This window comes from Equus asinus, chromosome 17 (genome assembly GCF_041296235.1).
Source record: "Equus asinus isolate D_3611 breed Donkey chromosome 17, EquAss-T2T_v2, whole genome shotgun sequence".
NCBI lineage: Eukaryota > Metazoa > Chordata > Mammalia > Perissodactyla > Equidae > Equus > Equus asinus.
The window spans coordinates 22537218-22609306 of NC_091806.1; the positions used below are offsets into that span (position 1 = coordinate 22537218).

The 72089-nt window shown below is 34.3% G+C and overlaps 2 protein-coding genes and 1 pseudogene across 2 annotated transcripts; all 3 read left to right on the forward strand.

The window, feature by feature from the left end:
* Positions 1 to 13841: 13841 nt before the first annotated feature.
* LOC139040567 (olfactory receptor 4A47-like) lies at positions 13842 to 19842 on the forward strand (annotated as a pseudogene).
* A 20287-nt stretch (positions 19843 to 40129) lies between these two features.
* On the forward strand, positions 40130 to 41059 carry LOC139040568 (olfactory receptor 4A47-like). Its single transcript, XM_070487321.1, has one exon. It carries the CDS (start codon positions 40130 to 40132, stop codon positions 41057 to 41059), a length of 930 nt encoding a protein of 309 aa, XP_070343422.1.
* Positions 41060 to 55004: 13945 nt separating this feature from the next.
* On the forward strand, positions 55005 to 71166 carry LOC139040569 (olfactory receptor 4A47-like). The gene is made up of 3 exons (XM_070487322.1): positions 55005 to 55913; positions 59829 to 59868; positions 70919 to 71166. The coding sequence occupies exons 1-3, from the start codon at positions 55005 to 55007 to the stop codon at positions 71164 to 71166; spliced, it is 1197 nt and encodes a 398-aa protein (XP_070343423.1).
* Positions 71167 to 72089: the final 923 nt, after the last annotated feature.

The window sequence follows — 72089 nt, forward strand, 5'->3', positions numbered from 1 at the left end:
ATATACACAATCCCACGTTTATAGGCAGAAAAAATTGAGTATTAGATAATAGGGAAGAAAATCTTGCTACAACAAGGTGGGGAAACAAGGGACAAATTTATCTTCATTGGAACAAAATGACTGAACCAATATTTTATTCTTGACTAGCAATAGTTCCATAACGATTCTGAGGCTATTTTTTCTCCTTGTTACATCTTCCTTACCCTAATTATGTGATGGGTCTAACAGGTCTTTTTTTTCATATTTGAGAACTAATGCAGTTCCTTCACTGTTTATTTTCAAAAAAATTTTTTGGAAGCTCTTTTTTGAAGATTGGCCTTGAGCTAACATCTATTGCCAATCATCTATTGCCAATCTCCCTCTGATTTTAATTTTTCTCCCAAAGCCCCCCAGTACATAGTGTATACCCTAGTTGTAGGTTCTTCTATTTTCTGTATGTGGGACACCTCCTCAGCATGGCTTGATGAGTGGTACTACGTCCATACCCAGGAACCAAATTGGCAAACCCCAGCCTGCTGAAGTGGAGCCCACAAACTTAACCACTGGGCCATGGTCTGGCCCTTGTTTTGTTTTGTTTTGTTTTTTTAATACAGTTGCTCTTTTAAAATTTTCTAGAAAATCCTAGTGGTTTACTTAAGCAACAGTCAGTCTTCACACCTTCCAAATGCAGGACTCTATGGTTAACGTAGTTAGAAGGTATAAAATCTTCAGTGATATTTTCCCCTATTTAGCAGAAAATGTTACCCTCTGAAGAACTGCTACAGTTACCTCAGGTGATGCTTTATTAGGCTTACAGCATGAGATAAAAAGGTGCACGAATGCCCTCTCCAAATCTCGAGTCCAATTCTTTAGCCATATGAACCAACTAGAGTGAGATGGACTGAACATCTGAGTGGTAGTTATTCTTTACTGATGTCACTAGAAAAGAAGTTACTTAAAATTTTTTTCTTGGTAAAAATGGCTACTTGCTATCCTTTTTGTGTAGACATGCAATTTATTTGCATATTAGTTAAATTATCCTAACATAGAACATTTTTATTTTTCTATTTTCACCATGGAATTCCTTTGAAATAGAACTAGAATGCAAGTTAGAATTTTCTGAAGTATTTAGAAGACTCCATGAGGAAAGTGGATGGACAAACCCACAGGATATCAAATATATTTTCAAGGAATAATGCAGCCTTTGACCTCTGTAATAAGAGTGAATGGAAAGCAATTTCCAGCTCCATGTGAGTGAAGTTGAGTCCTCCTTCGAATTGTGAACAAGTTTCAAAATGTAGGACTTTAATAGTTCATGGTGGAAACCTGGCTTTGCAGTCTTGTGAATTTCTTTATTGTGTAGGAAATTATATCACTGGAGTTTATAAGAATTGAAAAGTTAAAAAGCTTCCTGGCTAAATAGGGACTTTGAGGTTGGTCAATGTAAATTCCAATTCAAATTTGGTCATTTAAAAATATTTAACTTTGGAAAAATTAACTCTATATTCTGACAGTTTTTCACCTATAAAATTGGGATAACAATACATGTTACTCTAAAGGTTAAATATGATAAAATAATTAGAATGATATATATGTATGCATATGCATATATATTCTGAAACATGCATGATATACACACTTTGAGTAAAATAAAACTGTTTTTGCATGAATGTCAATCATATGGTTTATTTTAAAAACCCAGCACAATAAGACTCTTTGGTTTTCAGGGCATTTAAATTAAGTTTCTTTAGCAAGAGAGAGAAATTTATAATCAAATGTAATAGTCAACTAGCCAAATGGAAACTTCCTGAAGAGAAGCTCAGTATCATTGAGAAAAAAGTAGAACAAATTTAGAAAGTTACTGCTCAGGATTTTTATACTTGTCATGAATAGATTTAAATTTAAAATGAGGTCAGAAGCATCTTATAATTTCAAGAGGTATACTTACTGGAAAAGTAGGAGACTGATGCTGAAATGGTGATTCCTCAGTCACCACCACCATTTCTGTCTTCTGATGATATGACCCCTGACTTAGACCTTGATTCTCAATGAGTAAGTGGACACTGTGATGCTTGGAGTCTACCTTATCTGAAAGGCAGGACAGGGTGCAAGTATTCTATAAACATTTGTCGATTGAATAAATATGTAAAGATTAAATTTACAGTGTACCTTTATATGATATTTCCCATTATTTTAGAGGTAAACTGTTTCTGATATCTGAAATTAGATCTATGAAAAGTAGATGGGACTAAGGAGATAGACATGCATTTTGGATATTTGAGGAAGAGTGTAAAGTCTTGAGCAGAATGAACATAGAGAATCGTAAGATGGAAATTTGGGGAAGCAGTCTCCTTCCAAGTCATCTGGGGTCTTGGAGACCGTGGTAGAGAGATTGGATTTTATTGAGTATGTGATAGGAATCCACTGTAGGGATTTGATCAGGGTAGTGATAAGATCATTTGGGCTGCTTCAGGAAAAAAGATTATTCGAGGCCAAAATTAAAGCAAAGAAACCTTGCAGGAGGCTACTGCAGTAGACCAGAGAGGTAATGAGTGTAATGGTAATGATCAATTTTGCAGTATACTTAAAATGGGGAGTCAACAAAAAGTATCATTAAGTAATGTAAGAGGAATAAAAGAGTGAAGGACACTGTCAGATATTTGGTCTGGACAATAACATGTAAAGTGGTGCCATTTAACTATATAGGGAATACCTAAGAGGAAAGATTGAATATTTGTGGAAAATTGAATATTTAGTTTTAAAAAACACTGAATTGATTTCAAATAGAGATGTCAATTAGGTAGTTGAAATTAGGGGAGAGAGGGGGCAGAAGGCACATAATTTTAGAGTGCTTTAGCATTTGTAGTTCAGGAAAAAGAGGAAGATGCAAGTAAAGACACTAAGAAGGAGACTTCAGTTAGTTGGTAGAATATCTGGAATAGTGACTGTTATGGGTCATATGCTACATCAGGTGACACAATTATGGTTCCATTTTATCCTCCCAAAATTCATATGTTGAAGTTGTAACCTTCAGTATGTCAGAATGTGATCTTATTTGGGGGTAGGTTGTTTACAGAAGTAATCACATTAAAATAAGATCATTAGGGGAACACTAATCCAAAGTGACTTGTGTTCTTATTAAAAGATGCTGACATGCTTAGAGTGAGAACACAATGTGAGCATAAATACAGTCACCTACAGGCCAAGGAAAGAGATTTGAAACAGCTCCTTCCCTCACAGTCTTCAGAAAGAATCAACACGGTGAGCATCTAGATTTTTAATTTCAGAACTGTGATATGACAAGTTTCTGTTCTTTAAGCCACCCAGTTTGTGCTAAATACTTATGGCAACTCTAGCAAACTAATACAGCTTTTGATACTGAGAGGTGGGGTGAGTGCTGTAATAAATGTCATAAAATGTGGACATGGCTTTGGGATTGGGTGAGGTAGATGCTGGAAGAGTTTAGGGCTGACTGTTAGAAAAAGCCTAGACTACCTTGAAGAGACTGTTGGTAGAAATATGGCTATCGAACGATGATTCTGATGAGAGCTCAGAAAGGAATGAGAAGCACTGTAGGAAGATAAAAGGCCTCTATCATCATAGAAGATACGTGTATCATCATAAACAAATGTTGCAAGAAATATAATGTGAAGGTGCTTCTGGTGGGGTCTCAAATGAAAATAAGAAACAAGCTATTGGAAACTAGAGGAAAGGTGATCATTGTTCTAAAGTGGCAGCCCTACCAACTAATGCAGTGACCTTTGGTTTATAGCCTTCCATTCATAATTTGTTCTACGGACTCTCAATATGTAAATTCTCTAAAGTGAGTCACAGTTTTGTGACTTCATCCATGCTGCATCTTTTTATGGAATTCCTTTCTGATCCTCTCTTGTTCTTTCATGTCACCTTTAATGCTCAGCTGAAGTATTGCTTCCTTTGAGATAAATTCTCAGTTCTTAGTTTGATTTAAATATTCCACAGCACAAGAATATATGATACTTATTACATTGATCTTTTATTGTCCGATCCTATGATTATATATTAAATCACTGAGTAGGGAATCATATTTTAATCCACTTGATAATCCCACTCTCTATTTTGACACAGATGCCCCATAGGCATTTTTGATTGAATGAATAAATAAATAAAGATTAAGCTTATAATATGTTTAAGATACTTTTCCTTGTTTTATAGGTAAACTGCTTCTAATATCTGAAGTCAGCATCTGTAAAGACTAGATGGAAGCAAGGAACAGTATGATTTACTTTGTGTTCTTGGGCCTCACACAGAATCCAAAGGAGCAGAAAGTCTTTTTTGTTATGTTCTTGCTCTTCTATACATTGACCATGGTGGACAACATGCTCATTGTTGTGACTGTAATTCCCAGTAAGACACTGGGAACCAATGTACTTTTTGCTTACTAGCTTATCGTTTATGGATGTCATTTATTCCTCAGCCCTTTCTCCCAAACTTATTTCAAACTTGTTCTTTGGGGAAAATGCCATATCCTTCCAATCTTCTATGACTTAGCTCTTTACAAAGCACTTTTCTGGTGGATCAGGGATCTTCTGTTCGTGATGGCCTATGACCATTATGTGGCCGTCTGTAAGCCTTTGCATTACTTGGTTATCAGGAGGCAATGGGTGTGTGTTGTGTTACCCATAGTGTCCTGTGATGGGGGTTTTCTGCACTCAGTAACTACTTATGGGCTCCCATTCTGTAGCTCCAATGTCATTGATCACTTTATCTGTGACATGTACCCTTATGGAAACTGATCTCTACTGACACCTATGTCATGGCCTCTTAGTGGTGGCCAGTGGAGGACTGATCTGCACTGTTGTGCTTTTGCTCTTACTCATCTCTTATGGTGTCATCTTTCACTCTCTAAAGAACCCTACCCAGGAAGGTAGTCAGAAAGCCCTCCAGACCTGTGGTTCCCGCATCACTGTGGTTGTCTTCTTCTTTCTTCTTTGTATTTTCATGTATGTGAGACCTGCTAAGACCTTCCCCATTGAAAAATCATTGAGTGTGTTTTATACAGTCAAAACTCCCATGCTGAACCCGTTAATTTGTATTCTGAGAAATTCAGAGATGACAAATGCTATGAAAAAGCTCAGGAGAAGAAATGTCATATCTTTTAGTAAATAAGCACATCAATCCACAATGAAGAGAGTCTTTTGACATTAGCGTCCATTTCCTTGGATGGCAGAAGTCTTCTTAAACCTGATGCTGACTTTTCTTTCTTCAAATAATTTATCGTAATTATCATTAAAACGTGAACTAAGTGATTTTAATAATAAAAATTTTTCTCCCTGCTAGAACGCAAGGTCTATACTGTCTTGTAAATCACTTCACCTAGAAAGATGTAATGCCTGTATAGCAAGGAGTCACTAATATGTAATGAGTCAGTGAGGAACTTTTTATGTAGTTATAGTAATTTTAATCAGTTTATGCATTAATCTTTTTTTACTTTTTTCTGAGACTTAGTAGTATTTTTATTTAGATTCTTGTCATTTAAGTTAGTCTTTTACAGTATTTAAAATATTTTATGCTGTATAGATTTTCTTCTCTAAGAAATACAGTGACACTACACATCAAATTTTTATTGTAACACTACTTTTTAAAGAAAAATTGCAGTGTAATAGATAACAAATGGTAAAAGTAAAAACCATACAAAATGGGATAAAGTATAGAAAAACTTCTTATTTATCTCTATAGTCTACAGTTCTTTTCCCCAGAGGCAGTCACTTAAACCATTTCTTAAGTTTCATCAGGTAATAATCTTCGCAAATGCAAATGTATTTAAACATATTTATATATTTCCTGTGTATGTAAATGTATGCTTTTACTATGCACCATCTTGAAGATATTTCCATAGCAGTCCATATAGGTCTAACTCTTAGTTTTCCTCATACTGTATCATCCTGCCTTATAAATATGTACTAAAATTAATGTATCCATTCCTCTTCATGTTGGTCCTTATCTTTTTCTATGATAAATGATTTTGCAATAAATATACGTTTTTGAATATGTGCAAGTATGAGTTCCTAGAAGTGAAAATGTTATATACATATTTGAATCAATAGTCAGATAGCACATGTATATAAAATGTTGCTATTCATAGTTATTGCCAAACTGCCATCATTGAGGTTGTACTGACAGCTGCATTCCTGCTCACCATCTGTGATGATATTTTTGTCCACGTTCTTAACAGCCAGTTCCTGATAAATATTTATGGCATATGACAATCTGATTAAAGTTATTTTTTTATACTTTCATCAAAATCTTGTTGATATAATTGAGTTTGAGCATCTTTCACATGTTTCATATGATTTGTGTTTCCTTTTCTCTAAATGATCTATTAATGTCTTTTATCTATTTCATTCCATTGTTGATCTTTTCCGTATTGCTATTTTTTTTTTCAGGGAAAGATTAACCCTAAACTAACATCTCTTGCCAATCTTCCCCTTTTTTTTCCTTCCTCCCCAAAGCCTCAGTACGTGGTTATATATGCTAGTTTTAAGTCTTTCTAGTTCTTCTCTGTGAACCACTGCCACAGTGTGGCAACTGACAGACAGGTGGTATGGTTCCACAAACGGGAAGTGAACCTGGCTATGAGGGCTGGCTCATCTATACTGATTTTTATTCGTAATGATCCCTTTACTATCATATATGTAATTATTATTTTTCTAGTTGTGTTATGTTTTTAACTTTTTTATACTATATCAAAAGCTTTTATATGTAAACATTTTTTCTTTACATTTTGTATTTATTTATTTAATTTTTGGTTTCCCTATCTTGCTTAAAAAGACTTTCCCCACTTCACTCTTACCTAAATACTCCTCATCTATTTTTAGAATTTAATTTTTAAAGAATTTTTGTACTATCTTATATTAAAACTTTTGTTTCATATGGAATTTATTTTAATATAAGAGTTAAGTAAGGATTGAATTTTGTTTTCTAAATTTTAGTCATTTTTTTCTAGTTCCACAATTAACTTTGCCATTGACTTGAAATCTTGCCTATTCTATTTTAAAATCCCTTATGTATTTGGATCCACCTCAGGACTCTATTCATTTTGTTGATCTCCTTATTCATGTACTAATTGAAACAATGAAACAATGAATTCATATATAACATTTTGATATGTGATAAGACTAGCAGTCCCTCATTGCTATTCTTTCCAGAATTATGCCTATTCTTGCATATGTATGTTTCAAAATTGTTTAAAATAAAATAATATGGTTAAATTTGAATAAGATAAATATGTTTAAAATTAAAATAAGTTTACAATTAAGTTAAAATAAGTTTCAGATAGTTCAGTCACAAAACAAAATGCACTTATTATTTTCAATAAGATTCCATTTAAGAAGATAAATTTAGAAAGAGTTACATCTTTAGAGCATTGACAACTGTTATCCAAGAACAGTACAGATCTTTTCATTTAACAAGTTATCTTTTATACTCTTGGGTAGTGCTTCCACCTCCTGCCTGTGTTACTTATCCCTTAGAGATACCTACTGTTCTTTATCCATGAGCTCTAAAATGTTAACTGACACGTTTGCTGTAAGGAAAATCATCTCTTTCAGGAAGCGCATGACTCAAGTCTTTGCTCAGCATCTTTTGGTGCTGCTGAGATCATTCTTCTCCTGGTGGTTGCCAATGACAACTATGTGTCCATCTGCAAACCCCTGTACTAGGAAATCATCATGAGTTACAGGGATGTGTCTTCTGTTTTTGAGTGGCATGAGTACAGTCAAAACCCCCATGCTGAATCACCTTGCAACCATTCAGATCCTCTTCACAGTCTGACTGCTCATCTGTGGCTCTAATGTCATAGACCATTCATGTGTGATTTAAATCTTTTGTTGAAGTCTCTGCATGGACACACATACCCTTGGTCTCTTTGTTGCGTCCATCATTAATTTCATCTGCCTATTAATTTTTTTCCTCTTGATGATCTCCTGTGTGGTCATCTTGAGCTCCCCGAGGACACGTAGCTTGGAAGGGAGATGCATTGTCCTCTCCACGGGTGTTTCTCACATCATTGTGGTCATCCTAGATTTTGTGACCTGAGTATCAATATATTTGCACCCAATCACTGCCTTCTTCATTGATAAAGCAATGGCTGTGTTTTATACTATGATAACTTCCTTGTCAAACTTAAATCTACACACTCAGAAATTTAGAGGTAAAAAGGTATAAGTAATTTCTAGAGTAAAAAAATGACTTTGAGAAATAATCACAACAATATAAAATGACTTTATCCTTTAAATAGAGAAGAAAAAAGAAGATAATTTCTGTGGTTGAGGGCAAACTGAACACTATTTGTCAAAAGTATGTTCATGTTGACCTATAGGCACTCTGAGGAACAGTCCAGGCCGAAAATTATTTATCATTAGAAAATTATTGATTTAGATTTATGTTTTGCCCAACTGGTTGTCAAACTTTAAGATACTATCAAAATTAGTTAAGAGTCTTGTAAAATGCAGATTCTCAGGACACAGCAACACAGATTTTAATTTAGTAGTTTTGTTGTTGGACTGATTTATCTAGCTTTTAAACAAAGTAATCAGGTGTATTTGCACCAAATGATCTTTGCATACACTTGGAGCTATTGTGCCATAATTTAAGTTCACATTATGAGCTACTAATGAAGTCACTTTAGTTTTCAAATTTAGTTTTTAAATTGCTACAAATATTTAACAATATTTACAATTTTAACCATTTTTAAGTGTACTGTTCAGTGATATTAAGTTAATTCACATTGTTATGCCAATGTCATCACCATTTTTCTCTGGAACTTTTTCATTTTCCCAAACTGAAACTGCACAACTGTGTAACAGTAATCCCCTTTCCCCTCTCCTGAGCTCCAGACAACCCACATTCTGCTTTCTGTCTATGAATTTGACTAAGAACCTCATGTAAGTGCAATAATACAATCTTTGTCCTTTTGTGACTGCCCTACTTCACTTAAGATAATGCATTGTATGTTAATCTATGTTTTAGCATGTATTAGTATTTCTTTCCTTTTCAAGGCTGAATAATATTCCATTATAGGCATATGCCTCATTTTGTACATAAATTTATCTACCAGTAGACACTTGGGTTGCTTCTACTTTCTGGCTATTGTAAATAATACTGCCATGAAAATGAGTATAGAAAGAGCAGGGTGTTTGAGTCCCTGCTTTCCATTATTTTGGAAATACACCGAAAAGTAGAACTGCTGAATCACTTGATAATTCTTTGCTTAAATTTTGAGGAAGTACCATAGCATTTTCCATAGGAGATAGATCATTTTACTTTCTGATCAGCAGTGCACAATTATTTCAATTTCTCTAGATTATCTGCTGCATGTGTCATTTTCTTTTTTCTTTTTTTTTTTAAATAATAGCTATCCTAATGGGTGTGAAATGGTATATGATCACAATTTTGATCTGCATTACTCTAATGAAAATTAACATTGTTCATCTTTTCATGTTTTTCCTGGTCATTTATATATCTTCTTTTGAGGAATGTCTATCCAAATCCTTTGTTCATTTTCAATGTTGTTTTTGTTGTTGAGACACAAAAGTTCTTCATATATTCTACATTTTAATACCTTATCATTTATTGTTTGCAAATCATTTTTCCAAATCTGTGTGTTGCCTTTTCATTCTGTTATAGTGCCATTTCATGCATAAAATTTCCTAATTGTGAAGAAGTACAATTCATTTATTTCTTCTTTCCTGGCTTGTGCATTTTGTGTCAAAGAAATTATTGCCAAATCCAACATTATGAACCTTTTCTTTTATGTTTTCTTCTAAAATTTTTCTAGTTTTAGCTAATATTTTAGGTCCTTGATCCATTTTGAGTTAATTATTGCATTTCACGTAAGTTAAGGGTTCAGTTTCATTCCTTTGCTTTTAGATATCCAGTTTTCACAGCACATTTTTTTGAACAGGTTGTCTTTCCCCATTGAATGCTCTTGGCTCCCACATCAAAAGTCATTTGAAAACACACACAAATGTTTCTTTCTAGGAGCTGTATTTTATTCCATTAGTCTGTATGCCTGTCTTTATGCCAATACCACACTGTTTTAATTAACATATCTTCATAGTAAGTTTTAGAATCAGGAAGTATGAGATCTCTAACTCTGTTCTTCTTTTTCAAGATTGTTTTGGCTATTGGGAGTCCCTTGAGATTCCAAATGAATTTTTGGATGGATTTGTCTATTTCTGCAAAACACACTTTTGGGATTTAATAGGAATTGCATTGAGTCTATCGATCACTTTAGGTAATATTGACCTGTTAATAATATTAAATCTTCCAGTCCATGAATGTCTTTCCATTTATTTTTTCTCTTCTGTAATATCTTTCAGCAACATTTTGTAGTTTTCAGTGTGCCACATTTTTGCTCCCTTGGTTGAGTTTTTTCTTAAGTATTTTATCTTTTTGATGCTGTTGTAAATGAAATTGTCTCCTTAATTTTCCCTTTGGGTTTTCATGGATAGTGTGGAAATTCAAAACTTTTTTATGATAAAAAGCTCTCAACAAATTGGATATAGAAGAAATGTACCTCAACATAATAAAGGCTATATAGGACAAATCCACAATTAACATTATAGTCAACAGTGAAAGTTTGAAAGCTTTCCCACTAAAATCAGGAACAAGACAAGAGTTACCACTCTCATCACTCCTTTTCAACATAGTCCTGCAATAAAAATTCCTGTGAAAGTGTTAGTTTTCTACATATAGATCATGTCATCTCTGAGGTGAAATATTTTACTTAATTAATTAATTTAAGTTGGTATTACTACATGTAGCAGTGCTTCCAATGGTAGCAACTTCCTATCACTTGGGTCTTGGCTTAAACATCACCTTTAAAAAAAGACCTCTGATAATCTTACCTGTAGTAGAATTCTCCCTCTTATCTTCTGTCACAGTACCATGTTTGCTGTCTTATAAGCACTGAATAAAATTATCATCACTTTATTAAACTGCACCCTTATTTATTGACTGACTCTATTACAAGAATATAAGGTCTGAGAAGGAAGGAACTGTTACGTGATTTTTTTCCCTTTTTTATTAATTGCTGTGTCCACACTCATAGCACAGTTCCTGGTGTGGAAGTTAACCAAAGAAACCTTATCTAAATTGCAGTCAGGAAGGCCTGTAGAAGGAGCTTTCATGGTCTAGAATACATCATCAATTACATCAAACAGGAAGAGATTAAGCTTGCATCTTCAACAGGAAGTAAAGCTACTTTACTATTGAAGGAAAGTTTTCATTCCCCACTGGCAACAGCCCAGCCAATAAAAGGTGCTATAGCTCAGCCAATGAAAAGTCATTGCCTCCCTAACTGTTACTTTGCCCCAATGGACTTGCATTTAGAACAGCCTTTCCCTACTCCCCCTTTTTCTCTATAAAAGCAACTCCCCTCCTTTGTTTTCTGGATTTGCCTGTGACCTGCCATATCCTGAATTGCAATTCTTTTCTCTATTCCCAAAGAGACTCATTATAAGGTTAAAAATAGGCAAATTTGCTTTTTAAGTTGACACTGGCATAAAATAGGTGGTCTTAATTTTGAAAACAATAATTAATAATTGATGAATAATCACTTATTACATCTATATTGGTGACAAAATTTTTTAACATAGGTTACCAAACTTGAAAGCAGAATAAATTGAGCATTAAATAAAAGGAATTAAGAACTTGTCAAGGCAAGTGGGGAAATACTTGATAATATTCACTGGAACAAAATGATTTGGCTGATATTTTATTCTTGATTTACAATAGTCTTATAATGGTTCTAAAGCTATTTTTTTTCCATACTACATCATTTTAATCTTCATTATGTGATTTGGCCTATTAGTATCTTTCCATATAGATGTTATTTTAAATTCTGTGGAAAATCCCAGTGAATTTAATTAAGCAAGAATTAGTCAGGATGTATTCCAATTCCAGGACTCAATGATAAATGTGTTCAAAGGGATAGAATATCCAGTGGTCTTTGCCCCTGTCAGAAAGAAGATGCTATCCTTTTAAGAACTGATATAAAATCTTCAGGAGGTCCTTTGTTGGGCTTAATGCATGACATTTAAAAAAGCACAAAAATATCTGTTAAAGTCTCAAGTCAAATAGTCTGGCCATACCAACACCACAGAATAAGAAGGGCTAAACAATTGAATGGTATTTTTCTCTTTTGAAGTTAGTAGGAAAGAAGTTACTCCAGAAAAATTTCCCTGGGGAAAGGGCCAGTTTTTAACTTCTTATGCAAAATAGAATTTATTGCCTTTTTGATAAATTATCCTAACATGAAAATTTTTGTTTTTCTGTGTGCACCATGTAATTACTATTAAAGAATCTACAGTGCAAATAAAAAGAATCTTCTAAATAATCAGAAGACTCCATGAAGAAAATGGACAGATAGCCATATGAAGGAAAATATATCTTCAAGTTATAATGCAGCTTTTTGTTCTCCACCGTCATAGTGGATGAAAGAAGAATTCCAGGGCCCCTGTGAATGAGGTAAAAAGTCTTCCTTCAGATTGTGAACAAGCCACCACAAGGTAAGACTAACAGTAGATAGTGGGAACCAGGAATCACAATTGTGTGAATTTCTTCATTTTCTAAGAAATTAAATCACTTTGAAAGAAATTGAACAGACTCTAAACCAAGTTTTCTCACTTAAACATCTGTGACCTTGGGAAAATTAATTAGAAGTTCTGAATCTCACTTTCTTCAACTATGAAGTAGGCATTACAATTCTTGTTACTATAAATATTACAGGTGATACATTAAATTGTGAGAGTGTGTTTGGAATCCACTGTATGAGTTTTGAGCTGTGGAGTGATACAATCACAATAAGATTTTACAAGGATCATTTCAGCTGCTTCGGGAGAATTTGTTGGAGGGCAGAATCAACGTGGAGAGCCTTGGCAGGAGGCTATTTCATTGAGACAGGAAGAAAATAAGTGCTGGGAAATGATAAAATTTGTCATATATTAGAAAGTAGACTAAACAAGACTTGTTAAATGTATCACTAAATTAATATGAAAGTGTAAAGGAGGAAAGGACACTGAGATTTATTGCCTATATTATTACATGGAAGGTGGTAGCATTTAATGAGATGAGGAGCATTGATGTTTTTTGTAGAAAATTAAAAATTTGGTTTCATAAAAACAAAATTGATATCCAATTGGAGATGTCCAAAATTGGAGATGTTGATAATACACCTTTGAAAATTAGGGGGAGGTATGGGCTGGAGACACAATATTGAAGTGCTTCAGCATTTATTGGCCAGGAAAGGGTGGATCATCCACCCAAAGACTCTAAGAAAGAGGTTTCAGAGAAAACTGAGACAATTGAGGGCAGTGACTTTCCCTTCATAATTTGATCTATTCACTTTGGATATGTAAATTGCCTTAATGGTTCTCTAGTACTACGCTTTTGTGATTTTATGAATGGTGCATCTTTTCAGGAATTTCCTTCCCATATTCTCTTGTTCTTTTCTTTTTCCTTTAAACAGCTAAAGCATTGCTTCCTCTGAGAAATTTTCCGATTGTAGTTTGATTGATATCTTCCTACAAGGTGACTATTAGCTTTGCATGAATATTTTTATAATAGCACATATTACATTGGTCTGGAATTGACTGATATCTTATTATGCATCCTATCACTGAGGGTAGGGAACTATGTCTTATTCAACTTGGTGGTCACAATGTCTACAACATGTTTGACACAAATACATACTCAATATAGAGTTTTTAAAAATTGAATGAATTAATATAAGATTAAACTTATAATGCATTTAAAAGCTTTCCCCTTGTTTTATAGATAAACTGCTTCTAGCATATGAAGTCAGCATCTGTAAAGACTAGATGGAACCAAAGAACAATGTGACTTACTTTGTCCTCTTGGGCCTCACACAGAATCCAAAGGAGTAGAAAGTCCTTTTTGTTATGTTCTTGCTTTTCTACATTTTGACCATGGTGGGTAACATGCTCATTGTCGTGACTGTAATTGCCAGTAAGACACTGAACTCACCGATGTACTTTTTTCTTTGCTAGATTATCATTTATGGATGCCACTTTTTCCTCTGTCATTACCCCAAGGTTGATTTCAGACTTGTTCTTTGGGACAAATACTATATCTTTCCAATCTTGTATGACTCAACTCTTTACAGAGCACTTTTTTGGTGGGTCAGAGATCTTTCTTCTGTTGGTGATGGCCTATGACCGCTATGTGGCCATCTGTAAGCTCTTGCATTATTTGGTTATCATGAGGCATTGGGTGTGTGTTGTGCTACTGGTAGTGTCCTGGGGTGGAGGTCTTCTGCACTCGGCAATTCAACTTAGTACTATTTATGGGCTCCCATTCTGTGGCCCTAATGTCATTGATCACTTTATCTGTGACATGTACCCCTTATTGAAGCTCATCTGTACTGACACATATGTCATTGGCCTCTTAGTGGTGGCCAATGGAGGACTGATCTGCACTGTTGTGTTTCTGCTCTTGCTCATCTCTTATGGTGTCATCTTGTACTCTCTAAAGAACCTTAGTCAGGAAGGGAGGTGGAAAGCCCTCCAGACCTGTGGTTCCCACATCACTGTGGTTGTCTTCTTCTTTGTTCCCTGTATTTTCATGTATGCAAGACCTGCAGAGACCTTCCCCATTGACAAGTTACTGAGTGTGTTTTACACAATCATAACTCCCATGCTCAATCCACTAATCTACACTCTGAGAAATTCAGAGATGACAAGTACTATGAAGAAGCTCTGGATAAGAAAAGTTATACCTGATAATAAATAAGTTTACCATTTACCATGAGGAGTTGACATTGAGAACAGTCTCCTTGGTATGCAGGAATTTTCTTAAATCTGATGCAAACTTTTTTTTCTCCACAGGGTTTATGGTAATTATAATTAAAGAATGAACTATAATTGTGTAAATAATATGTATATAATTAATATATGTATACAGGAATGTGCTTTAATTATAATTAAAAATGAACATATGTTTGTGCTATTAGTAAGGGTGTCCTTGATAGAATGTAAGCTCTATAATGCCTTGCTTATCCCTGTAGCTAGAAATCTGAAATGCATGCAAAGTGAGAAGCTAACAAATAATATGTCATGAATTAGTCAATGAAATATCTAGAGTAATGCTAATTAGTAATTAATTTCTGTATTTATTTTTATTTCTTTCTCATTCTTAGTTTTATTTTTAGTCAGATTCTTGTCCTTTGTCTTCTTTTTATTTATTGTACTAGTTAAAATATTTAATGTTATATAGACCAGCCCAGTTTTTCAATTTCATTTGCATCACACATGAAATTTTTAGTCATATTTTCCTTTTTTAAATAAAAATTGACAATGTAGTAGATAATGAATCAATTTTATTGATTAAATTTAATTTTCAATAATATTTAATTTTTAATTAATTAAATTGAATGTTTATTTTATTTATTAATTTTATTTATTATTAATTAGTTCATTAATTGTGAATTAATATATTAAATATAAATAATGGAATCCATACAGAATGGTAATAGTATAGAATCGATTTCTTACCCATCCCTCATCAGAGACTCCCAGTTCTACTCTAGATGCAGTCACTGTACTCAGTTTGTAAGATTCTTCAAGTAATAATCTTTGCCATAATCATGCCATAATATCCTACCATTTTGAATGTGGCTTTTTATTGGTTGGAAATTTGTTTGGTTTCTATATATCTTTAGCTAGTTTCTCAAGCTCCTCTAAAGTTATTTTAGTCAGTTCAGTGTTTCTCCCCATATTCCTGTGGGGAATCTAAGGCCTGTGATGTCCTCATCTGCTATCTTCGTCTGGCAGCACCTTATTAAGGCATTTCCTGGGAAGTATCCTTCACAGCTAAAGTTTTGGGAATAATAAAGTGCTTACATTTTGATAAATCATGCAAAGCAAACTCATCGTCTTTGCAATTACAAAAAAAAACTTCGTATATAAGAATGTTTTACGTCTGCATTTTCCATATTCTCTTTTTATACTTTTTAATCTTCTGCCACATTTGGGCTGATTCTTACTCCTTCTGCCCTCAAACAGAAGATCTACCATTTATTCTTATTACATTATTTGGGCAAAAACTCACTATTATTTTTATCTTAACTAGTCATTCACACTGACAGCCTTTTTTTCATGGTTTGGGCGTGTGAAGAAGATTTTCTCAATCATTTTGTAAGCACATTTCAGAAACATGCATGAAAGGATTTAGTATATTAGAATGATATATTATTATGATTATTTTAATCATGATATGATATAATATGATTAGAAATTTTACAGCATACTATTTGAGTGAGACAGTCCTGAGATAAAACTTAACTTTTTCACCCATAGTGTGAATTTCACAAAACACAATGTCTTGAGGATTCAATTCAAGAGTAATGATAACGACATTATCAAGATCAAATAAATAATCCTTGTAAAACTCTTAGGGCCACTGAATGCTTAATAGATGCTAGTTATTGTGAACATTCATTCTTACTGGAGTATCTGAAAGTACAATAGAAATATTAATTAATGTAATCTTTTGTGAGCTTTAGAAGGAATAGTACACTACATTTTCCTGTTGTGAAGAATATTCTGAAAGCTGACTGTCATTTTAGAAGCTCTTGGGGACTGGAATGGTTTCCAACTTCTTCGGCCATTACTGAACCTCTGTCTCTTGGTTTTCTAATCTACATTTGCCCTGTGCCTCCATGTTCTTGGGGCCGAGCCATTTGTGGGCCTGATTTTCTTATGACAAGTCCTTTGTGAGTGGTCTAAAGGTCATTTTATTATGAATCTGAGGTCAATGGAGCAGGCAACCAGAATATGAACTGTTGAAATGAAGGAAGATATTTGTTTAGGGAAGATAGTAGGGTGCACTGGTTAAGAGAAGGCTCTGGAGTCAAATTTCCTGTTTGGATGTGACCTGGGAAATTTTTAAAATTCTCTGTGCCATTTTTTCTTCATCTGTAAAAACAGACATGATAGTACCTATCTCCTAAATTTGTTGGGCCACTTAAATGAGTAAATATTTGTTATATGCTAATAACAGTGTCTGACACATTGAAACATTATAAAAGCGTTTTTAAGGCAAAATATATTGACTTGTACTGAGCCAACTTCTGGATGAGTGTGGAACTTGCCCTGTCTTTTTCTTCTTAGTTGGAAAGGTATCTTCTTGTATGAGTATCCTAATACAAATTATCACCAATATGATTACTTCCTTGAAGTTCAAGCAGTTGTGTATGAGCTCTTAGGGCCATTATTCAGCCTTGGAAGTTCTGTAAGAAGTGGAGTCCAGAGGATGTAGAAGAAGTTGGTAGTTTGGAGTCAACTGAGTTAAGATCATATTCCATCTCACTAGTTAATGTATCACTGCATGTGTGCCTCGATCTCGGAATCTTATTTTAATCTCAGTTATTAAATATAATGAAAAGGTAGTACTTACTTCATAGAGTTATTTTAAGTATTAGACGAGATAATGTATGCAAAGCATCCAGGACAATGTCTGGCACTCAGTAGCTGCTTTATTAATGTCTGTGTTAATTAAAACTGTGTTTGTTGCCTCCCTCCCTTCTACAGCAATGTCTGGTTTGTCTAACTTTTTTGAACTGTGTGATTATTTTTATGATTCAATTATGTGTAGATAATATATTAAGCCCATGAGAAACTTTCAGAAATCTGAATGTAAGCCTAATAAAATTAATGTAAGGTGGATGAGATTAACTCTGAATAGCTTACTTCAAAAATGTCAGTGTCACCCAAATTAAAATTAGCTTAAGGAAAACCTCATAATTGAATGAACTTTTTAATGTCAAATAAAAAACATGTGACAAATACAATTGTGTTAAAGATTATTATTTATGTACTACAATGTGGCATAAGCTATGAAAGCATTGCTTTATATAATCTTCATAAGAGGCTTATGAAAAAGCTACCATTAATCCTTTTTCCAGAATAATGTACTGAAGTTTGGAAAACTTAAATAACTTACCCAAGGTCACAGAGCTGGCAAATACCTAAGGTAGGATTTGAACCCGTAGTTTAGTTTCAGAACTTCCACTCTTAAACACTTTGGCAAATATCATAATAATGATCATTCCTGAATAAAGAAACAGTTTCTAGTGGTGAGAGATAAGCAAAAAAATAAGTAAACATATATGAAAAAGATAAAGAGAGTAAAATTTCTAAAACAATAAAGGAGTGATTTAACAGAGTGTGACTCAGAGGCAGGGGGCCATGCTAGACTGGGTGTTCAAAGAAGACCCAAGAGGAAGAATTTACAGCATTTATCTAACCATGTCCAGGGATGAAAGACAATGAGCTGACGGTCATGAGTAAAACCACTAGAGATGAATTTCTGTATCTGCGAAAGGGAATTTTATCTGACCTGTAGGATTATCATTATCTACTTTTGTCTCTTCTGTCTCAAAGATCATGAAACAACCTTAATCTTGTTTAATAAATTCAGTTCTAATTAAATCAGGATGAAGCTAAATAAAATGTTATATATATATATAATACACATAAATCATAGATATTTAAGCAAATATTACTTCAAGATGCTGAGTTAAGCACAGTTGTAGACAGAAGGCTATCTGTTTAACCAAATTTGCATGAAAATATAACTGGGCTTTCCATAGTCTATAAGACTATGCACAATTGCTGCCACCCAAACACACATCTCCATAAACTTATCCAGTACCACAGTCTCCCATGGTGCCTATGTTTCAGTCCCAATGGCTTCATTCTTGCCCCAGGGCCTTTGTACTATCTCTTCTTTATTTCTAAAATGCTTTCCTTCCAGAGGTCCACATGACTCGCTCGTTGTTATCACTCAGTTTTCAGTCCAACTGCCATTTTCTAAGAGAGGACTTTCTTAACCATCCATGCAAAGTCATCCTCTTTCTCCTTGAGTTACCGTTTATCAAACAACTCTGTTAATTTTTTCTACAGGATTTTCACCATCTGATTTATCTGTTTATTGTTTCTATCTTTCAACTCGTACATAAACTCCATAAAAGTAGAGGTATTACTTGTTTTTCTCATTACTGCATCTCCAAGCACCGAGGACAGAGACTGGTACAGAATAAATGCTTAATAAATATTTACTCAATAAATTGCCATCAGCTCCATGTACCACTCTTTAGAATAAATGAATTGGTAAAAGAAAGCCTTGTTAACTGGAATGCTTCTGATATTGATGGTATTCCACCTTGGTGAATAAATTGAAATGGAGAATTTTATATTAGTTTGGTATATGTCAGCGATCTTATCTGAAGAGACAGAATCATATCTAGAGAGATTAATTAGAAAGGACTTACTATATGAAATTATAGCATAAAGAATCTTTGGATGGTCTAGAGTCACAGATTCTAATCTGAGTGGCAAGGAACAATTTGCATAAGCACACCTGACAGGGCTGGCATGCTAAAGGACATGCTGCCTCTGCTGACACCATGACTGACTAATTGCAAAGGTGCCATCAGTGCCCTGACCTAGGGACCACTCTGACTCTATTGACGCCGTACCAGAACCCAGCCTCAGATAACTAATTTCCAATTTAAAGACTTGCACAGATGATTTTGGTTGGCAGAACCAAAGTCACATGTCTGTACTCGATTGTCAAGGAGATCTGGAAAATGTAGGCCTCTGGATTTTATTTTGGATATTACATCCTCTGGGACACTAACAAAATGTCTGAGTGCATTCAAAGTTTTTGGGAAGTCACTCACTGTTTCATACAGTTGGGGATGGAGTCTTGTGTAAAGCATTTTATTTTATCTGCTAGATAGTTGTCCCTGTTTCTGTTTTCCCTACACATAAGAAAGAAGGGAGTCATAAAGGACTATAAGTAAGTTTGTGAGCAGAAAAATTGGTGATACTGTAGAGAGCTATTGGTATATTCATGTAAATTTTACTGAACACCTACTCTGTCTGCATGGATTGTGCTTAGTGCTCAAAAAGAAACAAATAACTGGGATATTTTTTAATCCTCTCAGTATAGTATAACATGTGATTTGGTAGCAATTTTAAGAAAAGCAATTTTTTTTAAAAGCTATGTCCTATCTTAATTTTGAAATGTTTTAGATGGAAGCTTTCCTCAATTAAGAAAAAATTGTCCAAGCTATTTACTGTCACTTTAAATAAAATCAAAATTCCTTACTAAGCTCTGTACTGCCTTGAAGACTACAGTTCCTATTCATCTCTTCAATTTCAGCTTCTTTTCTTCTCTCCTTTCCCTATTACGTCCATGTAACTGACCTTTCAGTGCCTTGAACTTGCTTAACTCTTCTCCACATCGAGACTCTACATGTAACAGAGCTTCCAATTTTTTTTTTTTATAAGGAAGATTAGCCCTGAGCTAACTACTGCCGATCCTCCTCTTTTTGCTGAGGAAGACTGGCCCTGAGCTAACATCCATGCCCATCTTCCTCTGTTTTATATGGGGAACGCCTACCACAGCATGGCTTTTACCAAGTGGTGCCATGTCCGCACCTGAGATCCGAACCGGTGAACCCCGAGCCACCGAGAAGCGGAACGTGCGCACTTAACCGCTGCGCCACCGGGCCGGCCCAACAGCGCTTCCAATGGAAGCAACTTCCTCTCCTTTGGATCTCAGCTTCAACGTCATCTTTTAAGAAAGACGTTCTCTGATTACCTTATCCATAGTGGTATTCTCCCTCTTATTTTCTGTCACTTTTCATCCGCCTAGAATTTATATTGATAGAGGAGTTTAATAGGGATTGAATTTTAGGTTTTTTTCTAAATTTTAGTTTCTTTATAGTTGCATAATTATCTTTTTGTCATTGATTTCAAGTTCTGACTACTGTCTAAAGTCACATATATGTTAGGATCTGATTGTGGCCTCTATTTCATTGATCTCTTCATTTAGGTACCAATTGACACATAATTGCTTCAATATATAACACATTTTGATTTATGATGCAACTAGCAGTCCCTCATTATGTTTCAAAATTAAGTTTAAAATAAAATAGTGTTTGAATTTAAATAAGAAATATGTTTAAATTTAAATTAAGCTTACAATTGTTAAAATAAGTTTAAGGTAGTTTGATGACAAAACAAAGTTAAGTTATTGTTTTCTATATGATTCAATTTAAGAAGATTAATTTAGGAAGAGTTTGTGTCTTGGGAGTATTGAGAACTGCTAGTTATGAAGAGAATAGATCTTTTCCTTTAACAAGGCATCTTTTATTCCCTTGGGTAGTGCTTCCATTTCCTGCCTGTGCTACTTATCCCTTATAGGTAGCTGCTCTTCTTCACCCATGACCCATAAATGATAGCTGACACTTTTTTTGTTTTTGAGGAAGATTAACCCTGAGTTAACATCTGCTGCCACTCCTTCTCTTTTCACTGAGGAAGACTGGCCCTGAGCTAACATCTGTGCCCATCTTCCTCTACTTTATATGTGGGACACCTGCCACAGCATGGCTTGACAAGTGGTGTGCAGGTCCACACCTGGGATCCAAACTGGCGAACCCCAGGCTGCCAAAGAGGAATGTGTGAATTTAACTGCTATGCCACTGGGCTGGCCCCAATAGCTGACACTTTTGCTTTAAGGAAAACCGTCTTTTTCAGGAAGTGGATGATCAAAGTGTTTGCTAAGCATCTTTTGGTGGTGTTGAGATCATTCTACCAATGGTGGTTGCGATTGACCATTATGTGACCATCTGGAAAGTCCTGTACTATGAAATCATCTGATTTCCTATGTACTATGAACCCCTGCACTTTGAGTGACAGGAAGTAGCTTTCTATCTCTAGTGGCATGAGGCAGAGGCTTTGTCCTTGCAACCATTCAGATCCTCTTCAGTCTGGCTGCCTGTCTCTCGCTCCAACGTCATAGACCATTCATGTGTGGACCTATAGCTTTGAGGGGAGCTGCAAAGCCCTGTTGACCTGTGTCTCTCAGATCCCTGAGGTCATCTTAGTCTTTGTGCACTGCATGTTTTTATTTTTGCACCCAATCACCACCTTCTCCATTGATAAGCCAAGGCTGTGTTTTCTCAGGATCATTTAGGGTTCTCATAAAATGCAGATTCTCAGGACACAGCAATGGAGATTTTAATTTAGTAATTTTGTTGTTGGATTATGTCTACCTTTTAAAAAAATTACGCAGGTATATCTGAAGTCAATGATCTTGACATGTACTTTGAACTATTATGTTCACATCAAGAGCCTATTGATGAAATTACTGTAATTTTTAAATTTATTTTTAAATTGTGGTAAAATATACATAACAAATTTGCAATTTTAACCATTTTAAGTGTCCAGTTCATGTGATCATTAAATTAATTCACATACATCACAAACATCACCACCATCCATCTCCAGAAATTTTTCTTCCTCTAAAACTGAGTGTCCACATCCATTAAACAATAATTCCTTGGGGCTGGCACAGTGGAGCAGTGGTTAAGTTTGCACGTTCTGCTTTGGCAGCACGGGGTTCGCTGGTCTGATTCCAGGTGCGGACATGGCACTGCTTGGCAAGCCATGCTGTTGTAGGCGTCCCACATATAAAGTAGAGGAAGATGGGCACGGATATTAGCTCAGGGCCAGTCTTCCTCAGCAAAAAGAGGAGGATTGGCAGCAGATATTAGCTCACGGCTAATCTTCCTCAAAAAAAAAAATAAATAAATAAAAATAAAAATAAATAAATAAATAAAATAAACATTCCTCATTCCCCCTCCCTGAGCCCCAGGAAACCAACATTCATACTTTCTGTCTATGAATTTGACTGCTTTATGTAACTTATGTAATTGAAATCACACGTCTTTGTCCTTTTGCGAATGCCTTATTTACCTTAGAATAATGTATTGCAGGTTAATCTTTGTTTTAACATGTATCAAGATTTCCTTCCTTTCCAAGGCTGAAAATATTCCATTGTATGCACGTCTCATTTTAGTTATATATTGATCTGTCAGTAGACACTTCCTTTGTTTCTACTTTCTGGCTATTATAATTAATACTGCCATGAAAATGGGTGTAGAAATAGCAGGGCGTTTGAGTTTCTGTTTTCCGTTATTTTGGATATATATCCAAAAGCAGGACTGCTAATCATATGATAATTCTTTGCTTAATTTTTTGAGGTAAAACCACAGCATTTCTCTAGCAGCTACATCATTGTACATTCCCACCAGCCATGCACTATTGTCCCAATTTCTCCATTCTCTTTCTTATGTGTGCTATGTTCTGTTTTTTTCATAGTAGTTATCCTAAGGGGTGGGAAGCTGTATTTTATTATGGTTTTGATTTGCATTTCCATAATTATTAGTGATGTTTATATCTTTCCGTATGCTTACTGGACATTTATATGTTTTATTTGGAGAAAGGTCTATTAAAATCCTTTTCTCAACTTTGGTCAGTTATTTCTTTTATTTCTTTTCTCGTTGTTGAGATGTGGAGGTTCTTTATATATTTTGCACATTAACACCTTATCAGATAGATTGTTTGCTAATCTTTCTCCCATTCTGTGTGTTGCCTTTTCACTCTGTGACAGAGCATTTGATGCACAAAAGTTCTTAATTTTAAGGCACAATTTATGTATTTTTTCTCTTCTTGCCTGTACTTTTTGTCTCATACCCAAGAAATCGTTGCTGAGTCTAAATTTTCTTCTAAGAGTTTTATAGTTTTAGCTAGTATTTTAGGTCTTTGAACTATTATGAGCTAATTTTTGTATAAGGTTCAGGGTTCAATTTTATTCTTTGGCTTTTAGATATCCAGTTCTCTCAACACCATTTGTTGAAAGGTTGTCATTTTGCCATTGAATGCTCTTTGTACCCTTGTCAAAAATCGTTTGAAAACATATGCAAAGGTTTCTTTCGAGGCTCTGTACTTTATTGCACTAGTCTGTATGTCTGTCTTTATGCCAACACCGCACTGTTTGATTACCATATCTTTCTAGTAAGTTTTGGAATCAGAAAGTATGAGACATCCAACTTTGTTCTTCTTTTTCAAGATTATTTTGGCTATTTGGAGTACCTTGACATTCCATGTGAATTTTAGGATGGATTTTTCTATGTCTGCAAAACACCCTTAGGGATTTAATAGGGATTACATTGAACCTGTAGGTGACTTTAGGTAGTGTGACATCTTACTAACATTAAATCTTCCAGTCCATGAATGTCTTTCCATTTATTTGTGTCTTCTATAATATCTTTCAGCAACATTTTGCAGTTTTCAGTATACAAGCCTTTTCTCTCCTTGGTTAAGTTTGTTCTTAAGTATTTTATTCTTTTTGGTGATGTTTTGAAATGGAATTGTTTTCTTAATTTCCTCTTTGAGACATTCCTATATAGTATAGAAATTCAGCATCATTTTATGATAAAAAGCTCCCAAGAAATTGGATGTAGAAGTAACATACCTCAACATAATAAATGTTGTATAGGTCAAATCCACAACTACCATCATATATGGATTAAGTTTTAAAACTTTCCCACTAAAATCGGGAACAAGACAAGTATGCCCAGTCTCACCCTTACTTTTCAACATGGTACTGCAATAAAAATTCCTGTGAAATTTTTAGTTTTCTACATATAGATCATGTCATCTGTGAAGTGAGATAATTTTACTTAATGAGATAATTTTTACTTAATATTATTACATGTAGCAGTGCTTCTAATGGTAACAATTTCCTATCTTTTGGATCTCAGGGTAAACATTACTTCTTAAGAAAGTCCTTCTCTGATGAACTTAGCCATAGTAGACTTCTCCCTCTTATTTTCTGTCACAGCACCCTGTTTGCTGTCTTAGAAGCTCTGAATAAAACAATAATAACTTTATTAAACTATCCCTTATATATTGTGTGACTCAAAAGAACGTAAGGCCCATGCAGGAAGGACCTTTTAAAGATTTTATTTCAGTTTTATTTATTGCTGGGGTCCCACTCATAGCACAGTTCCTGGTATGGAAGTTGACAAAAGAAACCTTAATTTAATTTGAGTCCAGAAGCCTGGAGGGGGAGCTCTCACACCCTATCCTACACTCTAAGAGGAAGAAACCTGTGCTTGCATCTTCAACAAGAAGTAAAACTACATTAATGCTGAAGGAAGATTTCTCTCCCCACCTGGAAACAGCGAAGCCAATGGGAAATGCCGCGCCTCAGCCAAGGAGAAGCCATTTCTTCCCTGAACTGTTGCTTTCCCCCATGTACTTTCTTTTAGATCAGTTCCTCCCCTTTTCCTCGTAACTCATCTCCTTTGTTGTCTAGATTTGCCTACAGTCCACCATAGCACGCACATGCCAAATTGCAATTCCTTTGGCTGTTGCCAAATAAACTCATCTTGAGGGTGAAATAGCAGGTGCCGACAAAAATAATCCATAACCAATCTATAAATGAAAACTTGAGTGAGTTTATTCTGAGCTAAAATGTGAGGACCATGGCCTGGGGCCTTTCTTCCCGAAGGAAGAAAGGGCACCAAAGAAGTGGGGTATACAGAGTGGTTATACACCCCCAGAGAGGATGTTTCACATATGATTAAAATGTCCTTCACACAATAGTCACAAGATTGCTCTGTTGGCACAGCAATTGATGGACACAGCAGATAGGTCTGCTCTCTTGGTGAACACAGCAGGGTGGCAAGTCTGTTTTCTCAAGCTGGCTGGTCACAGGTGAGCTGGGTGGTCAAAGGTGAGCACAGCAATCAGTTCCTAGCCTAGGAAGAGATGCTTATCCTTAAGGAAATGCCAATATGGGGGGAAGTTGCACCTTTATCTTAAGGGCATTTGTTCTTGCCATAGTAAATGTTTAAAGCAGATATACAATGCATGCTCAATGGCCATGGTCAGGCTCTTGTGGAAAAAAAAATGTCAGGATGAATTAGGTTTACACCAAATGGCTTTCTCATATACTCTGATATACCCTCTTGCTTGCCATTTCTATTTGTCACAGGTGAATTTGCTTTTTAAGTTGACACTGGAATAAAATAGGTGGCCTTAATTTTTAAAAGTAATCCATAATTGGATAAATAATTAGTTATTACACCTAAATTGGTGACATTTTTTAACATATGTTATCACACTTCAAGACAGAATAAATTGACTATTAAATAAAAGGAAAGAGAAATTTGCTATGACAAGAGAGGAAATACTTGATAAATTAATCTTCACTGGAACAAAATGACTGGCTTGATATTTTATTCTTGACTTGCAATAGTCTTATCATGGTTCTGAAGCTTTTTGGTTTCTCTATGTTACATCTTTCTGACACTAATTATGTGATTTGTGCTAGTATATATTTACACCTAAATGTTCTTTTAAATTTTATGGCAAATCCCAGTGAATTTAATTAAGCAAGCATTAGTCTTGGATATATGCCAATTCCAGGACTCAATGATAAATGTGATCAGAAAGGGTAAAGTGTCCAATGATCTTTGCCCCAGTTGAGAAGAAGATGCTACCCTCTTCAGAACTGCTCTGAACTTTTCAGGTGTTCCTTTGTTAGGCTTAAAGTATGTCATAAAAAAATCACAAGAATATCTCTAAAAACTCAAGTCAAATGGTCTGGCTGTACCAACACAATAGAATGAGAAGCACTAAACAATTGAATGGTGTTTTTCTATTTTGAAGTTAGTAGGAAAGAAGTTACCCCAGGAAACTTTCCCTGGGAAATGGCTAGTAGCTGTTCTTATGTAAAATTAGGATTTGCTTATCTTTTGATTAAATTATCCTAACGTGATAAAATTTTGTTTATCTGTGTGCATCATACAAATCCTATCAAATAATCTACAGTGCAAATGAAAATAATCTTCTGTATAATCAGACGACTCAGTGGAGAAAATAGACAGACAGTCGAATGAAACAAAATCTATCCTCAAGTCATAATGCAGCTTTTTGTCCTCTCTTGTCATAGTGGATGAAAGAAGAATTCCAGGTCCCTATGAATAAGTTAAAAAGTCTTCCTTCAGATTGTCAACAAGCCATCATAAGGTAAGACTAACAGTAAACAGTGGGAACCAGGCTTCACAATTGTGTGACTTTCTTCATTATGTAAGAAATTAAATCACTTTGAAATAAATCAAACTTAAAGTTCAATTCTAGTTTTATTACTTAGAAATGTGTGATCTTGGGAAAATTAATTACATGTTCTGTACCTCAATTTTTTCAGCTATGAAATGGGGATTACAATTCTTGTTACAGTAAGTATTAAGTATGATATATTAAATTGTGAGTGTGTGATTAGAACCCCTTGTAAGAGTTTTGAGCATTAGTTGATATAATCACAATAAGATTTTAAAAGGATCATTTGAGCTGCTTCTGGAGAAGAAACTGTTGGAGGACAGAATGAAAATGGAGATACTGTGCAGGAGGTTATTGCAGTGGGCCAGGAAGAAAATGGGGGTTGGGAAATGATCAAATTTGTGATATATTAGAAAGTAGAGTCAATAGAACTTGTTAAATGTATCAACAAGTAAAACGGAAGCAATAAGGGAGTGAAGGACACTGTCACATTAATTGTCTGAAAAATTGCATGGAAAGTGATACCATTTAATGAGATAAGGAACATGTATGCTTATTGTAGAAAATTAAAAATTTAGTTTTATAAATACTAGACTGACATCCAATTAGTGACGTCTAGCAGTGGAGATTTTGTATACACACATTTGAAAATTAATGGAGAGATAGCTGCTGGAGACACAAAACTGAAGTGCCTCAGGGTTTACTGGTCACAGAAAACTGAAATATTCATCTAAAGACCCTAAAAAAATGGTTTCAATGAGACAAGAGACAACCTAGCACAGTGACCTTCCATTCATATTTGATCTACTCACTTTGACTATGTAAATTACCCTAAATGGGTCTCAAGTATTACACTTTTTTGACTTTATGAACGGTGCACCTTTCATGGAATTCCATTTCCATCTTCTCTTGTTCTTTCACTTTTCATTTAAAACCCAGCTAGAACATTGCTTCCTTTGCGAAGCCATCTCTTATTCCAATTTGGTTGATACATTCCTACACTGTGTCCCTTAGCATTGTGTGAATATTCTTATAATGGTTCTTATGACAGTAGCCTAGAATTGACTTGTCATTCAATACATATCAAATCATTGAGGACAGGCAACAATGTCTTATTCAATTTGGTAATCACTGTGTCCATGACTCATTTGCCACAAATAGATACTGTTAATTGAATGAATAAATAAAATATTAAATTTATAGTACATTTAAAAGGTTTCCCACTTGCTTTGTAGGTAAAGTGCTTCTAATATCTGAAGTCAGCATCTAATAGAGATTAGATGGAACCAAGCAACAATGTGACTTACTTTGTCCTCTTGGGCCTCACGCAGAATCCAAAGGAACAGAAAGTCCTTTCCATTATTTTCTTGTTCTTCTATATTTTGACCATGGTGGGCAACATGCTCATTCTTGAGACTGTAACTTTCAGTAAGAGGCTGGACACCCCAATGTACTTTTTTCTTGGTAACCTGTCAATTTTGGATGTCATTTATTCCTCTTCCATTACCCCCTGGTTGATTTCAGACTTGTTCTTTGGGACAAACACCATGTCCTTCCAATATTGTATGATGCAGCTCTTTACAGAGCATTTTTCTGCTGGATCAGGGGTGTTTCTTCTGTTGGTGATGGCCTATGACCAGATGTGGCCATCTGTAAGCCCTTGCATTATTTGGTCATCATGAGGAGGTGGGTGTGTATTTGGCTGCTAGTAGTGTGTTGGGTTGGAGGTTTTCTGCACTAGTAATTCAGCTTTACACTATTTATGGGCTCCCATTCTGTGGACCGAACATCATTGATCATTTTTTCTGTGACATGTACCCCTTATTGAAGCTCATCTGTACGGACACCTATGTCATTGGCCTTTTAGTGGTGGCCAATGGAGGACTGATCTGCACTTTTGCTCTTACTCCTCTCTTATGGTGTCATCTTGCACTCTCTAAAAAACCTTAGTCAGGAAGGGAGGCTGAAAGCTCTCTAGACCTGTGGTTCCCACATCACTGTGGTTGTTTTCTTCTTTGTTCCTTGTATTTTCATAAATGCAAGACCTGCACAGACTTTCCCCATTGACAAATCATTGAGCTTGTTTTATACAGTCATAACTCCCATGCTGAACCCATTAATCTACACTCTGAGAAATTCGGAGATGACGAATGCTGTGAAGAAACTCTGGAGAAGAAATTTCATATCTTGTAGTAAACAAGTTTATTACCTACCATGAAGAGAGTCATTTCACATTAGGGTCCATTTCCTTGCAATGCAGAAGTCTTCTTAAATCTGATACTGACTTTCTTCAAAGAATTTATGATAATTATAATTAAGCAAAGAACTATGTGATTGTGCTATTAATTACTGCTTCTCTCCCTTGTTGGGGATCAGAACTGGTCACCTCAAAATATGTCTGTTTGGCTGGATTATTTTTAAGAACAAAAGACTCTGAAAGAAAGTTTGCCCTCCCCTACCTGCCTAAAAGAATTTAAGATAAAAGGCCTGTCCCCAGGATAGGCCATCACCATAGATAACTCTGGGTATTGATAGACTGAAAGAGTCCTTGCTAAACACATTCTTATCAAAGTTCTGTTTACCAAATATTTGCTTTTCCATTTCCATGTGAATTGCCTTCCTCCCCTTTGAAGTCCCAAACCACTACCACCAACATTCTCTTTTGTCCTTATCTAAAGATGCTATTTAAGGTGACAACTTTGGTCATTCTAGGGAGATACTCAGTTTTCCTGAGTGTCTCCCAACTACACACATTACAAAGCTTTGTTTGATTTTCTCCTATTTTTTTTTTTTTTGGAGGAAGATTAGCCCTGAGCTAACTACTGCCAATCCTTTTTTTGCTGAGGAAGACTGGCCCTGAGCTAACATCGATGCTCATCTTGCTCTACTTTATACGTGGGATGCCTACCACAGCATGGCTTTTGCCAAGCGATGCCATGTCCACACCCGGATCCAAACCAGTGAACCCCGGGCCACCAAGAAGCGGAACGTGTGAACTTAACTGCTGCGCTGCTGGGCCACCCTGATTTTCTCCTGTTATTCTGTGTCATGTCAATTTAATTTATAGCCCAGGCAGAAGGACCCAGAGGATAGAGGATTTGTCTTCTTCCCCTACACCCTGCTAGAATGTAGGGTCTTATAATGTCCTGTTTATCACTTCACCTAGAGCAGTAATGCCTATAAAGCAACGAGTCAATAATATATAATGAATTAGTGAGGAAATTTTTATTTAGTTACCTTAATTTTTAATCAATTTATACATTTCTCTTTTTTGCTTTTTTCCGAGACTATTATTTCTATTCAGATTCTCGTCATTTAAGTTCATTCTTATAATTACAGTATTTAAAATACTTAATGCTATATACTCTGTCTTCTTTGTGAAATTTTAGTTGCGTTATATATGAAATTTTTAATGTAATACGTCTAGATTTTAAAGAAAAATTGAAGTGTAATATATAATAAGTAGTAAAAATGCAAACTGTACAAAACGGGATAAAGTGAAGATAAATTTCTTATTTATCTCTGTTTAGTCTCCAGTCCTCTTCCCCAGAGGCAGTCACTTATCTTTTTCTTAATATTCTTCAGGTAATAATCTTTCCAAATGCAAATGCATTCAAATATATTTGTGTTTTTTCTGTGTATGTTAATACTTGCATTTGCTATGCAACATCTTGAAAAGATTTCCATACCAGTCCATATAGTTCTAACAGTTTTTCTCAAACTGTATTATACTGCCTTATAAACATATATTAAAATTCATATATGCATACCTCTTCATGCTATTCCTCTTTTTCTATGACAAATAATTTTACAATAAATATGCTTTTGAATATGTGCAAGTATGAGTTCCTAGAAGTGAAACTGTCGTACATATTTGAATCAGTGGTCAGATACTGTATGTATATGAAATGTTGGTATTCATAGTTACTGCCAAACTAGCATCCTTGAGGACATACAAACTGCCACACTCCTGCCCACCATCTATGAGGATACTTTTGTCTACAATCTCAACCAACAGCACCTGATAAATATTTATGCATACATCTTGAAGTTATTTTATTTCATTTTTTATACTTTATTTAAAATCCTTTTGATATAATTGAATTTGAGCATCTTTTTGCATTTACTGTGATTTGTATTTCTTTTCCTGTGAGTTGTCTATTAATATCTTATATGTATTTTATTCAATAGATGTTTTGCATACTGATTTCTGTGAGTTAATTGTGTACGGGAAATGACACCTTTTACTATTGTTCATGCAGTTATTATTTTTCTGGCTTCTGTTATGGTTTTGACTTTATTATACTATGTAGAATGCTTTTGGCATGCAAATTATTTTTCTTTACATGTGATATTTATTTACTTTTAGTTTTTTGTTTCTTGCTGAAAGACTTTCTCCACTTTACTCTTACCAAAATATTCTTCAGCTATATTTGGCATTTAATTTTTAAGCATTTTTGTGGTCCTTATCTTATTTTAAAACTTCTAATCCATCTGAAGTTTATTTGATATAGGAGTTAAATAGGGATTGCACTTTAGTTGTTTTTCTAAATTTTAGTTGTTTTTCATAGTTGCATAATTATCTCTTTGTCATTGATTTGAAGTCCTGACTACTGTTTTCTAAACTCCTATATATATTTGGATCCAACTGAGGACTCTATTCTATTTTGTTGATCTCTTTGTTCAGGTACCAATTGACACACAATGTAGTTGCTTTGATATATAATGCATTTTGGTATATGAGATGACTAGCAGTCCCTCATTACTATTTTTTTTTCAGAAGCTTGTCTAGTCTTGCATGTGTATGTTGCAAAATTAAGTTTAAAATAAAATAATAAATTTAAATAAGAAAATAATATAAGTTGAAAATTAAAGTAAGTTTACAATTAAATTGAAATGTTTAAAATAGTTTAGTTAGAAAAAGTTCAGTTATTATTTTCAAGAAGATTCAATTTAAGAAGATTAATTTAGGAAAAGTTTATATCTTTAGAATATTGAAGAGAATATATCTTTTCATTCATCAGGTCATCTTCTATACCCTTGGGTAGTGCTTCCATTTCCTGCCTGTGTTACTTTTCCCTTAGAGATAGCTGCTCTTCTTCACTCATGACCCTAAAATGTCAGCTGACACTTAGGCTGTAAAGAAAATCATCTCTTCCAGGAAGTGCATGACTCAAGTCTTTGCTGAGCATCTTTTGGTGCTGCTGAGATTGTTCTGCCCATGATGGATGCCAGTGACCACTATGTGGCCATCTGTAAACCCCTGTACAATGAAATCACCAAGAGTGACAAGGATGTGGCTTCCTCTTTCAAGTGGTTTGAGCCAGAGGCTTTGTCCTTGCAACCATTCAGATCCTCCTCACAGTCTGGCTGCCTGTCTCTGGCTCCAATGTCATGGACCTTTCATGTGTAACTTGAACCTTCTGTTGAAATTCGTCTTCATGGGCACTCATACCCTTCATGTCTTTGTTGCTGTCAAGAGTGAGTTCATCTCTCGGTTAAATTTTTCCTCTTGATGGTCTTCTATGTGGTCATCTTGTACTTTCTAAGGATGTATAACATGCAGGGGAGATGCAATGCTCTCTCCACCTGTCTATCACATGACTGTTGTCATCTTAGTCTTTGTGCCCTGCATATTTATATGTTTGCACCCAATCGCCACCTTCTCCATTGATAAAGCGGTGGCTGTGTTTTATACTATGACAACTCCCTTGTTAAACTTCTTAAACCTACACACTCAGAAATTTAGAGGTGAAAAATGCTATGAGAAAGTTCTGGAGTGAAAAAGTGACTTTGAGAAATAATCATAACAATATAAAATGAACTTATCCTTTAAATGGAGAAGAGAAAAGAAGATAATTTCTATGGTTCAGAGCCAAATGAACACTATTAGTTAAAAGTATGTTGATGTCATCCTATAAGCACATCAAGGAAAAGTCCAAGAGTAAAATTATATATCATTATAAAAATATTCTATTTAGATTTATGTATTTCCCAATGGTTGTAAAATTTTAAGGTAGCATCAAAATTAGAGTTTCTATAAAATTCAGATTATCATGACAGTGTTAAATTTAGTAAATTTGTTGTTGGATTGACATACCTACCTTTTAAATAAATTACTCAGGTGCGTCTGAAGTCAATGATCTTTGCATACACTTTGAGCTATTTTGCTGTAGTTTATGTTCACATAATGAGCCTATTAATGCAGTCACCTTAGTTCTTAAATTTATTTTTTAAATTATGTTCCAGTATATATAACAAAATTTGCAATTTTAACCATTTTTTAAATAAATGTGTTTTTTTTTTGAGGAAGATTAGCCCTGAGCTAACATCTGCTGCCAATCCTCTTATTTTGCTGAGGAAGATTAGCCCAGAGCTGACATCTGTGCCCATCTTCCTCTACTTTATATGTGGGACACTTACCACAGCATGGCTTGCCAAGTGTTGCATGTCTACACCCAGGATCTGAACTGGCGAACCCTGGGCCACCGAAGCAGAATGTGCAAACTTAATTGCTGTGCCATGAGGCCAGCCCTCCCAATTTTAACCATTTTTAAGTGTTCAGTTCACTGGCCTTGAGTTAATTCACATTGTTATGCAAACATCCCCACCATATATTTCCAAAACTTTTTCATCTTCCTAAAACTGAAACCACACCCATTAAACAATAATTCCCCGTCTCTGAGCCCCAGGCAACCAACATTCTACTTCCTGTTAATGAATTTAACAACGTTAGTACCTCATGTAAATGAAATTATATAATCTTTGCCCTTTTGTGACTGTCTTATTTCACTTAGGATGATATACTGTATATTAATCTATTTTTTAGCATATGTCAAAATTTCCTTCCTTTTCTAAGCTAAATAGCATTCCATTGTATGCATATACCTCATTTTGCCTATACATTTATCTGTCAGTGGACACTTGAGCTGCTTCTACTAGAAGGACCTACAACTAGAATATACAACTATGTATTGGGCGGCATTGGGTAGAAAGAAAATAAGAGGAAAAGAAAAAGATTGGCCACAGATGTTAGCTCAGGTGCCAATCTTTAAAAAAGAAAATCTGAATATATAGGAATGTTTTAGGTCTCTATTCTCCTTATTCTTTTTTTTTGTGAGGAAGATTTGCCCTGAGATACTGTCTGTTGCCAATCCTCCTCTTTTCTTTCCTTGAGGAAGATTAGCCTTGAGTTAACATCAGTGTCGATCTTCCTCTACTTAGTATGTGGCATGCCTCCACAGCATGGCTGATGAGTGGAGTAGGTCTTCACCTGGGATCCAAAGCTGTGAACCCGAGTGGCTGAAGCAGAGTGCATGGAACTTTAACCACTCAGCCATGGGACTGGCCCCTCTCCATATTCTTTTTTTGTAATTTCTACTTCTGCCATATCTGGGCTGATTCATTCTTTCTCTTTCTGCCCCCAAATGGAAGGTCTAACATTTACTCTACATTATTTGGACTAAAAGTCATTGTTATTGTTATCTTAGCTGCTTATTCAGAGTGAGAGCCTTTTTTTCTTCACGATTCTACTGTGTGAAAGAGATTTTCTGTATTATTTTTGTAAGCAAATTTTGGAGACATGGGTGATAAGATTTAGTATATTAGAATGATATATGACTATGACTGTTCTAATCATGATATGATATGATTAGAAATATTAGAGCATATTGTTTGAATTAGACAGTCCTAAGATAAAACTTAATTTTTCCACTTAGAGTTTGAATTTCTGCAAAACACAACATCTTGAGGATTCAATTAAAGAATACTGATAGAGACATTATCAGGATCAAATAAAGAATTCTTGGAAAGCTCTTAGTACCACTGAATACTTAATAGATGTTAGTTATTATGAACATTCTTTATTACTGGAGTCTGAGAGTATAATAGAAATATTCATTAATCTAAGCTTTCTGTGAGCTTTAGAAGAAATGATACTCTGCATTTTTTCCTGTTGTGAAGAATATTCTGAAAGCTGACTGCCATTTTAGAAGCTCTTGGGTACTGGAATGGTTTCCAACCTCCTCGGCCATTACTGAACCTCTGTCTCCTGGTTTTCTAATCTACATTTCTAATCTACATTGCCTCCACTTTCTTGGGGCTGAGTCATTTGTGCGTCTAATTTTCTCCTGACAAGTCCTTTTTGAGGAGTCAAGGTATTATTTTGTTATGAATCTGAGGCCAACAGAGCAGGCAACCAGAATATGAACTGAGAAAATAAAGGGAGATACTTGTCTAGAGAAGATAGTATGTGATAGAGGTTAAGAGAAGGCACTACAGTCAGATTTCCTGGGTTTCAATGCAACCTGGGAAAAGTTTTAAAATTCTACGCCACATATTCTACATCTGTAAAAACAGTAATGATAGTGATTATCTCATAGAGCCATTGGGCCAGATAGATGAGTTAATATTTGTTAAGTGCTTATAACAGTGCCTGACACATAGAAAACATTATAAAAGTGTTTTTAAAAGCAAAGATATGACCTTGATGAGTATGATTAATTACTCTTTTCTGAGATCACCAAACAACCCTAACCTATAATTAATTCAGCTCTAATTAAAGTCAGGATGAAGCTAAATGAAACCTTATATACTTATATTTATCTATCTATCATCTATCTGCATCTATCTCTCTATCTATCTACCTATCTCATCTATCTATATCATACATATTCAAGCAAATATTACCTTAAGATGCTGAACTATGCTGATTGGTAGAATGAAAATTACCTGGCCAAATTTACACTAAAATATAATAGGCTTTTCATAGCATCCAGGGCTAGGCACGGTTGCTCACCACTCAAATACAAATCTCTGTAGATTTATCCAGTACTACAGTTTACCATGTTGCCTATGTTTCAGTCCCAATGGCTTCATTTTTGCCCTAAGGTCTCAGCACTAGTTCTTTATCCCTAAAATGCTTGCCTTTCAGAGGTCTGCACAAGTGGCTCTTTGTTATTACTCAGTTTTCACTCCAACTGCCACCTTCTAAGAGAGGTCTTTCTTAATCATCCATGTAAAGCCATCCTCTTTCTCCTTCAGTTACTGTCTATCAAACAACCCTGTTAATTTTCTTCTCAGCATTTTTCACAATCTGATTCATCTGTTTTTTGTTCCTCTCTTCCAACTAATATATAAACTCCATAAAAATAGAAGCATTATTTGTTTTGTTCACTACTACATATCTAAGTATCTAGAACAGAGATTGACACAGAATAAATGCTTAATAAATATTTACTCAATAAATTACCATCATATCCATGTAATACTCTTGAGAATAAATGCATTTGTAAAAAGAAACCTTCTTAACTGCAATGCTTCTGAAGTTGATGATCTTCTACCTTGCTGGTAAATTGAAATGGAGAATTTCAGATTAGTCTGGTGTATGTCAGAGTTCTCCCTTGAAGAGATAGAATCATATCTAGAGAGATTAATTAGAAGGCACTTACTACATGAAATTATAGCATAAAGAACTTTTGGAAGAGCTAGAGTCACAGATTCTAGTCTGAGTGACAAGAAACAATTTGCATAAGCACCCCTGACAGGACTGTCAAGCTAAAGGACATGCTGTGTCTGCTGACACCATAACCATGCTGGCACTGGCTAACTGCAAAGGTGCCATCACTGCTCTGACCTAGAACCACTCTGACTCTGTTGACTTCATACCAGAAGCCAGCCTCAGATAACTAATTTCTACTTTAAAGACTTGCACAGATGATCCTGGTTGGCAGAACTAAAGTCACATGTCTGCACTCAATTGTCAAGGAGATCTGGAAAATGTAGTCCTTTGGATTTTATGTTGGGAGTGTGGACACTACATCCTCCGGGACACTAACAAAATGTCTGGGTGCATTCAAAGTTTTTGGGCAGCCACACACCTTTGGTTTTGAGTACGGTTGCTGATGGAGGCTTGTGTAAAGTATTTTATTTTATCTGTTAGATAGTTGTCCCTGTTTCTGTTTGCAATACACATAAGAAATAAGGGAGTCATAAAGGACCACAAGTAAGTTAGTGAGTAGAAACATTATTGATACTATAGAGAGCTGTTGATATATTCACTTAAATTTTATTGAACACCTACTCTGTAAGCATTGTGCTTAGTGCTCAAGCAGAAACACAAATAAGTGATATTTCTTAACCTTTCCTGTATAGTAAAGCATGTGATTTAGTAGCAATTTTAAAATAGCTCTTCGATCTTAATTTTGAAATATTTCAGATGGAAAATTTCCCTAATTAAAAAAATATCTAAGTTATTTACTCCCACTTTAAAAGACTTGAAAAAATAAAATCCAGATTCCTTGCTAAGCTCCGTACTGCCCTGAAGAGTATGGTTCCTATTCATGTCTTCAATTCCAGTTATTCATGTCTTCAATTCCAGTTTGTTTTCTCCTCTGTCTTCCCTATTACCTCTATGTATACTGACCTTTCAGTGTCTTGAACTTGCTACGCTCCTTTTTTTTTTTTTGAGGAAGATTAGCGCTGAGCTAACTACTGCCAATCCTCCTTTTGCTGAGGAAGACTGGCCCTGAGCTAACATCCGTGCCCATCTTCCTCTACTTTATACGTGGGACGCCTACCACATCATGGCTTTTGCAAAGCGGTGCCATGTCTGCACCCGCGATCCGAACTGGCGAACCCCGGGCTGCGGAGAAGCGGAACATGCGAACTTAACCACTGCGCCACTGGGCCGCCCCGGCTACACTCTTTTCAACACTGAAACTACATGTAACAGTGCTTCCAATGGAAGCAACTTCCTCTCCTTTGGGTCTCAGTTTAAACATAACATTTAGGAAAGACCTTCTCTGATGCCATTATCTGTGATAGAATTCTCCTTCTTTTCTGTCTCAGTACCTTGTTTGTTGCCATTAGCACTGATTAAGATTATAATTATTTTATTAAAAAGTCCTCTTATTTATCATCTGTCTCTCTATAAGAGTATAAGGTTGATGCAGGCATGGTCTTTTATATGATTTTTTCCCCATGTTTTATTAGTTGCTGTGCCCTCTTTCATAGCAGAGTTCCTGATATAAAATACGTGCTCTAATTTTTTTTAAATAACCAAAAGTTGGATAGTTATTTTATCTAAATTGGTGATAAAATTTTTAATGTTTCTAGCCACGCTTCAAGACAGAATAAATTGAGTATTAAACAAAAGGAAGGAAACACTTGCTAGGACAAATGGGGACACTTGATAAATTAATCTTCACTGGAGCAAAATGACTCAGCTGATAATTTATTCTTGACTGGCAATAGTATCATAATTGTTCTAAAGCTATTTTTTTTCTCCATGTTACATCTTTCTGATCCTAATTATGTGATTTGTCCTGGTCGTATGTTTACATATAGATGTACTTTTAAATGTTGTGGCAAATCCCAGTGAATTTAATTAAGGTAGAATTAGTCTTGGATATATTCCAATTCCAGGACTCAATGATAAATGTGGTTAGAAGGAATAAAATGACCAATGATCTTTGCCCCTGTTGGGAAGCAGAAGATATCCTCTTAAGAACTTGTATAAATTTTTCAGGAGGTGCATTGTTATATTTAAAGCATGACATAAAAAAAAGCACAAGAATGTCTCTCAAAATCTCAAGACAGATAGTCTGGCCAGACCAAAATGATAGAATGAGAAGGGCTAAGCAATTGAATGGTGTTTTCCTATTTGGAAGTTCATAGGACAGAAGTTACTCAGGAAAAATTTCCATGGGAAATGGTTGAACAGACAGCTGAATGAAACCAAATATATCCTCAAGTCATAATGCATCTTTTTGTCCTCTGTTGTCATACGGGATTAATGAAAAATTCCAGGTTCCTGTGAGTGAGTTAAAAAGTCTTCCTTCAGACTGTGAACAAGCCTCCATAAGGTAAGACTAACAGTAAATAGTGGCAACTGGGTTTCACAATTGTGTTAATTTCTTCATTCTGTAAGAAATTAAATCACTTTGAAATAAACAGATTCCAAGCCTAGTTTTATCACTTAAAAATGTGTGACCTTTGGGAAATTAATTAGATGTTCTGAGCCTCAATATCTTCAACTGGGAAATGGGGATTATAGTTCTTGTTACTGTAAACAGTAAATGGAATTCATTAAATTGTGCGTATGTGATTGGAATCCACTGCAAGAGTTTTGAGCAGTGGAGTGATATAATCAGAGTGAGATTTAAAAGGGAATATTTGAACTGCTTCAGGAGAATAAATTATTGGGGACAGAGTTAATTTGGAGAGTCTTGGTAGGAGGTTATTGCTGTGGGCCAGGGAGGAAATGGGGGTTGGGAAATGATCAAATTTGTGATACACTGGAAAGTAGAGTCAACAGGATTTGTTAAGGTCTGAATAATAATTTGAGAGCACTAAAAGAGTGAAGGATGCTGTGAGATTTATTGTCTGAACAATAACATGAAGGTAGTACCATTTAATGAGATGAGGAACACCTATATGTATCATGGAAAATTAAAAATTTAGCTTTATAAATACCAAATTGACAGACAATTGGAGATGTCCAAAATTTGAGACGTAGCATGTATGTTTGAAAATTAGTGGAGAGAAGGAATGGAGACGCAAAATAGAAGTGCTTCTGCATTTATTGGTCACAGAAAAGTGATCTATCCATCTACAGACCTTAAGAAAGAGGTCTCAAGAGGTCTGAGACACTCCAGGTCAATGAGTTTCCATTCACAATTTGTTATACTCACTTTGAATATGCAAATTACCTTGAGAGTCAGGTATTACGCATTTCTGACTTTACAAATGGTGCACCTTTTCATAGGATTCCCTTATCATCTTCTTTTGTTCTTTGCCTTTTCCTGAAAAAACTCAGCTAAAGCACTGCTTCCTCTCGGAAGCCGTTTCTGATTCCAGTTTGATTGATATATCCCTGCATTGTGACACTTAGCATTGTGTGAATATTGTTATAATGGCACTTATTATATTGACCTGGATTGTACTGATCTCTCATTATGCATCATATCACCAAGGGTAGGGGACTATGTTTTATTCGACTTAGTAACCAAAATGTGACACATCTGACACAAATAGATATTCTGTACACTTTCTTTTAATTGAATGGATAAATAAAAGATTAAACATATAATGCATTTAAAAGTTTTCCCTCTTGTTTTATAGGTAAACTGCTTCTAATATCTGAAGTCGGCACCTGTAAAGACTAAATGGAAACTTGGAACAATGTGACTTACTTTATCCTCTTGGGCCTCACAGAGAATCCAAACGAGCAGAAAGTTCTTTTTGTTTTGTTTTTACTCTTTTACATTTTGACCATGGTGGGCAACATGCTCATTATTGTGACTGTGACAGTCAGTAAGAACCTGGACTCCCCGATGTACCTTTTCCTTGCAAGTCTCTCATTTATCGATGTCCTGTATTCCTCTTCCATTTCCCCCAGATTGATTTCAGACTTGTTCTTTGGGGAAAATACCATATCCTTCCAGTCTTGTATGGCCCAGCTCTTTACAGAGCACTTTTTAGGTGGATCAGAGATCTTTCTTCTGTTGGTGATGGCCTATGACCGCTATGTGGCCATCTGTAAGCCCTTGCATTATTTGGTTATCATGAGGCAGTGCGTGTGTATTGTGCTGCTGGTAGTGTGTTGGGTTGGAGGCTTTCTACACTCAGTAATTCAGCTTAGCAGTATTTATGGGCTCCCATTCTGTGGCCCCAACATCATTGATCACTTTATGTGTGATATGTATCCTTTATTGAAACTCGTCTGTACTGACACCCGTGTCGTTGGCCTCTTAGTGGTGGCCAATGGAGGACTGATCTGCACTGTTGTGTTTCTGCTCTTACTCTTCTCTTATGGTGTCATCTTGCGCTCTCTAAAGAATCTTAGTCAGGAAGGGAGGCGGAAAGCCCTCCAGACCTGTGGTTCCCACATCACTGTGGTTGTCTTCTTCTTTGTTCCCTGTATTTTCATGTATGCAAGACCTGCAGAGACCTTCCCCTTTGACAAATCATTGAGCGTGTTTTATACAGTAATAACCCCCATGCTGAACCCATTAATCTACACTCTGAGAAATTCAGAAATGACCAATGCTATGAAGAAGCTGTGGAAAAAAATAATTATGTCAACTAGTAAGTAAGTTCATCATCCATCATAAAGAAAGTAATTTGGCATTAAACCCATCTCTTTTGAGTGTAAAAGTCTTCATAAATCTGATGCAAACTTTCTGTTTCTTCAAAGGATTTATGATAATTATAAGTTAAGGATAAACTGTGTTTGTGCTATTAATAGCAATTTCTCTACTGGATGTAAGTTCTATAATATCTTATTTATTATTTTACCTAGAAAGGTGAAATGCATGGACAGTAGGGAGCCAATAAGTAATATGTAATGAATTAATCAATGAAATTTTTATAGTGTTGCACTAATTTTTAATTAATTTATGTATATTTTTATTACATTATTTTTCATTCTTAGCCCTATTTTTAGTCATATTCTTGTCTTTTATCTTCATTATTTTCATTGTACTAGTTAGGATATTCAATGATTTATAGAGTTTTTTTTATTCAATTTCATTTGTGTTACATATGAGCTCTTTAGTGTAATATTTTACCTTTTTAAATAAAAGTTTGCACGTATAATAGATGATAAATATTAAAAATAGAATCCTTACTAAGTGGTAATAGTGTAGAATAAACCTCCTACTCAACCTTCACCAAAGTCTCCGAGTTCTTCCAGATGTAATCACTACAGTCTGTAAGATTCTGCAATTAATAATCTTTGCAAATATAAGCACATTTCATATATGTCTTTGTGTTTATATCTGCATATAAATTTTGCATTTTACTACTCAGCCTCCTGAATATCTTTCCACATCAGTCTATATAGATTGAAATCATTCTCAGTTTCCTCATATTGCTTAATGCTCCTTTATCGAGATACACTAAAATTAATTTATCCAGTCCTCTTCATGTTTCCCCCAATCTTTTTCTATGACAAATTATTCTGCATTGAAGTCTTTATGAAATTGTGTAAGTATGAGTTCATAGAAATGGAATTGCTGAGTCAATTGGTATGTGTATTTAAATTGTTGATGTTCGCAGTTATTGCCAAAATGCCATCCATGAGCTTGTACTAAACTATACTACTGCCCTCAGTCTGTAAAATGCTGTTTGACCACATTCTCAACAATCAGTGCTTGATAAACATTTATGGTATTTGACAATCTGATTAAAGAAATTATGTTTCAATTATATGGCTTAATTTGTAGTTAATAAATACAGGTGAATTTGAGCATCTATTCACGTTTGAAATGATTTGTATTTCTTTTTTGTGAATTGCCTATTAATGAATTTTACCTGTTTTACTTGATTGCTGATCTTTTCCATACTGATTTTTATGATTTAATTATATACTAAGAAAATTAACCTTTTTACCATTGTGTGTGTAATTATTATTTTTCCAGCTCATGATTTATTTTCCATGTTTTTATACTGTGAAGAATATTTTTGGCCATATAGAAATAGATTTATATTTACATAATCAAATCTTTCAATATATTCTTTGGCCTTTCTGTCTTTTAGAAAGACTTTATTTCAGTATTATCAAAATATTCTTCAATTTTTTCAATATTTAATTTTCTTCATTTTTGTAGTTTCATATTTTATGTTTAAATTTTTGATCTATCTTCACTTTATTTTGATGTAAGGAGTTAATTAAGATTAAATTTTAATTGTTTTTCTAGATGGCTATTTTCATAGATGCATAATTAATTTTCCCCACTGCTTTGATTTCCCCACTTTGTATTCTAAAATAGGGCACATGTTTGGTTCGAATTCAGGGCTCTATTATCTTCCATTGCTCTCTTTAATCCTGTGCTATTTAACACAGGATGCAATTGAATTTGATTTATAGTACACTTTGACATCTGAGAAGCTTAGCATTCTTTCATTACTATTCCTTATCAGAACTGTGTCTATTCTTGCATATTAATGTTTTAAAATTGAATTTCAATATGTTAGTCTAGTGTAAACTAAGTTTAGTTAGTATTTTCAATAAGATTTGATTTAGAAAGAGTTTATATCTTTAAAGAATTGAGAATTCTTATCCACAAACTGAGTGAATCTTTTCACTTAGCAAGTTTCCTTTTATGTTCATATGGATCTACTATGGTTCTTTGCAAATTTAGTATTTTTAAGTTTGTTTCTTATTGTGCTGTTATAATTAGGACCTTACCTTCTATTATATTTTCTGAATATCTATTTCAATGTAGGAAATCTGTTTTTTTAAATTTTTCAGTAAGATATAATCTTCACATTGCATCATTTATCCTCTTGTAGTCTAACTTATGCAAGTTTTGACAAATACGGACAGTTTGTGTAAGCACCATCACAATCACTATACAGAATGTTTCATCACCAAGAATACTTCCTCATGTATCTTAGTAGTCATCTTCTCCCTTCCTCTCCAAATCCTGGCAAAAACTGATCCATTCCTCTCCTAATAGTTTTGTCTTTTCCAAAGTGTTATATAAATTGAATCATACAATATATAGTCTTTTTGTCTCCCACATTTATTGAGATATAATTGACAAGTTAAAATTGTATATATTTAAGATATACAAATGTGATGATTTGAGAGAGATATATATATATATACACACACACACACAGTGAAATGATTACCACAATCAAGCTAATTAACATATCCATTATCTCATCTTATTACCATTTCTTTTGATAAGACCACTTAAAATCTACTCTCCTAGCAAATTTCAAGGATACAATATGGTGTTATTAACTATAGTCCCCATGCTGTATATTAGACTCCCAGGAATTATTTATCTTATAACTGGAACTTTGTACCCTTTTGAGAAATATCTCCCACTCCCCCACACCAAGTCTCTAGTAATCAACATTTTATTCCCTGCTTCTATGAGTATGACTTTTTTAGATTTCACATATAAGTGAGATCATACATATTTTTCTTTCTGTATCTAACTTATTTCCCTTAAGGTCCTCTAGGTTAATCCATGTCCCCAAAGGCAGAATTTCTTTCATTTTTATGGCTGCATAATATTTCATTGTTTATAGGTGTCCCATTTCTTGGGCAAAGAAATGGGGCACATATAAATCTAATGAACACTTAGGTTGTTTTCATATCTTGGATATTGTGAACAATGTTTCAGTGAATGTGGGAGTGCAGATATCTCTTTGAGATACTGATATCATTTCCTTTGGATATATAGCCAGAAATGGGATTGCTGGATCACGTGGTAGTTCTATTTCTAATTATTTTAGGCACTGTTTTCCGTAGTGGTTACACCAATTTATGTTACCACCAACAGTGTACAACAGTTCCAACATTTCTATATCCTTGCCAACATTTCTCTGTTTCAAGGGCATTAATTTCAATTATGAAGACTCTGCCCTCATGATCTAATCATCTCCCAAAGGCTTCTCCTCCTAATTCCATCAGTGGACATTAGGATTACAACATATGAATGTTGGGGGACACAAACATTCAAACCACAGTAAGTGTTCAATTTTACTCTTTTGCATATGGATATCTAGTTTTCCCAACAGAATGAAGAGATTTTCCTTTCCCCCTAGTGCGTTCTTTGTCCCCTTTTCAATGATCAGTTGACTGTATATGCATGAGTTTATTTCCGAGCTTTCTGTTCTGTTCCATTGGGCTATGTATCTCTTTTTATGCTGGTACCATACTCTTTTGGTTACTATAGTTTTGTATTATATTTTTAAATTAGAAGGTCTGATGTCTCCAGCTTTGTTCTTCTTTCTCAAGATTGCTTTGGCTATTTTGGATTTATTGTCCATAAATTTTATGACTTTTTTTTACCATTTCTGTGAAAAATGACACTGGGATTTTGATAGGGATTGCACTGAATCTGTTTATTGGTTTGGATAGTATGGACATTTTAACAATATATATTCTTTCAATATGTGAACACAGGATATCTTTAATTTATTGGAATCTTTGATTCTTTCATCAGTGTTATATAATTTTCAGTGTACAAATCTTTCACCTCCTTGGTTAAATTTATTCCTAAATAACTTATTGTTTTTCTACTATTGTAAATGAGATTATTTTTTAATTTTGTTTTTGGATAGTTCACTATTAGTATAAATAATATACTAATTTGTTTATTTGTTGAATTCATTAGTTTTTTTATTAGTTATAACAGTTTTTGATGGAGTCTTTAGGGTTTTCTATATATAAGATCACATCCAGTATGTAGTATATTAAATCTGGCTTCTTTCTCTTAGTATAAGCATGTGAGATTCATGCATATCATTGTGTTCATCAATAGTTCATTTTTATTGCTGAGTAGTATTCTCTTTTATAGAAGTATCATTTTTCAGTTAAGACATCTCTTGATTTTTTTCCAGATATTTCAATTTATAAACAAAACTATTATAAATATTCATGAATAGATCTTTGTGGGAACATAAGTTCTCATTACACTTGGATAAATACCTGGGAGTGGAAGAGCTGGGTTTTATGGCAAGTGTATGTTTGATATTATAAAACACTTTCAAACTGTTTTCCGAAGTATAGCATATGGTTTTCCTACTAGCAATAAATGATGTTTTTAGGTTTTCTCCACCTTTTTCAGAACTTGGTATTGTCAAGGTTTTTATTTTAGCCATTCTATTAAGCCAGTAGTGATATCTTGTTGTAATTTTAATTTGCATTTCCTGAATGGCTAATGATGTTGATCATTTTCATGAGCTGTTTTTTGCTATTTATATATCTTCCTTGGTGAAATTTCTGTTCAATTCTTTTGACTATTTTATACTGAGTTGTTTATTATTACTGAAAGTTGAGTGTACTTTATATATTCTGAAAACGAGTCCTTTATCAGATATGTGATTTGCAAATATTTTCTCCCAGTCTGTGGCTTGTCTTTCCATTTTCTTTAAAATACCCTCTGAAGAGCAGAATTTCTCAGTCTTAATAGAATCCAATTTACCATTTTTTTTCTTGTATTGATCATGCTTTTTTTTGTTATGTGTAAGACATTTTTGCCTAACTCAGGGTCATAAAGATTTTCTCTGATGTTCCTTTTTAGAAGTTTTATATCTTTAGGTTTAACATTTAGCTCTATGAGCCATTTTGGGTTAACTTTTGTTTATGGCTTGAGATATTGATCAAAGTTCACTTTTTTGCAAATAGATATCCAATTATTGCAGCACCATTTATTGAAAAGATGACAATTTCTACAATGAATTACCTCTAGTACTTGTCATAAGTCATCAAATGTGTGGGTCTATTTCTAGACTATCTATTCTATTTCATTGATCTACATGTGTAACCTTTTTATAATACTATATATTAAGTTCAGAAAGCAGTAGTGTGAGTCCTTCAACCTTGTTCTTTTCAAAATTATTTTGGCTATTCTAGTTATTTTGCCTTCCCATATACATTTTTGAATCAGCTTGTGAATTTTGACAAAAAAATTATAGTGGGATTTTGTTTAGAATTGCATTGAAACTATAGCTTATATAGGAGATATGAATTTTTAATAATAATGTCTCCCAATTCATGACTACAGTATATGTCTCCATGTATTTCATTTTTGTTTCATTAGTATTTTGTAGTTGCATCACACTATAGCACATATTTATAAAGGATTCACAATTTTTGTTATTAATTTAAATGGTACATTTAAAAATTAAAATTTCAAGTTGTTCTTTGTTAGTGTATAGATATATGATTAATTTTTGACGATGTATCCTATGACATTACCAAACTCACTTATTAGTTCTAGCAGCTGTTTTTGTATTCTTTGAGATTTTCTAGGTATGTGACTATTTTGTCTGTGAATAAGGACATTTTGATTCCATTCTTTCCAATACAATACATTTTATTTCTTTTTCTTGCCTTATTGCTTCAGTTAAGACCTACATCTGGTGTTGAACATGAGTGGTGAGGGAGGCCATCTTTTCCTTGGTCATGATCTTAGGCTGAAAGCATTTGGGTTGTCGTCATTAACTATGATGTTAGCTATAGGGTTTAGGAGATGCCTGGTATCATATTAGGGGGTTATCTTCTATGCTTAATCTGCCAAGTGTTTTTATCTTAACTAGAAGTTGAATTTTGTCTCAGTATTTTTTGCATCTATTGAGATGATCATATGATTTTAATTTCTTAGTCTGTTGATATGTTGAATTACATACATTGATTTTCACATATTGAATCAGCCTTGCATTCCCAGGATAAATCTCACTTGATCATCATGTATAATTTTGATTTGCTAGAATTTTGTAGAATATTTTTGCACCTATATTCATGAAAGAATCTGCACTTTTAAGCTGTTTATTTAGTTTTGGTGTCAAGGTAACTCTGTCCTCGTAAACGGATTTGGGAAGTTTTTCATACTCTTCTGTATTTTGGAAGACTTTCTATAGAATTGATATTATTTCTTCCTTAAGTATTAGTAGAATTCCTGAATGAAGTTATCTACCTTTGCATTTTACTTTGTTGAAAGGATTTTTTTCTATAAATTCAAGTTATTTCATAGCAAAAGGGATATTCATGTTATCTCTTTCTTTTTGAGTGGGCTTTTGCAGCTTGTCTGCTACAAAGAATCTTCTCTTTAAGTTGTCACATTTATGAGCATAGAGCTGTCTGTCGTATTTCCTTATTATCCTTTTAATATCTGTAGGTTTCTATTATGTTCTCTTTTTCATTCTGATGTTTATAACTTGTGTGTTTTCTCTTTTTCATTCTGATATTTGTAACTTGTGTGTTTTCTCTTTTTATTTCTGGATTAGTCTGGCTAGAAGTTTATCAATTTTATTGATTTTTTTAACAAATTGTTTCTTCATATCATTTGTTTTTCTCTGTCCTTTTTCTGTTTTTAATTTCATTGATTTGTGCTCTTTATTATTTCTTTCCTGTTGCTTGCTTGGATTTAATTTGTTCTTTTTTCTTTTATTTTTTAGGTAGGTACTTAGATAATTGATGTGAGATGTTTCTTCTTTTCTAATTATACATTTAATATTAATTTACATCTAAGGACTGTGTAATGGTCCTTTATATATAAAGACTGTTTTAGCTGTAACCCATGAATTTTTAAAGGCTTTTTAAAAAAAAATAGTTAATTAATCTAAAATATTTTTGAATTTCAGTTTTGATTTTTTCTTTGGTCCTGGGTTATTTATAAGTTTGTGTTTAATTTCCAAATATTTGATGATTTTTCCTAAATATTTACTGTTATTGATTTCTAGTTTAATTTCGTTAATATCTAAGAGTATATTATGTATGATTTGAATCGTTTTGCATTTGTTATTGTATTTTTTATGGCCCAGAACATAGTTTATCTTGGTGAATATTCCATGTTCACTTGAAAAAAATGTATGTTCTACTGGTCACTTAATTTCCAAATATTTGGGAGATTTTATGGATTTTTTTCATTATTGATTTTGAATTTATTTTCTTTTTTGCTAAGGAATATGGTATGTATGATCAAAATTCTTAAGAATTTATCATTTCTTAGTCCCAATATGGTTTATTTTGGTGAATGGCGAATATTGTATATGCACTTGGAGAAAATGTATATTCTGTTGTTTTTGTCATTAAGGTCAGGTTGGTTAATAGTGCTATTCAGTGTCATCTATCTCCTTACTGATTATCTGTCTACATTTATATTGACTAATGGGAGAAATGAGTTGAATTCATCAATTAAAATTGTGGGTTTACGTTGATTTTATTTCTATTATTTTCTGCTGCATGAATTTTGAATTTCTCTTGTTAGAGGAACACACATTTAATATTGTTATGTGTTCTTGGTGAATTAACTCCTTTTTCATTATGTTATAGTTCTGTTTATTCCTGGTAATATTTATTTTTCTGAAGTCAGCTTTATCAGCATATTTACTCCACCTCACTTTTGATCAGTGTTTACATAGTATATGGTTGTGTATTCCTTTACTTTGGCATATCTATCTCTTTCCATTTCAACTGATTTTTTGTAGACAGTAAGCATATTGGGTCTCGTTTTCTATCCAATCTGACAATCTTTGCCTTTTACTTGTGTTTAGACCATTTTTTCTTCTTCTTCTTTTTTTTTTTTTTGAGGAAGATTAGCCCTGATACAACTGCTGCCAATCCTCCTCTTTTTGCTGAGGAAGACTGGTCCTGAGCTAGCATCCATGCCCGTCTTCCTCTACTTTATGTGTTGGACGCCTACCACAGCATGGCTTGCCAGGCGGTGCCATGTCCTCACCCAGGATCGGAACCCGCAAACCCCAGGCCACTGATGAAGAATGTGCCGGCCCCTAGACCATTTTTATTTAATGAAATTGTTGATTTCATTGTCTCAAAGTGGTGTCTTTACTGTTGGTTGTTTTAACATTGTGCGACCAAGATCCAGTCATTGTATTTGTTTGGTATTCTCTCAGGTGACTTTTATTTTCTAATATCCACTCTCTCATTTTAATCTATTTTAGTGATTTAAGCTATCTATTTTTCAATCCCAAAATGGTCCATTTAATGGTCATTTTAAAGCTATAGATTTGTTAGAGAGACCAGGTCACTTTTCTTATAGACTATTCAAAAGTTTAAAATTGTTTGAGTTCAAATTCAAGTATTGTTTAAGTCATTCCTTCCTTTTTGGTACTTACTATGAGCTAATGGTAGCTAGAACTAAAGGCTCGAAGGGATTCAAGTTCAACTTTTTTAGCAAGAATTCTTCATTGCTGGGGTGAGTACTTCCTATTACATCATAGTAGAAGGTATATGTTGATGCTAAGTTTGAAGTGCAGGTTCTGGTTGTGTCAGTCTTTTTGCTTCATTTTAAAGTTTTCCATTAACCTTAACCCAATAGTTTCAGTATCCACTGGTTATATTGCTTATATCTATTATGTCATTAGGGGTTTTAAAATGGTGATATTGTAATTCTAATATTTCTTCTATTAACTGGATTTCTTATTTAAAAAAGGAGTTTCCCTCACTTTTCACACCCTTCCCTGAAAGAAAGTTCATACAAGAAAGACAAGATGAATCTTTTTTTTTTTAAAGATTGGCACCTGAGCTGACATCTGTTGCCAATCTTCTTCTTTTTTTTCCCTTCTTCTCCCCAAAGCCTCCAGCCAGTACATAGTTATATATTCTAGTTGTAGGTCCTTCTGGCTCTGCCTTGTGGGATGCAGCCTCAGCATGGCTTGATGAGCAGTGCTTGGTCTGCACCCAGTGCCCAGGATCTGAATTGGTGAAATCCTGGGCCACAGTGTGAACTTAACCACTCGGCCATGAGGCCAGCCCCAAGATGCATTCTTAATTATTTCACTTTATTTAACAAACTTCACAGTAATAATTTGGTGCCCTAGTAATTCCAGTTGTGACCAATGAGTTTAGTATCTCATCTATTGGCTATAGTTTAATTCATTGCACTTCTTACTCTTTTTACTGGACACTTGATTCACCTTAGTTTAGTGAGAAGCCTTTCAAATGTGTCCTCTGTCTTTTTGGTATGGCTACGTTAGTGTCTGAGAGCTTCTTTGTTTTCTTATACTACTAAATATCCAAGCCTCATCTTTCACATTTCTGCACTGTGACTGGAATGAACCATTTTTCTGAAGAGCCCTGATTCCTTATGCTGATGAATCATTTTTAGAGATTATAACCTGAGTATCGGTTTTCATATTGCTCCTCCATTTTATTAGTTCTAGGCATTTTCAGTGAGTAAGACTAGAAATAAATATTATTGGAGAGAATATAAAATGACTCTTCTTATTGATATTTTTAATTCACAGTTTTTATTAACTTATTTGATATCCAATATGACAAATCTTAGTTCATTAATCTATTTCAATTTTACCTATTTATTTTATCCTACAGTATACCTATTTTAAAGTAACAATGCTGCTACTACTAAAATATAACTGCTACTCATTGCAGTTTAAGATTTCTTTGCAGTTTTTTTGTCTGTAGAATATACGATCATATTTTTTGTTTGACCTATTTTCACGAAATATAGATACATTTTTAACCATTCAATAATCATTGTACTTGGAAGGTTAATTAAGTCCAAGATGGGGAAATAGGAACCAGATTTACCCTCCTGCTTAAAACAAGCAAACAAAACAGAAAAGAATGTATGAAATAATAGTTTTCAGGATGCTAGATGTCAGAAACAATTGACAGTAATAACTGAGAAATGGGAAGTGAAGAAGCTGAGCCCTAGAATTGTCCCAGTTTATTGCCTTTAAAAAGTTTCCATGTCATGGTGCAGAGAGGGATACCTGAGAAGACCGTGGTAGACTCCTTGAGTTGAGAAGATGCAGCTAAGAGTGTGAAGAGATCAAGGCACCGAGGCAGACCAAGGCAGCTAGAATTCTGAGGGTAGAATACCAAAGAGAACAGAGCTGGAGAGAGAGAGTGACAGAGAGAGTATAGTGGAGAACTGCAGAGGCTCTCCCTCAGTTATTCATCAGCGTACAGCTCAGTGCATGCATTTGAGGAAACTACTTGAGGCTGGGGGCAGATTTATTTAGATGGATTAGAGAGAAGAGTGCCTGGGCTTTGAATTCAGTACTTGACTATTTAGGGAGATCTTGCTTCAGTAGTGGGACATAATTAGCCCTAGACTGAGCACTACTCCAGACCTGCCTAATAAACCATAACAGCAAGCATTAAAAAAAAAAAATACAGAAAGAAGACATCCAAAACAATCAAACTACATATTGTATTCAGAATTTTGAGTGTATATTAATGTGAGATATTGATCTGATTATTTTCTTGTGATGCCCTTGTTTCATTCTGGTATCAGGGTTATGCTGAGCGTATAAAATGAGTTAAGAAGTATTTTAATTTCTCTTGTCCCTGAAAATGTCTAAGTAAGGTTGGTACTATTTCTTGATTAACTGTTATATAGAGTTCATTAGTGAAACTATATGGGAATGGAATTCTGTTTGGGGAGGGGAAGAATTTTAAAGAATTAATTTAGGTAACAAGCATAAAATTGTTCCAGCTTTTAAATATTTTACTGTATATGTTTAGAAAGTTGTGTTTTTCAAAGCAGTGGTCCATTTTCTCATAGTTGACAAGTATACTGTCACAAATTCATTTATAATATCCTTTTGTTATCTTTTTGAGATCTGTAGAATCTTCAGTGATGACACTCTCTTTATTCTTGATTCTGATAATTTGTTTTTTCTCTTATCTTTCCTTAATCCGTTTTGCTACGCACTTATCCATTTTATTAATTTTTCAAAGAATCAATTCCTAGGCTTATATATTTCATCTATTTTTCAATTAATTTCCATTTCATTGATTTCTGTCTTCTATTTACTATTTCCATTCTACAGTGTTCTCTGGGTTTATTTTATTTTTCCTTTTCCAGCTTCTTGAGATGGAAACAGTTCATTTCTTACATTTATTGTTTTCTAATACTTGCACTTAAGGCTATAAATTTCTCTCTAAGCACTCCTTTAGCTGCATCTAGTAAACATATATATAATCTTTCATATATATTTCACCCATATCTTTCATATCTGCTCTATATGCATATGGTATATCATTAACTTTCTGCTGAACAATTATTTTTAAAAATGATCTTATTTAATTTATACTGTGTTGCTTAATTTATAAATAATTGGGAAATGTTATATTTTTCTTATCAATTTCTAATTGAATTACATTATTCTAAGATATATATTCTGTATTATTTAACTCTGTTGGAATGCATCACAACTTTTTTGTGGCCTAGGGTATTGTCTATTTTGGTGAAAGTTCTTGGGTGCTTTGAGATAAATGGAATAGTCCCACAACTGTGTTCTGTTTCCTCACTCCCATACTAACACAGATTCTACCAACTTGCCTGTCTGAAACTATGTGAAAAACTTTATCTTCATTTGAAATAAGTTTTAAATGACTTGTTCTGAAATCCATGTTCATCATCATCTGGAAGTCAGTTCAGATGTCATCTGCGAAGATACAGTTTAAGCTGAAACAAGTTTGCCGGTTTTGAAGGTTATGATTAAACAAGAGAGTTTTTAGGTATTCCACTTCTGCCCAGACTGTACTTTTCCCTTTTGGTGGTTTGACCTCAAGTTGTTCTTTTTATGATTTGCCCCCCATCAGAAGACATTGTTCTGAAAGTCCTCTTCTACGTGGTGATTATGCTGATGGCGTCTCTGGAGATGCAGAGTCTACCTTCAAAATCATGATTAAAGTCCCAGTGAATTTAATTAGAGAGGAATCTTCCCTGGAGATGCACCAGCTGAAGGACTCAATAATACGCACTGTGGTTCAAACGTAGACAAAGTGTGTACAGACCTTTGCCCTTACCTCAGAAATGTTTGCCTGTTTCAATATTCACAGGACTGGCTTTTTCAGGAATTGAAATGATGGATGCAGAACATAGTAAAGTATGTATATAAAATTACTCTCCATCCTTCAGGCAAGCTAAATTCAGTGATGCTGTTTGAAGACAGGCCAGTATACCTGATTGAGAATCAAAATGTTGTTAAGGCTATTTCACTTTTATTGGTGTAAAATGCAAACTAAAAAACATTTATCTCAACAATTCCAAATTTTCTCTCCCACAAAGTTATTTTTTAACCTGAAAATATTGATTTACTATTTGTCTATTATTAGGACAAATTCTGCTGACAATGAAGTTTTGATTTCTTTGTTCACAATCAAGATTCAGACTTCTTTAGGTTACAGACACTCATACTCATTTTGAAAATCCCAGCAATTTGTTAGGTAACATTTTTCTGAAAGACTGAAATGAATCAGACTACCTGCAGGCATGGACAGAGTTGGTTACATGGAAACAGGTCAAAGTCCAGTGACGGTGCATGTGTTATTTTGCTCTCTGTGTTCACAGAAATGGCAGCAGTGCATGAAGGACAAGGGGGAAGGCAGCACAACGTGGAACCTAGGTGTAATGACTGTCTCATTATGCAGGTTACCCAGAAAGTATATTTATGCATAAGATTTTGAACTAGGCTTTACATTTACAGGAGTGCTTTAGTGGTATGGGAATTCACAGACTTAAAAGTTCTCCTTTGTAGTTCTGATAACCAGCAATATTAAGGATCCTTTGTGATCGCTAAAATATATGGAGGTTGATTCAATTGTAATACTCTTTTGCATATTTTCATATGAAAAAGTTTTAAAATAAATTTACCTCCTCTTACATCAGTATTTTTCAAAAATAATTTAAAGTGTGACTATTTAGGGATGTTATAATGGGCAGATATTTCTAAATCTCATGATAGTTTCAACTGATATGTTCTCTAAATGTCGTTTGTTAATCTGTCAAAATTAGAGGATGATGTAGCATGTTACTTCAATTCCTGTTTTTCTGTTCACAGGTGAGCTTCAGCATTTATCATATATTTGTTGACCATTTGTATGTACTCTTCATTCAACGTCTTGTTTATATGATTTGCCCACCTTGCAGTTGGTTTGTTTTTCTTTTGTTAATTGCTTAGAACTCTTTGTCTGTGTTGATGTTAACACTATATATGCCCTCTAAAATGTAAATTTTTTCCGCAAACTACTTTTGTCTATTGATATTATGGTATCTTTTCTTAAATCCTTAAAATTTTTTGAAATCTTCAAATATGTCTATTTGAGATTTCAATTATTAGTTAAGAAGATTCTTCTAAGCTTAGAATGTAGAAAGACAGCTCCTTTATTAACTGGATGATAAATATAAGTTAAATCTTGCTTTAGTTTTTAATTAAACCTTTAATTTATTTTTATTTTATTTTTCTGTAAGATATTAGCCATATGTACAATTTTATTAACTTCCAGATGGAAAGCTAGTTGTGGCAACCCATTTATATAATAATGTATCTTTTTCCCACGTACGTCTCTAATTACTTGTCTCTCCATTAGTCTGTAAGATTACTGAGGTTAGGGACCATTTTTTAAGCAGCCTTGTATTCTTATAATCTCTGAATGTACTGGAACATGATAAGTCATAATGCCTATTTGTTGAGTGAATAAACAAATCACCTTAAGATTTTAGGAAGCCACTAGTAATAATCCCATTTACAGGTAGGTTTGTTCTTAACTCTGAAATAAGATGTAGAGAAGAACCTATGGAACAAAGGAGCAATGTGACTGAGTTTGTCCTCTTGGGGCTCACTCAGAGCCCCCAGGGTCAGAAAATATTATTTGTAGTGTTCTTGCTCCTCTATATTGTGACAATGGTGGGCAACCTACTTATTGTCCTGACTGTGGTGGTCAGCCCAACCCTAGATGCCCCTATGTACTTCTTTCTTGGCTACTTATCATTTATGGATACTGTTTATTCTACTACAGTTACCCCAAATATGATTATAGACTTACTCTATGAGAAGAAAACTATTTCCTTCCAAGCTTGCATGAGCCAGCTTTTTATATGGCACTTATCTGGTGGTGCTGAGATTTTACTCCTGGTGGTCATGGCCTATGACCGCTATGTGGCCATCTGCAAACCCTTGCATTATTTGGCGATCATGAATCAACAGGTGCGTGTTCTGCTGCTTCTGTTGGCCTGGGCTGGAGCTTTTCTGCATGCTATAGTTAAACTTCTCTTGGTTTATAACCTGCCCTTCTGTGGCCCCAAGGTCGTCGACCACTTCATCTGTGACATGTACCCCTTATTAAAACTTGCCTGCACTGACACCTACATTGTTGGTCTCACTGTGGTTGCCAATGATGGGGCAATCTGTGTGGTCATTTTTATGCTCATACTCATATCCTATGGGGTCATTCTGCACTCCCTGAAGAATCTTACTCAGGAAGGGAAGCGCAAAGCCTTATCCACTTGTAGCTCCCACATCGCTGTGGTGGTCCTCTTCTTTGTCCCCTGTATTTTTGTGTATGTGAGACCTCCCTCTACCTCACCCATTGATAAATGCTTGACTGTGTTTTATGCTGTCATCACCCCTATGTTGAACCCCTTAATCTATACTCTGAGAAATGGAGAGATGAAAAATGCCATGAAAAAGCTCTGGACAAGAAAAAGAAAATGAGCCAGCAGAGAAATGTACTACATCTTTTCAATGAAGAATTGCTCCTTCCAGGAAAGTCATGTGTGATTATTTAACTGTAGTTAAATTTCTCCTCGTATTTAATAACTTGGGCATGATGATAAACATATATTACCTAAATATAGCCCATGATCAAGATACATTTTTTAAGATTTTCATAATTTATTAGGAAAATGTATTTCAGTTTTAGTTTGTAAAATGTCTCTGTTGAGACTATAGCTTTATGTTTTATGTTATGAGTTATGCTACAGTTCATGATGTAAATTAATTAGTCAATAGAAGATTTTCTCGTTTCTCTTTTAAATAATGTAACCTTTTTCAGAATTAATAGTGCTCATTACAAATTTCATAAATATAAAATAAAATATATAACAAAAACCTTGTCTCACTCCTCTCCACACAGACAGCTCATATTAATATTTAAAATATATCTTACGTTTGTATCTATGAGATACTTTAAATATGTAATTTTGTTCATATTTCTTAGTACAGTAAGGTTGAAGAGGAATGATGCTTGGGATTTCTAATATTAATCATAAGGAGGCTAAGTATATAAAAAGATTTGAACGAACAAGATAGAGATGCAGAAAAATAAATCTTGTGTATTGTTCTGATTGGGAAATCATAGTGTATCCTCAAGTGGAACAACTTTGTTTGGTGTTAAATTTTAAATTTTCGTAAAGATAATCTATTAATCTTCCCAGATAGTTTATAATATCTGATCACACCTCTTCTATTTTTCAATATCCCCATCTCATTTTTTTGCTTATAGCATTCCACAGCCTTCTATGGTGACCCAGGCCCTACCTTTCATATGTAAAGTTAGCATAACCTATAATCCATGAGCTTCAAATATGCAATACAGAACTCTACACCAGATATTTCAGGTGATATTATTAAAAAAGATGCTGACAATATACGCTATTCTTTCTTCTCTTATTAATGGAATGTAGATTATTAGGTAATATAGAAGCCAGAATATATTGGTTTACTTGACAGAGACCTCAATCATAAAATCTTCTCTCTCTCTCTGAATGAGGCTTTAAAGAAAATATTATCATGGACATGGCAAAAAGATGGCTGTCTGTGAACTAGAAAGTGGGTCCTCACTAGACACAGGATCAGCCAGCACCTTGATCTTGGACTTCCAAGCCTCCAGAACTGTGACAAATAAATGTTTGTTGTTTAAGCCACCCAGTCTATGGTATTCTGAAATAGCAACCCAAATGAACTATGACCGACATTTAGTTAATTTTCAAATTTGTATTGTTGTTTCAATTGATGAGATTAAAATCTTTATTAATTGCCTATGTTCACTGGTCTATAAGCTTCCTGAAGTCAGGGAAAGTTACTTAGTTGTCTTTGTTGTCTCTCTTTCTTGCATAATGTCTTGGACATAGGACACACTCCATAAACTTTGTCTTTACTTGTATCCTTGAATTCTTGTTCTATGGGAATGAGAATTTTTACTGATGAATTTTGATGAACTCTTTCTACATTAAATATATATATTTGCTAAAAATATTTGCTGTTCTTTGATATTTGCTAAAAATATTAACCTTATGTTATTTGTGCTATAATTATGGGCATCTTATATAAAGATTTTATATTTTAATATTCTTTTCTTTTTTGACTTCTTCTATCACTGTTAGCACTTTCATATTTATAAAATCACTGAAGAAAATGGAATTTTCCAAGACTGGCCTCATGGCTGAGTGGTTAAGTTCACACGCTCCGCTTTGGCGGCCCAGGGTTTCACTGCTTATCAGTGCTGTGCTGCGGTGGCGTCCCACATGCCACAACTAGAAGAACTCACAACTAAAAATACACAACTATGTACTAGGGGACTTTGGGGAGAAAAAGAAAAAATAGAACCTTTAAATTGTTGTTTGTAATAACTTTTCAAAAAACTTTTTTAACCCGTCTGGAATTTAATTTTGTTTATGATTAAGAAATATCTAAGCATATTTTCCTGAAACAGGTAAAACAATCTGCCAACATTATTGTTAACATCAGTAATAATTGAAATTTTTCTATATAATATGTCATTTTATACATTTAAAGGGTTCAACCTTGGAGCCATTTCTCCTCCTTCTCCTAATACTCATTTTCCTTCTTCTTCTTTGACGTATTCCCCTACCACTAACATACTATTTCAGTGGTAAAAGATTTTTAATGTGTACTTGTATTTAGTAGGGGTGGTTTCCCCTAATTTTTCATCTTTTTCAAAAGTTTCTAACAATTCCTAAATCTTTAGTTTTCCTGATAAATTTTAGGATCATTTTGTAAAGTTTCAAAACTTCCCATAAAAATATATTTGGAATATCATGATTCTAGACTTTTATTTTAAGGAAAATGGCATGTTTTAATATCTTGTTTTCTACTAACAACTAGGTGGTCTGTAGGATCCAGGACATCTTAATTCACATTCATATTATCTTGGAAGTGATGTCTGGAAGAGATCCACGGAGTGCTTCTCCCTACCCATTTAGATGCAGGACCACAAGCAGGACAGTCATTATTTTATTCAATTCAAGGTGTCAGGCTTGAACACAATATATCTATTTACTTGGGTATTTTCAAAAAGTAGTTTTTAGTGTAGGGATATTATTCATCAAAAAATTATCAAATATTTTTGTTGTTGTTTTCAGATGCTATTGTAAAGGATACTTAACATTTTTTCCAATTGTTACTACTGCTAATATATAGAAATACAATTGAATATTTTATTTGGACCTTGAATCCTACAAACTTGCTAAATTCACTTATTTCTAGTAATCTCTGTAGATCCTTTAGGATTTTCTATGACACAATCGTTATCTACAAAAAAAAGGACAGTTCATTTCTTCATAAGATATAGGAGTATTTACCTTTCTAATTTCTTTTTGAGTCATTTTCAGAAGTATGTGTTTTTTCTATATTTTACTCATTTTATCTGTTATAAAATTTATTGGAATAATGTTTTTAACAAAAACCTTAACTATTCTTTTAAAGTCTGATGGATCTGTATGATGTCTATCTCCTTTTTCATGTCTGATATTGGTAATTTGGATTTTTCTCTCTTTTCTCTTGATCACTCTTGCTAGAAGTTTAACAGTTTTTCTATAAGAGTACCAAATTTTGGCTGTTTTGTTTTTCTCTGTTTTACGTTTTCTAATTTATTGATTTTTTTATCCTATCATTATTATGTCCTTTTACTTTGGCTTTAATTTACTTCTCTTGTCCTAGCTTCTTAAGATAAAAACTTAGACAGCTGCTTTTAAGACTTTATCTTTAATATCACTATTTAAAGCTATAAATTTCCTTCTAAGTACTGTTTTGGTTGCATCTCACAAATTCCAATATGTTTTTATTGCTTATTTATAAAATCTACTTATTTCTATTATGATTTCTTCCTTGATTTATAGGTTCTTTAAATATTTATTGCTATTTCCAAATACTTGGAAGATTTTCTAGATATCTGTATTAAATTTCTATTTATGCATGAAAAATATCTCAAAACAGTGACTTGAAACAAGACACACTTCTAATCTCACAGTTTCTGTACATCAGGAAACTGGGCATGATTTATCTGGTCCTTCCACTTCAGGGTCTCTCACAAGGCTATAATCAAGGTGTTAGCTGGAGCCACAGTCTCATATGAAGGCTCAGCTGAGGAAGGATCCACTTAGCTTGCTCACATGATCATTGGCAGAATTCAATTTCTCAACATAAATTAAAAATCTCTTCAAACTATAATTCTAATTACATCCCACTGCTTTTTGAAATTGTTGTCATACATCTTACTACAGCAAATGTTATAAACCCCTGAATATATTATTAATCTTCCTTTAAATGATTACTTTTTAAAAATCATTTAAGAAAAAATAGAAAAATATATTCTCTGTTTTATCCATATATGTCATTTCCACTTTCTCCATTCTTTTCTGTAAATCCTTATTTCCACGTCTCAAATACCTAGCTGATTACTAAGCTGCTTATATGCTGGTTGAGACTACATTAAGCTCAACCAAAAAATAGCTGAAAGTCTGAAAGAGTGAGCAGAAATTTCACTTTTCTGAAATGAAGCTGAGCAGCTTCCCAGTGCAGAGGTATGGGGAAAGAGTTTGGAGTTCAAGTTCTGCTGGTTCAGAGTGACTTATTAAGGGCATCAGACTTTCCATTGAAACACAAGAAGGTGCATGCCTCACAATTAATGTCTACATCTCAGGATTAAGGACTATACTATAGGACTTTTAGCTATTCCTCTACCAACTGGACTACCCTTTTCTTTCTTTACTCTTTACAATTTCTACCATTTAACAGTTCAGGTGGGTCAATAGAGGCATTGCATTATATCTTTCCTACAAATAATATACTTCTCAGGAAAAGCACTAAATAAACTTCAATCAAGTTCTCTCACTCAAGTAAAAAGGGATTGAGTACGTTTTCCTAACATCAACTGACTTAATGTCACACGTGAGAAGTAGCTGAGTTTTATTTTCTAGAGTCAAGATAATCTCATGGGAAAGGAATAATAGTGTCTTTCCTAAGAGTTATCACCCATTTGTGTGCTTATTTGCTTTCTGTCATGATTTTCCCTTTTAACCATTTATTACCCTTCTGAACCCAATTTCAGATTTTGATTTAGCCATTATTGTTTGAGTTGTGAGGGGTATAATATGTTCATGTGATATACTTCTTAGTCCATTTATGCCCACTAGACATGGGGAAATTTGTTTGCCTTGGTTCAATAAGATGAAATTTGGGGGAGAAAATTGGCACGTTATGTATTGTTCCAACAGCTTGATAGTGTTTTCATTTATGATTTGGATCATAGGCTAAATGAAGTCCAAAGTGGAATTAAAAGTCTATTTCAAGATAAATCTATTTGAGGTCACCAGGTCACATCATTTATCTCATATATTCAAGTGGCTACTCCTGGAGGTTAGGTCAAAGGCATTCTATTCTTTTTTGAGTCAATACCTGGATTCTTTGGGGGGATCAACATTACCCACTTTAATCTTCCTTCTGAATACTGTAAGACCTTCCACAACAGCATTCTTTGTCACGGATATCATGATTATCCGTTCATCGAGGGCTTATTTGTCTGACAAAATGATGAAGCTATTACCTACAACCCATGGATTTATAAATATCCAGACATTGCTGAAGGTGAGGACCAAATGCTCCTTGCACTGATAGATAGGCTGCTCATATATCGGGCCACTGGGTGGACTTAACTTTGTCTTATTTGACCTACATTTTACCTTTTACATTTCAAGGGGAATTTTAGCAGATTTCCATGTGAATCCTACCCTTCAGTTTGGGAACTTCCATTGGGGAATCAAGTATCTTGTGTTTCTTTAGCAGGAAGCGAATAATTAAATTCATATCATTTAGCAATAAAAGTGAGTGGCCAACTCTGCCAGAGGTTCTATTTTGTTCTGAAAGTTATGCTTGTGAATATGAAGTACTTCCCCTGTGCCACCTCTCATAGCATATTTCTGTATATACTATTTCCATTTCATTAAAGAACTTTGTTATTCTACTCCATTTTTATGGAATGACCTTCTGACATCACCCATGGCATAAAGGACACTGGTGATGCATTTAAGTTGTGTCTACAAACATCCAAAGACTTTCAGTGGTTGTCTTTCAAATAAGCTGCTTCTGGACACTGAATCAAGGAATTATTGAATCCCAAATCCCAGTGTTCATTAAGGGTAGCAGTATTTGGCCTCTGCCAAAGTCTCCTGGCTGCAAATATCTATATGGTAGACACTTCTGATAATATCTGAGCACTGATATTATGGGATTCCAGGGAACTTCCCATTAAAATCTAGAGCCAGGGTCATTTCTTCCTTGTTACTAGGACTTGAAAGGGATAGAGGTGTGTTTGGCAGGGTTGGTAGAATGTCTCTAATGATCAAGGACCGTGTTATTCCTAGAAACTTGTCTGATTGCTTCAGGCTCTGTATTTTGACTAGATTGATGGGTCATATTTCACTAACCATATGTATCATAGCTTTTATATTCTCTCAAGCTTCTTCCTCTGAAAAAAAACTATTATGTTGTTATCAGTGTAATAAATTCACCTACTTTGAGTATAGTCACATCTAAATTTCATTAAAAACTATGGCAGTATGCTAAGTATATATATCCTTGGGACAAAATGGTAAACATATATGGCATTGCTTTCCACATAAAAGAAAACTATGCCTGACATTCCTTTGATTCTAAAAGTTCATGTGGAAACATAAACATAAAGATATGCAAATCACAGTTAAATTTGAAAGAGTAATGAGGTATTCTAGATGACAATACAGATTATAATGTTGCAACAAGTAAAATCATGTGATAGTTTCAAAAAAATATATATATATAAATGAATAAAAGGACTTATAAAATAACCCAATTTCACATACATATTTGAAATGAGGGTATTTCAGTTAGGATAGTTTTGCTTGTAAATGACAAAAAACTCAACTCAAATTGTTTTGAAATATAAAGATACTTGTTGATTGGCTAACTTAACTGCAAACTTCGAAGTTATGGAAACCTTCATAATTAGTTGATCAAATGGATCAATTATGTTATAAAGGAATTCTTTTCTTAATTCACCATGTCCCATTTGTCACAGTCTTGGATTTATCTTAAATCTGGCTCCAATAGTGCTAGAAGGATTGCTATATGTAGCAAGTCAGAAAGAGGTTCTTTCTATGACTCTGGTAGAGGTAACTGACCCTGATTATCAGATACTATAACACAGTGGTGACAAGGAAAATTATTTTTGCCTCTCAGGCGATCCACTTGGCTACCTCTTGCTTCTGTCATCCAATTGTGACAGTAAAAGAGAAAATACAGGAACCTTGGCCTGAAAAGACATAATGAAGAGGTGATAAGACATTTTTGGGGTGAAGTTCTGGGCTACATCTCTAGGTAAGTCACTGAGACCAGTCATGGTGTTAGTGAAAGGTGAAATAAGAACTGAATTGATAATGAAGGAAGAAGATGATGAGCGGAAGTTGCAACTCTAACATCCGCTGCAGTAGTAATGTACATAGCTTATCCATCTAACCGTTCTCTTCTAATTTTCCCCCAGAAAGAGGATCCTAGTGGAGCTGTCCCCATAATGTATATGATAAAATGGACTCAAGCAGCATAAGAGGTGGACTGTGGTGTATATGGTGATCTACTACCCTGCTCTCCGTTTGGGGAAGAAGACTTTGTTGCTCCTGCTGCTGTGAGTGCTGTTAGTAGTCATTCTCTTCAAGGTTAGCTTCTTCAAGGTTCATATAAGTTGCAGAAGGCCTCTTTATCAAAGGTCTCATGCCCTTTCCCAGAGCAGTCCCTCACTGTCTCCAGATCAATAATTAGATTCAGGTGTCAGTAGAGCCAAAAGAGGAAATACAGTTGTGTTTTAGAAGGAAATAGTTTATTTAACTAAAAATATTGCAGAATCTTGGTAATATGTACTGGTAATAGCTGGAGTAAAATAGGTGGAAATGGATCTCTTGGATATTGAAACAGAGGAGGGCAAAATATAAGGTTATACGAGGGAAAGTATTAGCATGGGGATATTCTGTCATGAATATGCACGAGATAAAATATAAGATGACTAAAAGTTACTGAGCACATACTGTATGCTAAACACATAGGAGACTATTCTAAACTTTCAGAGTAGGGTCTTCCAAGTGGTACCATAACTCAGCTTTCAGTAGGCCATTCCAACGTGCTATTCAACCAGTTGCTTCTAGGTGATGGACAATATGGTTACACCAGTGAATTCTATGGTGGTGAGCAATTTGCTTTACTTTATTTACTGTAAAATGTGTCTTTTGGTTAGCGACGACAATGAGTGGAATACCATGTCAACGGATAAATGATTCTGATCCATGAATAATCAGGCAGACTGAAGCACTGCAAGTAGAAGGGACAAATATTTACCAAGAACATATGATGCCAAGATGCTGGCTCCTCTAGGTTGAGGCGTTTCAATGAAGTAATCTGCCACAGGTTGTTGGCTGGTTTCCCTAGATTATTGTGCCCTGTTAAGAAGTCAGTGATGGACTTTACTGATGGAATTTTGGACATTCAGCAGTACTAAAGCCAGCTCAGGATTGGTGAAAGATAGATCATGTTGTTCACTGAGCCTATGTAGAGCATTCGTCTCTGCGATAGTGACCACAAAAGTAGCTGGGGAAAATGCTGAGTGATATGCACAAGACAGGTCCTCTTGTCAACCGAACTTTTGAGACCCTTCTCTGCAGTGATCTCTGATGGTACTTATACAAGAAACAAACCTTGTGGCATTCAGTGTCTATTCTAGGGGATCTATCCACATACCACTCCTCCAAACTGCTTTGTTGTCCATTCTTCCATTTGTTTTCCTTGTTCAAATCCATAGTGATGGTCCACAAGTCAGCGTAGGTCCATAACTCAGGCAATATGCAGATTTATTCATACACTTACTCTTATTTTTATTCTTTCCATCCCTCTGCTTATTTTGGCCTCACTTTTATGTTATGTTAACAACTTCTTGAAAATACATTTAGTGCATTGGTTTTTCAAGATTTATCGTTTTCTAATACACACAAATAAGATTTTAGTTGACTCTCACAAGTTTTGATATGTTTTAATTCGTTACTGTTGAGCTCAAAATATTTTCTAATTTCTCTCATGATTTACTTTACCCATGAGTTACTTAGAAATGCACTGTTTAATTTTCAAAAACACAGGAGTTTTCTAGTTTTAGACTTTTATTTTCTAGCTTATTTTCCTCATGTTCAGAGACACAACTTATGAATATAATTTTGAAATTTTTTGAGAATTGCTTTATGGCCCAGCATATAACCAATTTTGAAAAATGTTCCATGTGCACTTGGAAAGAGTATGTATTTTGCAGTTGTTGGATGCATTGCTTTCTTATGTCAATAGATTACATTTGTTAATGAGGTTGTCTAAATTTTTTATATCTTTATGAATTTTTGGTGTGTATGTTCTTGCAATTACTGAGACGTGTTAATCTCTCTATTATTGCTGATTTATCTCTTATTCCTTTTAGTTCAATCTATGTTTTTTTTAAAAAGTTATGAAACTATGCTTTTAGTTGCATATCAGCTTAAAATTGTTATATATTTCTTCTCTATTGACGTTTTGCAGTTGTAAAACTTCTGTATGTGGAAATGTGTCCTGCCTTGAAGTCTACTTTTTTCTGATGTTAGTATAGAAACAGTGCACTTTTTTTCAGTTAGATTTTATGCAGTTTATTCCACTATTTTATTTTCACGTTTTATCCTCATATTTAAGATGTTCATCTTGTAAGGTTCATGCCATTGAGCTCTGTTTTCATTTGGCACTCTGAAGATGTCATTCCTCTTCTTGCTTTCAGTCCTTTTAAGAAATTGGTTGTCAGCATTGTTGTTACTTCCTTGAATGCAATATGTCCTTAGGTTTTCTCTGTCTTTTGGGTTTATGCTGTACCATTTCTATTTATCCTTTTTGAAAATTTATCCTCTTAAAATTTTATTCTTCATGAAATTTGTAACTCCCTATGAATATACAGCTTAATGTCTTTCAGGAATTTTGGAAAAATTTCAGCCATATCTCTTCAAATATTTTGCCTAGTCTCTTTCTTTTATCTTTCTGGAATTATAGTTAAATTAAAAGTATGTTGGAGCTACACACTGTGCCTTTTAAATGTATTTTGTGCTATTTTCTGCATTGTCCAAACTTTTATCTCTCTCTGCTTTTGTTTGCATATTCTCTTCTAATCTTACTTCCCATTTATGAATCCTCTATTCATATGTGTCTACTTTGCTGTTAAAACCAATGATTGAGTTCTTAATTTCAGTTACTATATATTTTAGTTTTCAAATTTCTTTTATTCAATTTATTATCCATCTTGATCTTTAATTATTTGAACACACTAGGTTTATTTTAAAATGCTTGTTTTTTCATAGTCTGGATCATCTATACCTGTTTCTATTACCATTGCTTTTCACTTAGGCCTTGTATTCTCCTATGCTTTGTTGTTTTTGTTTTTGTGCCAGATTTTATATTTCAAAAGCTGTGGAGATAATTCAAGGATTTTATGATGTTTTCTTCTTTAAGAGGATTTTGTTTTGTTTCTAGCTACCAGCTAGGCTTGGGGAAAAATAAATCCCAGATAATCTAATCTAATCAAGAAATTAGATGATTAAGGTTGGCTCGAGGTTCTCTGAGAACTACTCTATAGTAGTAGAAATATTTACCATGATTCCAAGAGTAAAGCCCTTTGTGGTCTCAAATGAGAGCCTGTTTGTTTACAAAAGCCTCTTCTTGATAGACCCACAATTTCATTTGTTGTTGCCCAGGGTAAAGCATCTGTGGAAGTTCCACTTAGCTTTTCAGCCTTTCATTTGTGGCTTTTAGAATTGGGCCATATCTTCAGAAAAAGAAGCAGTGAAATGCAGGGTTTTAGCTCTCTAGTTTCTCTTCTCTTCAAAATTTTGGACCTACAAATCCTCGATTCCTTGTTAGATCTCTGATACTTTTAAACACATACATTTTATATTTTTCTAGCTCTTCCAATTGTTCTTATTGGAAGATTTGATGCAGAACAACCCATTCTTACTTTTCCAGATGACAAATATTATCTCTCTATTTAATTTTCTAGTTTGGAATGGATGTGGCTTGTAGAGAATTTACTGGGTATTATTACGTATTTTTAGGCAATGTCTATACCAGTTAATATTTTAAGTGTATTATTCTTATTGGGGCACATAAATTCAGCCTCTGGGCTGCAGTAGACATCATCTTTCTAGAAAATCCCTTCACTTCATTCAGTTACACAGAAAGCTTTAGCAGTTCTTTGCATTCAGCTGGAAGGGGGACATAGAGAACTATACCTATGCATATATTAGTTCTCCAGCTCTGAGTCATAATTCAGTTCACAGGAACCCTGATCATATCAGATAGTTCTCTTAAATTAATAATAACTACTATATCCTTTGCCATTCACTGGTAAGAGAGGAAAAGTGCTTAGATCTATTCTTTAAGTCTTACAAATAATACACGTAACATTTGGGCTTACTGGTTTTCTTCCATTTATTAGGTAAGCTGAAAACTTCCAACTTTTGATGTGGCTTAGTACATAATAAAGATCTTCAGATGGTTCATACAGGTATTTAATGACTCTTTACCTAAGACCCTTATGACCTAGAAAATTCAATATTAAACTAAATATGTGTGGAGATGAACATCCTCAGTGGAACCCATAGTAAGGTTTGATGTACAGGCAGGCTCTTGTTGAAAACTAATTCCTTTCCTGTAGAAACAGTTACCAGTTGATATTGAACTAAAATTAAGGGAATAAATATCATTATGATTCCACCTGACATAGATTCAGACAGTTCTCAACAACCTCCACTCCAATAGAGAACTACAGGTCTGTGATCACTTGTCTTTTCAAGAATTGAAATATCTACCATGTCTGCTCAGGTAAGGGAAACATAAGAAAAAGTTAACAAATGGGACTATATGAGCCTAAAAAGCTTCTGCAAAGCAAAGGAAACCATGAAGAAAATGAAAAGACAACCCACCAACTGGGAGAAAATATTTGCAAATCATTTATCAGACAAGAGGTTGATCTCCAAAGTAGATAAAGAACTCACACAACTCAACAACAACAAAAAGCAAACAACCGGATCAAAAAATGGGCAGAGGATATGAATAGACATTTTTCCAAGGAAGATATAGAGATGGCCAACAAGCACATGAAAAGATGTTCATCATGACTAATTAGTGGGGAAATGCAAGTCAAAACTACAATGAGATATCACCTTACACCAGTCAGAATGGTTATAATTACCAAGAAAAAAAATCAGCAAATGTTGGAGAGGATGTGGAGCACCACGCTGCTAGTGGGAATGCAAACTTGTGCAACCAGTATGGAAAACAGTATGGAGATTCTTCAAAAAACTAAAAATAGAAATACCATATGACCCAGCTATCCTGCTACTGGGTATCTACACATTAAGGTGAAATCAACAATCCAAAGTAACATATACACCCCTATGTTCATTGCGTCACTATTCACAATAGCCAAGACATAGAAACAATGTAAGTGCTCATCGACTGATGATTGGATAAAGATGTGATATATATATATATACAATGGAACTGTACTCAGCCATAGAAAAAGACAAATTCATCCCATTTGCAACAACGTGGACGGACCTGGAGGATATTATGCTAAGCAAAATAAGCCAGACTGAGAAAGACAAACACCAGATGATTTCAGTCATATGTGGAATATAAGCAAATACATGGACAAAGAAAACAGTTCAGTAGTTACCAGGGAAAGGGGGGTGGGGCGGTAGGCGCAAGGGCTGAAATGGAGCACTTGTGTGGTGAAAGACAAAAATAATGTACAACTGAAATTTCGCAATGATGTAAACTATTATGAATCTCAATAAAAAACAATTAGGAAGGAAAAAGAAAAATGGGAAAAATATTTTAAAATATACTACATGAATCTGAGTTTGTTTTAATTATGGAAAACTCATTCTTGGGTAAACTAACTTTATTTGATATGCAAATACAAGCCTTAATAATCTGAGGAAAAATGAGTACAGGTCTTAGGGAAGAATTCAGGTCTTTGATGGATTATTCATGAAAAGGCAAAAAATTACGTTTGAAGATTAGTTTTTCCATGTGTAATAGTTTCAGAACAGAAGTGCCACCACCTTCTCCTAAAATAAATTTATTTTCAGAAATTAAAAAAAAAGAATTCAAATATCAGCTTCAATTACTTCTCAGTCTTAGTGCTTTCTCCCTCTGAGCCTCAGGGCCCCTTGAGCAAAGGTTATAACAGCTGCAGTAAGGAGCTCTTTTGTTGTGGATGTGAATCACAAGGAAACTTGAAACTGATTTTCCTTTCATTTTGGCTGAAATACTTGCCTTGCCTAAATATTTCCTAACATGAAGCTCTTAATTTGTTATTTACTTTGTTTAACATTTTTTTCTTTTCACATTATTGGCTTTTCACATATTTGGCTGTTTACTACTCTTTGTTGGCAAGAGCCAAATCTTTTTTTCTCTATGGATTATTCTAGGGGAGAACACTGTCCAGAAGAGGTTACTTTACTTGAATTTGTTCCACATATTCTAATAAACTAATCTATAGTGACCTTACATCATCTTTCATTTAAAACAGCATGATGTAAAAACCGTAGGCTGAGTCCATGCAAATAAATGGAAGAATTATTTTCCTTATGGAGTGGCCCAAGAGATTTCCAGGATGGAGTCTATCTTCAACTCATGTCTGGTCCTCTAGATGTTTTCATGTTATATTTTCCTGTTCATAGATATCCTTCATTGCTTGTAGAAATTTATTAAATTTCTCAATTTTCTTGGAGGAAGTTGGATAGATGTAGAGACATGCTTTTAATTAGGGAGGAAGCAGCCTTAGGGATGAGCTATTTGAATGATTGAAAGTCTAAAGAGTTCTGCTATTACCAGGAGGAATGCTCTCATTGGTTATTCTAGGAAGTTAAATCCCAGTATTTGTCTTGTTAGGCACCTGGATATATTAATGGTTAGAGACATGAATGTCATCCTAAATCCTCAAAGTAAAGTACTTTTTCGTTGCCTCACTGTAATTGACTGAGGAGAAACATTCAAATAATCAATGTCAGTGTTTAAAAATTTGGGGGCAGTTTGTTTTGGCAAGGAAGGGGCTTGGCCAAGTTAATCTCCACTAATTACATCACTTTTTACATAGTCTGAGAACAGAGCAGCTTTGTTTATCTTTGAAGAAATTTTCCCAGCAGGTGAGAATGTTCAATTATCTTTGCACAGTAAATGTTTATGTTGTATTTAAAACTGTCTTTATATTCTAGGCATCCACACCCAATACTTCCACGTTTATCTAAAAGATTGAGGTAATGGGGAACCTGAGTGGAAGTATGGAAAGTGCGGCCACCTGAAGTTATTTCTAGATCCACTGATCAGTCATACGTTACTGTGTGTTCTGTGTTCACACATAGGTATATGAAGGTCTATGTTACCCTCAGTGAAGGAAGCACTGATTTTAGAGATCAAGGAAAAAACCAAGAGGTGAGTTCTTGAAAAATCAACAGGGGATACTCATTGAAAAGTCATATGTTTAAAGATAGCTAATTCTTAAATATCATATATTTTCATTGGACGAAGTCTGAATTGAGTAAAGTAAGCTAGGAACACACAGAAATAAACCAGAATATACAAAGTGTATTTGCTTTTAGTATTACAGCCTGACAGATGTTTGTTGTCCGTTTCGCCAAATAACAAAGAGAAACGTGCAATGCATTACAAGTACACTCATGAATTAATAATCTTGGTTCACGGGCTATTATATTTTATGTGATATGTTAATATTTATAATTACTTTTACATGTTTAGAGAATTTAAAATCATATGTCATACCAAACGTGTTAAAATATAAAGCAATGAAAAACTATTTTGTTCTGGGAGCTTGATGAGGGCTTTTATGTGTGAATCTTTTAGAACTATCACAGCAACCACGTTTGTACACATTCATAAAGAAACCCATACTCAGGGAAGTGTCTTGCTTGCTGTCACTTAGAGGCATAAAATTGTAAAATTGTAAAGGACTGTAGTATTTTTCTACCTATAGTATTTTAATGTCTTTTTAAAAAATCATATTCTTAAGAAACTACGTTAAATGATAGTTACAAAATAAAGAAGTGTTAACTTACTGGTTTAATTTGAAAACCTAGTAATACTATCTTTTGGTTTTTATAGTATCAAATCTTTGATGACTTAAACTACGGAGAATACGTTATATACCTAATTTTCACATATAAATAATTTAACTGGTAGTAGAAGATTCATCCTGGTGAAATCCAATATTGATGATTAATGAGAGTAAGAGCACTAGATTCTGCAGAAAGTAAGGAGTGAAAAAAAGTAATTGGATATAGATGACCTTTTACTCTTATGTTCTTCAACAGGTGAGCCTTTAACAACCTACAGCTTCCACAACAACAGAACTTCTGAATCAAGTGGGAGCAGTGATGTGAGTGAGTGTGTGGAATGTTCACCACAGGGGGCTTCTAAAGAAGGGGGCAGTGATGTGAATGAGTGTGTGGAATGTTCCCCACAGCGGATTTTTAAAGAAAACTCAGACTTTCCTGCATCTATCCTCCCCGCCTGCCAAATCTGTGTGAATGGAATCAACTTGTCTACATCTGAGGTTTAATAATTGTGTAAAGTTTTTCGAGCAGTGAATAATCTGCAAATTTGGGTTTGTGTCTGTAATTATACAATTCTTCTCTCTTGTTTAATTCTGTCCTTACCATCAGATGTAAGGTCTCTGAGAAATGAATGCTTCCTTTCCTTTTGAATTTTCTTTTCTTTTTTTACTAGGATGTGCTCTGTGTTTATTTGCTATGGCTTCCCAAGGAGCCTCCTGGGTAACCCCTGGAAGCCTCAGGGAATTGGGCTTCCAGCTCTTGTTCACTAAAGGAAATGTTTTTGAAGATTTTTTTAAAGAATATGACTTCACTTCATTATCACATTAATATTCTTATTGGGTGAACATTCATTTCTCAAATATAATTTCTTCTTACTGATTTGATCCTTGTTTTCTTTCATTTTCTACTTTTTTTCTAGTATTATGCTTGCTTCTAGCTAAAATACATTCCATCATAGGCAAATATTACTAGTCATATATACTAAAATAGATAATTCCTAAATATACCTTCTTATCTTATACCCAAATTGGGGTTCATGAATTCTAGCTATGATATTCTTTTTATCCTGGACTATGTCTATAATTCTTATCAAATTGACAAAGATCCAGATGGCTTGTTCTGATGCAGTGTTCATAGTGAGGCACTCAAGAACATTAATAATAGCTGTCATTCATTGAGGCTTTATCAGGTGCCAGGCACTTACCAGGTTTTAGGGACTTTATATATAATAAAACAACCACCCCAATAGGTAGGCACGATTGGTATCCCCATTTCAAAAATGATGAAATTGAAGCATAGAGAGGTTTATTAAGTTGCCCAGTGTCACCTAGATAGTAGGTGGCAAAGCTGAGATTCCAACACAGACAGAGCAGCTCCAGAGTCCACATTACTCATCACTGTGCTGTCTTCTCTCTCCAAAGATCTTTTG

What these genes read in the sequence shown, in the direction of transcription:
- LOC139040568 (XM_070487321.1), top strand. Translation starts at nt 40,130, where the DNA reads ATGGAAACTTGGAACAATGTGACTTACTTTATCCTCTTGGGCCTCACA.
- LOC139040569 (XM_070487322.1), top strand. Translation starts at nt 55,005, where the DNA reads ATGGAACAAAGGAGCAATGTGACTGAGTTTGTCCTCTTGGGGCTCACT. An exon ending in AAAAGCTCTGGACAAGAAAA is followed by an intron (nt 55,914 to 59,828) that starts AGAAAATGAGCC and finishes ATATTCTCTGTT; the next exon opens with TTATCCATATATGTCATTTC. An exon ending in CACTTTCTCCATTCTTTTCT is followed by an intron (nt 59,869 to 70,918) that starts GTAAATCCTTAT and finishes GTTCTTCAACAG; the next exon opens with GTGAGCCTTTAACAACCTAC.